This window comes from Labrus mixtus, chromosome 15 (genome assembly GCF_963584025.1).
Source record: "Labrus mixtus chromosome 15, fLabMix1.1, whole genome shotgun sequence".
In the NCBI taxonomy this organism is placed as follows: Eukaryota; Metazoa; Chordata; class Actinopteri; order Labriformes; family Labridae; genus Labrus; species Labrus mixtus.
In genome coordinates, this window is record NC_083626.1 from 19,563,241 (window position 1) to 19,635,329 (window position 72,089).

A 72,089-nucleotide genomic window follows, 5' to 3' on the forward strand; every position below is an offset into this window, starting at 1 on the left:
CTGTCGGTGTTGTACTCTTTATCTGTCATTCTTGTCTAATTAAATGACTTGTTTCGAAATTATTGTTGTTTAAATGTTTATATCAACAATGGTGATGTGTAATGCAGTTTCAGATGTCTGTCAGGAGTGTATGAGTAGGTCTACTTCCTTAGTCTTATCTTCTCTTTTATCATTTTGAATCATTACTTAAATTACACAATTTTTCAGCTTTCTTTACTTTATCAGGGCTCTTCAGTTAGTCCGATAAAAGGAGGGGAAAATAACCTGTGCTTTTTGTATTTTGCTTCTCTATTCAACTACCCAATTCACATTCATTCCATAACTATCCTTGGGTTTAAAGTCTAAATTACATTTGCTAAATGTGTTGGATAGTGGCAATGTGGGTGTTAGGCCTGATTCAGCATCATCAATATACAATGTTGTTTTGGCTGCAAACCATCTGTTTTACTTTAGCACTCATGCCAATTCTTTCTTTCATCTTTGCACTCCCTCAAGACAGCATTTTGAGTAAAGTTACCTTGTGATGGATATGGGCAAGTGTCCCCTAAGTCTTTCATTTATTTTTGGCACTCGGCCGACTTTTTTTTTTCAAGATGCACTCAGAGCGGCACTTAGAAATGAATAGAGTCTGCAATAAGAGGTCATTTGAATATATATCAAATGATGAGAGTGAGATTATGCACAAACAAAGAAAGGATGACCCAGGATGTACAAATCTGCAACATGAGACATGAGATGCTGCCATGAAGAGGAGGAGTAATAAGTAGAGGCAGCAGATAGTGGAGGACGTAATGCAGTTTCATCTCCCTGAGGGGCAATACGAGCCCAGGAAAGATTTCAAATGTGCAGCAAGTGTAAAAAATGAAATGCAGTCAATACAACATGGGAAGGGGTCAAATGAAATGAAATAAAGACAATACGAGAAGATTAAAGATGGCCAACTGCAAACGCTGATTAATTGCCTCCTCGGTGGCCTCCTGACAAACAGCCTGCTAACACACAAAGACTTTGCACACAATCGTGATAGCAAGAGAATATACAACATATACACAGAGACAGTACTCTATTTCTCTGTCACTCTTTCCACTTTTCAAATATTTTGCTGAAGCACATTTTATAGGAAAGCATCCATTAAAAACAAGACTAAAATGAAAAGCAATATATCAACGTATGCCACTGTAACGGCCCTGCATTTCATTTTGCAGTATTTTATAGACTTGCATGTTGGAAACTTCAAACAACAGTAATTTATAGATCTAATTTCAATAAAGCTAAATCTAAACCCATGCAAGAATAATTCCACCAAACCATTTTTTTTTTATTGTTGAAAGCTTTTATGGAATAAAGGGAGTATGCTTGATTTGTATAAACCCAATATGGCCTTGGGGCTTGCATGGATGACGGGATTTATGTTCAAAGAGGCAGCACATATTTTATTGGATTGTCTATCACAGCACACACAATATAGTGTCCTACCAAGCAAGACATAGTGCATGAGACCTTACATTTAGTCAATACCTAGGATGTGAATCTATCCTTTACAAGACAATTTGATCTGGTTTGGATTCTCTCTCGTGCGATTCATTTAAATACAGAAGGAAATCAGAGTCTGAGTGAAAAGACGGCAGCGTTGAAGTAGAGCCATGTAGACCCGCTATACAAATATGAAGACATTACAGACTTTTATAATCTATTTTCATGTATTTCTCGCAGACTTTCACACCAGGCCGTAAAGCGTTTATATTTCATTGTGTGAAACGCTGCTTCGTGTTTTCTCCATTCACTCTCTGCTATCATGCAGGTAACAGGTGGCTGCGTGTGACAACACTCAGTTCACTTCAGTAATATTATATTCTTCTGTAGTCTGTCCCTTTAAACTTGTACAAACTCTGTTACAGAGTGCTGTGATCTGAAAAACTGAAGATGTAGTTCCTAAACGCCCTGCACGCTGCAGCTTCACCAAAAGGTTTCTATCTTTTAGCTGTGCAGCTTTTTGTATTGCGGTCTGTTGTTTATATAACTGCTTCTATTATTATTATTTTTATCGGAATGTGTATAGCCTATAGTGAACAAAAATAGAGAATGTCATACATTTCGAACATTCACGGAGAAGTATTCTGATTTGCAATAGTGATGTTAAAAATTTGAGTCATGTCCAGCTGAGGAGTGGAAAAGGCAGACAGTGCCAGATGAATGAACATTTAACACTGGAGAGCTGCATGTTTAAAACTGGGAAAATTGATGTTTCATGTGTGGGGACTAAACCTTGAGCGAAAATTACACCAAACCATCGACCTGTTCGTAGTAGGTGTTTACCGATCCAGGCCTCTGTGGACCAATTCACATGGATCTTTAATGTTAAGATTTAGTCCAGTCTATCTTTACACCACTAGTCAATATGCAGTAGCCTACGTGCATGTGAGTGACCATTGGAAAACAATAGAAACTGAAAGAAAGCCTCTGTACGGTGCAGGTCCGTGGATGTGCTTACATGAATTAGTAGTAGGAGTGTTTGTTCATGCCATAGGCAGAGGCTTTCTGTCCTTCTGTTTACAAGGTCACAGTTATTGCTTTGTCAAGTTGGGAACTCATTTAGTCATTAATCACTTGATCACTGGATTTGACTCGAACTGACACTCTAACTCTCCACTGACATGACCAGAGCCTGAGCATGAGGAAGGAAACAAGTCCTTATTTCAATTTGAGGTAAGAACTCGTCTCTGTACTGCACAAGTGTTTTCGAGCATTTTACAGGGTGCAGTTCAATCCATTTTATTGCTGCAATAAAGTATTTTTGCAACCAGTTTGCTACATAACATATTTTTCTGCTTTCCTTTTTTGACTTCAAGCTCGATGTGTGCCCTGGAACTTGCTTCCCTGTTGCCAAACATTGCCAGCTTATTCCTTCAAGCCTCTGGGGGTTTGTTTTCACCTGCATATTTCAGATTGTAGCCATGTTTTTTTTTTTTTTCCTTAACAGCTGCATACCTCAATGTGAAGCCATGTCAGCCTGGCAGTAAGTTATCTGGTGGGTCACGCCACCACTTTGATTTACACTGAAATATCTCAGCTCTTTGCTATGTTGTTGTTACATTGTGAACTGACATTTATAGTCTCAGGCCGCCAAGTATCAATTTACAAAAAGAAGCTTGAGCATTCAGTTTGATGAATATGTGGAGTGAAATGTAGTCTATGAATGGCACTGAAATGAATAAACTCAGTCTTTTCCAACATGCATTTTAACTCTGTGCAACTGTTTCACGTTGTGTTTCTATTATTATTCTATATATCCAACAAATCAAAAAGAACTGGTAGGTCTCTTTCTAGAACAGCAACAAAAGGCAGATTATCAGCAACCCCAATGTTCAAAAGGTAAGTTTGACCTTCTACCATACATGTAAGCTTTTGGATAAGGCTTCTCGTCTCCATGAACACAACAGATAGGGATGTTGGGTGGTACCAACTTCCTGTGTACCAGTGTCTAATCACTCCTAGAGTCGAGCAATGCCCTAAGAGTGGTTCAATTAACTTCATTGTTCTGCATTTTAATAGAACAGTCATTTTTAAGCTAATTTTAAATGTGAGGATGTGGCACAAAGCACATTTGTGTCATCTTAGCCGAGTTTTTTGGGCACATGGGTCCAAGTCCACAAAGATAACAAATTAGCTTTTTGCTAGAGGGATTTGTTGGCCTGCTAGCTGGCTGGTCATTTCACTTACTTCTTGGATGCTTTTACCTTTTGGCTGGATCCATTTCCAAAAGAGCTCCTTGAGCCTCACATACAACTCTCATGAGGGAGCGGAATCTTTGCCTGTAAGTCTCGGGGTTAATGTCTGCTTTGTGTAATTATTTTCTCTGGAAGATAGCCGTTTGTGTCCATCTTTTCAATCTTTGACCTGCCGTTTTGCATTGTGGGAAACAGTCAGTGAGAAGACTGGTCTGATGATCTACTGAATTTTTGGCCAGAGAAATCAGTGCGTACTCAAGTATAGTAGATGTTTCAAAAACAGATCGACGTCGCTCCACATCGCCATTTCACGGAGCTAGATACGTGGAAAGAAATGTCAATCTCAATGTTTGTAAAGTAGTTAGCACAAGTGTCTAGGAAGGTGGCAGAAAGGCAACTCAGCAGATGACGTTTTTCCAAGAGGTGAGTTTTTATTTACAGTGATCAAACCAATATGTGTTAACTTAACAAAACAACAAAAGTTCAAAGTGTCATGATAGAAAGACGTTTAAAACAAACTAGTTACACTAAAGTTACACAGCTGCGAGAACAAATGCAGGGAGAACTGGCAGATAAAAGAAAAATCGGCGAATATTAATGTCCAAACTACGGCTTATTAAAAATATTTTTTTCCCATCGTTAGTTCACCTTAGAACTGACGATAATAACTCCTGTTTTTTCTCTTAACTGGATGTGTTGCTCCTACTCTTTGATGTGGCGAGCGTAACAGTTTGAGAAGTTATATTTCTGCTGCAGCTCTTAAGATAACAAACAGAGCGACATGGAGACACTAAACATTAAATATGAAAATATTCAAAGGCATAAGAGGAGTCTCTGTTGAATTATTAAGGATGATATCTTAATATATATACCTTATCTTATATATATAAGATATAATCATTAACTTTACGGACTATAATGTTGTTATACGGGACACATGAAGGGTCTCTCTCCCTCCTCCTCCCCTCTCGATAAGATCCGGGAGCTCCACGATCAAAAGATCTGATTGGTCAGTCTGCGGAGATTTCGCAGGTTAGGTGTGCAGCATATGTTACCGTGGCGATATACCCAGGTAAAAAGTGAACGACCTTTCGTATGATTGAAAACCCAGAGTTAACTCGCTAACCCCAAATCCTGCTTCGTCGTACAGGCCCCTGGAGGATCAGATCCTTCAGCATGGCATGAAGGACTATTTGTATATGTTAGCTATGCTCATGGGTCTGCTGTATGCAATTACATTGACGACCAAAAGAAAGTGCAGTATACATTTGAAGTCATACAGAAGAACCTAATGAATATCAGTGGTGACCACTGCCCCCTGCAAGGGTCCATGGACTGAGAAAAGGACTTCTTTGTAAAGCTGTGTAGGCACTACACTGAGGTCGGGGGTTTTCTGAAAGCTGCCAAGAAATATTTGGAAATTGTCTCAGACTATTTCTGAAGTGTTTGTTTTAGCATAATAAGATCACATCATTAAATGTGTAAATTATTAATTTCATTTCGTTTATTGCATCTGAAAATGCTGAGAAAAGTGACCGATCAATGGTAAATGCAACAAAAGAAAGACAAGTGTTTTTTTGCACATTCTTGGGTGGAAATGCTTTTACCAACAAGCCAGCACAGTATTTTAGGTAAAAACATGTGTCAGTGTTTAGATGTGCTATTTGATCTGCTATTAAAGGTTGAAAACAATTTTTACCTGTCGAGATGATACCTTTATTTAATTTGTATTTGAAAGGAAGTTGAAAGTTTCCACAAAAGCAAAGAGAATCACTAAAAAGTAACTGATTTCAGTTGACTAAAATATAAATATATATTCAATTTAAATGGATTAATTCATTTAACTCAATATTTTCGGTGGATTCAACTTTTGATAAAGTATTTTTAATTTTTGATTTCAAGTCAAAAGAAATTGATTGACCATTTTGCCTTAACTAAATAATTTGACGGGAACTGAATTGTGATTTAAAATGTATTTGACTAGAAAATGTTATTTCTTTGGAATAATCAAAAATTTATCTCAACTTAAGTTCAGTAACTTAAAATGTTAAGGCAGCCCGGACACTAACTTTTTTTTAAGTTATAACAACTATTTTTTTATTTTTTTTATTTTTTTTTTTACAGTTGGCTAAATCTGGTACAAAGCATCTTTTCTCTTCTGACACTAATGTATTTTATACACTGTCCCTGATTCTAATAAACTAAGCCTTTTCACACTGCTCTTAAAACCAGCACCTAGTTATTTGATCATTCATAGAGCATTTTTTTGGTATCCATAATTTAAACAGACTTTGATCTCTCACAACGTGCAGAATTAATTCCTCATGTTTTTTCGCCACTTTCAGCAAGAGAACCGTTTGATGCCACATGCTGTTCGATAACCTCATGTCAACATCATAGGAAATGCACCTGCATGTGTCACGTTGAATTACCGCTGGACCAGCAATGAGAGAAACATGGATGATTGATTAATTACAGTCGTGACTACCCACTCTTTTTCTCAATAAAACAGTTCTCACTCCCTCCTGTTTCTCCTAAAGACTAGAAGAGTTCTGAACCACATGTAAAGGGAACCTTTCACTAAGTCAACAATAACACAAATAGAGAGAGATAAAGAGAGTGAGGGGGAGATAAAGAGACTGACAGACAAGAGGGAGACGAGGGATGAGGAATATGATACATCCAGGAAAGACATAATGTTCTGGTTGTTGTGTAGGACTTTAGATCTATGAATGCACAGTGCTGGACTGTACTCCTGCTGAGACAAACATACAAATCCCTGGCATAGATGTGCCAGGGATTTGTAGTTTATGTTCTATTCCTGGATAACTAATGAAAAAACAACTGAAATAGAAGGCAATGCCAATCAAATCTTAAAGTGTGGTGCAAATACACTGCCTTATGGTTTTCTCCATTGATGCAACCATTTAAACTAAAATTTCATGAACAAGAGATTTAGAGAATAGACATGAAAAAACTGTGAATTTGGAACTCTGGGGGAGTTGTCTACATGCTACTGAATGCATGTTGTAAAATATTTTTCATAGTATTTCAGTGTCACCTGGACTAGCTAAGACAAGTTTAACAAAAAAAAGTGTGGAATTCTATTTTTGCACATTTGAAGGTTGAAATATTTTGCATATCACATTGTTATGAATTAAAAGCTTTGCATTGCAACAAGGAGACTGGAAACAGGTAAGACGAGTTAGATATAAAGGTGAGTTCCTTATGCTTTAAGTTAAACCTCTAAGGTTCTGCCTCCTTATCTGCAAGAAACTCACCTTAATTCTAGTGCTGTTTCATATATCTATTAATAAAAAAATTCAGACTGGATGCCTTGTCTGGAATTTGCACTCACACAATAAGTGCTAACAGTCTCTAAGCTAACTGCAGAACCGCTACCACCATGTGCTGCACAGTGCAATGGGAGAAAAACGTCAGTGCAAGCAAGAAGGTATAGTATTTATTTTATTTCATAGTATAGTGATTACAGGAAGTAAATAAGGAATCACACTCAAAATATTCTAATCAACTACTCCTGTGGCACCATGTGATACCTTTAATGACATTAAGGCAGGGCTCAGGTCAGTTTTAAAATCTTAACCCACTTTAAAGTCAGGTTGTTTTTCACATGTAGAGGGAACCTGTAGATAGAGATCTTAAACAGTCACAAGACGAGGCACGCAAATAAGTGCCCATTCCTCACCATAAGATTTTATCAACATTATTGTAAAACCGTTTGTTCAAATGGAGTCACAAAATGCCTCAAAAAGATGTGATTGAACCAAAAGTATGTTAACTTAACGTAGATAAACTACAAGCAAATAATGTGATGCTTTGCAGATAGAAAAAAAAAGCAAAAAGGCTTGATAACCTGTGATGAAAAGACGTGGTAAACACTGACACTGGCAATGTCTCTTCCTGTACTGCTGTTTTTCATTCACTGTTTGTTCCCACACAGTAAGTAACATCTTGACATTAGATATTTATCACTTTCATATGATTTCTTGGCCGAACAGACAGATCCCATAGTTGACAGCGGCAAATAAGATAGAAGCGGTCCCAATCCTCCTGTAGTCTGAGTCTGGCCTGAATTGGCTAAACCAGGTTACATTATACTTGAAGTGTTTCCTGGGTCACAGTTCTCCTGCACCAATAGCTGTTTTTGTGATTCATCAGAAGACAAACTAATCTGGAAGTGCACTTTGTCACCGGATGCTCGCTGACATCTCATCAGTAATGCGGTAAATTCCACTTCAAACATGAGCATATGGGGGCAGATTATCATGATTATGCATGGTGATGAGGAGGATGCCTGGCGGAAAGATACTTGATGTCCAAGTCTCTCTTCTAAACAAAATCACTTTAAAAAAGATGCTAGTGAGGAGTAAATAGATGAAAAAATCTCGTGTAAAGGTGCTTGAATTCTTTAGGTAGCAAAATGCAGAATGTAAAGTGTAAAAAAAAAAAAAAAGAATACTATTCAGGTGCAACATTTCAGAAGGAACACATTTCCATGATTTTAAAGTCAATTGTTTGCTGAGCTGCATGGTGCAGCATTAGGCCTTTTGATTGGTTTGTTTCCTTTTCCACCTGTTTATGATTTATGCTACTGCTTGAAGAATGAAAACATAATGTTTGATCCAATGACACGGCCTTCCTGGCATTCCAGATATTTCCTATCCATGAAAATCTATATTAAAGGTATCCCTGCTCTGTTTTAAACACAGACAGAAAGGACAAAGGCTTGATTTAACAGAACAGCAATGATGGTGTGTCTTTGCTATATTTAAGCATTCCCTGCATGAGCACGCTTTTTTAAAATCCATCTGTGTTCATGTATGTCTGCATGTGTTGTCATTTGTGCATTCAACCTGAGCACAGTAACAGGCAGGGTGCAAAATAGTCACTTCAAATTGCCCCCTGCACATCAATGGCGTCTTTTAAGTGGTCACACTGAGCCAAAAGCTGGCTGGAGGGGGGAGGAGAGGATGGGGGGTCTGTCCAAGCTGGATTCTTCTTCACCCATCTTACAACACTAAGTCAGGAAAACCAAAAACAGTTAGTAAAATTAATGAACATTAATTTTTTGCAACACTTGCATATTCACATCATATTCCACCACATTGCCTCCACTTGGATTTGTGCAACTTGTTCTTCACTTTAGTTGAATAGACATTCATTGCTTCCACTTGGCAAAACAATGTTTGCATACTGAGGATTAAAAAAAATACTGCATCAGTACAACATAACATAGGAGTCCCATGATGCACTGGGTTGAATAGAAATATATTTTAATGGGTCATGTCAGCTGAATAAAAGTCGATTCTAATCTTAGCCTGTTTTTGTGGTGCTCTTGTTAGTTTCATTGTGTTTACCTGAACCTGTTTCAGAGGTTTATATGACAAACATTGCAGATGCACTTAACTGGTACTTATTTACCCACATTCTGAGTTTAACCTGCAGGAAGCTTGCTGTACAGTCTTAAGGCACTGATGAACTAGCTCAAAATTAACATGGGTAGGTATTGGCCTCCTATACTTCCAACGCACAGCTTAAAATGAAATACAAGTATAACTATTATATCATATTTTATTTTAGAAGTTTCTCTTGGTTAAGCTTTATTGTCCCTAAATACAATTGTCGGCCCCGTCGATCTGCTGATCATAAGGGCTAAAAAAATCCGCTAACAGGCCCCCGACTTTTGACCGATGACAGAACTGTAGCGTAATAGACTGTAGAAATGCTAAGAAACTTTCTCAGCAGCTCTTCAATTATATGAGAGGGATGAAAAAGAACATAGAGGTTCCTGTTCTACGTCCTTTTTTCTGTTTTGCAAATTACTTTGGACTACTTTTCATGGGGTAAATAAAGAATGGGTTTAACTCAAGCACTACACCGGAGCTATGAATTCATGAAAATCGACTATTCATAGCACCCCAACATATTATTCAAGCTCTCCCTTAGCACCAGAAGAAAAAAAAATTCTGGCGCCATCCCTGGATTAAGTTGTGTTTGTGTTGCCCAGTTGACTTAAACATAGAATTTCTGTGGTGCGCGATGAGTGTGTGCTGTGTCTCTATAAATAACATACAAGACTCAAGTGAAGGGGCTGCAGCTGAGGGAGAACCTGTGAAGACGCTGGACTTGCAGGGAAAAATGCCACCAGACTGGAGTCTGGTGGCTAGTCGCCACAAATTAATTTTAATGAAACCCGTTTTACCTCTTTGTGAGATCTGACAAACATCCAGTGCAGCGGCCTGCGGCATGGCAGACTGGCATGCAGATAAGCTAAGACAGCCTTTTGTTTTCACTGTCAAGAAAACTGATCCCTCTCTTCAATTTACACTTAGTGCTAGTTAAGAATCACAAGCGTCTCATGGTAAAAAAAAGAAAAAGTCAAGCTTCTATTCTATAGATTGTCGGCAAGTGGGATGCATTTGACACACGCTGCTCACCCCAGCAGGGTGAAAGCTCTGAGCTGTTAACAGTTAAGCCAAAATAAAAATGAAGCCGGCCCCCAGCCATACACGTGTTGTTTCATTGATCAGTGTGAAACAACCGTTACTGGTCCTCAGTTACTTAATGCTTGGAACTAGAATAACAAGAATTTAAAAAAAACTATTTTTTAAGAAAGTCAGACTTCAGTCAAAAAAAGTGATCTTCATCACTTCTCATATTGGGAATTCATGTTTCCTTGTTTAACTTCTACAGAAAAGCAATCAAGTTGCACAACAAAGGTAGGAGACTTTTTCATATCTGAGGAACGAACTTTGAATTATTTGAATTGTTGAACAATTCTTCCACATCCTGTTTGTGGTTTTTGACCGACTTGGTTTTTGACTGAGATTTATTTGAAGCAAGCTAATCTCATCTTTATTAGAAGTACATTTAAGATGACTTGTTTTGAGTACAGCATGTCATTCTTCGCCGTGAATCACTGGATATATTGTCTTGAGACAATAAGATGACCGCAATGACATTCACATTTAAATTTAAATAACATTTTACATTCTGAGAAAACGTCCAGAAAATCTTTTTTTTTGTGTCAGTGAAAAAGACCTGGATGTGTCGCCTTGATGATTTAGTTTTAGAAGACCTGAAGGTTCTTTGACAGTGATACAATGTTGAAAAGTGACAATTTTTGTGCAGTGGCAAAATTCAAGACAACGATCTTTGACTTGCAAAGTCACAGCCTCAACCAGACAGGGCTAAAAGAGTTGTTCATGCATCTTTTCTACTTTCATTAGATATCAGTCTTCTAGGTTTGAAGCAGGACCTGTGGGTTTTACACAATTTTTGCAGGCTACACCTGAATATCAGGATCAGGATTCAGATTTAGCAGATACTGTTAAGACCCTGGGACACATCCCCATTGAACAAATAAGATGGCCAACATTACACCTACATCGCATCTTAGTAAAAGCCAGAGTGCCCATCACATCGTATACATCCACATCCATTGCCAAGATATAATTTCAAGTGTCATTAAACCTGACCTTCACCACAGTTAAGCCTCAATTCATGAGAAAGGGGAACAAAAGAAAGAAAGACTTATTGTTCTTTTGAAACTTTTTCTTTGTTCTTGAGCCAGGAGCTCGGTGTCTTTCTGTACTTTAACCAGGTGTATTTCTGCCACTGCTTGTCCCTATGAACTGCTGATTCTGGTAAGCTTCAAAGTGGCCTGCACAAAAAGAAACAGATGGTGAAATGGAGAGAAGGGACACAAAAATGTAGCGGAAAGATGGACAAAGATCACTAACATAATCTGAAAATACCAAGAATTATCAGGCAGGAGCGCAAATCATTTAAAAAGACACAACATTGAATTGTTTTGACATTAGAGCAGTCAAAGTGTGAACGACATCAAACAAGGACAGGAATTCCTATTGGCTGCCGCTTTGCCCCCACCCCCATTCTCTCTCTCGTTTCTTCCACTCACAACTCTGTGCTGAATGAAGACATATCTCTGCATTCAAACACACACATGAATGGATGCATGAGCACTGCTACTTTCATTACACAGCAGACATATGAATTGAATTCTTCACTAATGCGCACGCTTCCACCTCCTTTGTGTGCAGCCAGAGAATTAAAAACATTTTTGTTTCAGTTTTCTTTATGAATGAAGCTCCAAGCAGATCATCCAGTGCAATGGATAAAAAGGTTTCATACAGAGCAAGGACACACACGCATGTGCATTTGCTGGGGGCGAAAAAAAAACAAACTGCTGGACTCGTGAGCAAAGATTAGCCAAGACATTTTGCTTCCATTTGCACTTCAAAGACATACCCATGCCCTGGTCTCAAACCCACCCCTGCAGAGCTCTCCACATCCAGATATCCATTTGATATTGTGTCATTATTTCTCCTCCTCTTCACTGTTATCTCTCACCTCTATATGTCTCCTGGGAACTATAATTCCAACATTTGAAATCAATGTAAAGGGTCCACTGAGCCTTTTGCCACTAGGCATAATACTTTCTAGAGCACACATACATTTTTTTAATTTTCAATGGGTGGAGGTCAAATCATGAGATAAAAAGGAGCCTTGTCTGTCAAACAAGCAATTTATAGGGAAGGTGAAGCATGAAAAAGACTGTTTGAGGAATTATAACCATTTCAAAGCAATTCTGCATGCAGGAGTCCACACTCAGAGCGCACTGTGTAAAGTGAAAATAAATCAGAAACAATAAAGAGTGATGTGCGTGCGTGTGTGTGTGTGTGTGTGTGTGTGTGTGTGTGTGTGTGTGTGTGTGTGTGTGTGTGCAAAAGAGAGAGAGGAGGGGGGAAGCGGTGTTGCGATTTAAGCAGCAGCAAGAGAGAGCAGAGCAGAGAGGAGAGAGGGGATTGCGGGAGAGAGAGAGAGAGTGGAAACTGCAGGGGCTGATAGAGAGAGAGAGAGAGAGAGAGAGAGAGAGAGAGAGAAGGAGAGAACAGAAACAAGGAGCACTTCTGCCTCTGTTGCTTACTGGATCTCCCTGAGCACAGCTGTCGGGGCTGCTTCTGACTGCGAGTGGATCCCCTCGCACACAGTCTCTGCAAGAGAGTGTCTGAGTGCGTAGAGTATCCCAGTGTCTATACGCACAAGTCTGCTTTTTTTAAACTGTTCTAGTAATGCTGTTGCCACATAGGTGAAGGTTTAACCAGCTCCACTCTGGACTTGACTTAATGATCCCCAGCCATCTCTGGCATCCCCTCTCATCATTAAGGTAAGAAAGTGCTTCATCAAGTGTTTTTGTTCTAGTCTCTAGTTGATCTTACTATTCTCGTCTTCGATCTTCAAAGATCATTGGCTCTCGTGAGAGTTTCTTTTTATAGGATGCCTGGCTCATTTAGAAAAAAAACAAGCTTACACAGCACAGTAGATCTAGTTTGTCCAAGCTCTATAGTTTCACTGTTTACTGTGTCAGGTGTTACCTTCTTTGAGTGCATCAAAGACTTGACCGTGTCAAGCGTTGACTCTCAACTTATTCTGCTTCACAACAGCGCCTTAACATCAAACTTTATTATCACACTTGTTATCTTCGCTTCAAAGTGCCACAGCAGTAAAAGGCGGTTCATTTTTTGACTGCTTACACGGGGATGAAACAGATTTTGATGGTTTGTCATGAGTTAGCACATGTGCGTTGTGCAGCACAGTTATTTGAATGAAAGGGAGTTGGAGTTTTGTTGGAGGTTTTGTTAGCTAAGACATATCAGTCCACTCACTGAGATGTTTACACTTCAACTAATATTTAACATTTAACTGGCATACATTGCAGAATTAGCATATTGCATACAACAGACACATTAAGAATGAAGTGTGGGTCATAACATGAAGTGCTTTTAACTCTTTTAACTAATGTGTCTTATTTTGCCTGTTGCCTCTACACAAAGATGTGTGTGTTTGTGTGTGTTTGTGTGTGATTGGTGGGGGGTGATTGAGAATCTTTTAAAACCCAAATAAGGAGATAACCAAACAAATCCCCAGGGTGCTTTCCTACTTAAACAAATGCTTCTTTTGAAATGTGAACCAGAGCTATCTGAAGCACTTATTGTGCTGCCTGCGTCTTCTTCCACATGTCACTCATTATGATCTCACATTGCATAATTAACCCGTGGGCTTCACATAGAGCTACTTTGTGGCTTTTAATATTCCAAGTGACAGATAAAATTCAACTTGTCAATCTAGTAAGCACCGCAGTTAAGCAGCTGGAGCATTTATGTGTTTGTTTTTTTCAGTCATTCTGTGATATATTATTTTTTATGTTTTAGATGCACTCTACTTGATCAGCTAATGCTCGCAAGAAAAAGACGCCAATTTGGTTTCTCTAATTGATCTGTTTAGTTTGTATGCTGCTCACTCAAATCAAAATAATCATCTTTAATGCAAAATCAATGCTTAACCTTTGATTACCTCCCAGGCTTTTTTGTTGTTTTCTGATGACAATCTCAAGTGTTTTACAGGCTGGTTTTTGCAGACTGAGAAATCAAACCATATGTATGGTTTTTAATTTTGATAGCAACAGGGTGAATGAAAGGACCGGAGCATATATTAGGTTCTGGTCAAGGCATTCAAACACCCCATCCTGCTGATATTCCACACTCACCCTGCAGCCATAATAATAATCAAGCAGCCCACATCCAATCTGTAAGACGAGAGAGCACGCTTTGTACAGAGCTGCTGCCAGAAATGCTGGGGAAAGAAATCTATTTTGTTCACTGCTCTCTATCAAATTTATTCTTGATTTCACGTGATGTTCAGGACCTCATAAAATTCCACCTATACACAGCAGTGTGAGAAAAGACTTTAGGCCGAGAAAACAGAGAAAAACAATTATAAAGGACAGAGATTTGAATGTTACATTATGTCAGTATAGTATGTCAGCACCCCCCCCCCCCCCCCCCCCCCCCCTTGGGAATCACTGCATTATTTAAAGAACTGTTCTACTCTGGATTTGATCTTAATTAAAATGTTTGAAGTACAAAAGTATCATTGGGAGGAAGATGACCAAAAACAGAGTTTCGTACATAACTGAGCCTGCAGATATGGATTTCTTAACAATTTGCGTTGTGGACGCACCAAAAATTGGTTATTAAATACACATTTTAATTACAGAATTGACAGAGGTCACTCAATGAACTGAGTCAAACATTGTAAGGTTAAACAATGTTTTATTCATTTTTGAGTTGTCGCCGATCATTTTCATATATGTGGTATTGCAATTCGTTTTTTGTATTATTGTCCAAAAAACAACTAGACTCAATTATTCATTAGTGATGTAAACAGCAATTGGCTGCCATCCTACAAACAACAAAACACAAAACAAGTACACAGCACTGTCTGCCTGATGTTATTGTAAGTCGTTGCCTCCTCTTAACGCCAGTATTACTAGTTGAATGTAGAGGTGATATAACCCAGTCAGTCATGCTGTTCATCAGTATGGCGTTATTGTAGCAGCAGTTTTCAGCATCCGTGTGGGATGGAAGACGCTCTGCAGTGATGTGCCAGCGGGGGTGAAAGGCTGAGTCCACAATTAATCTGGTTTATGGAGCAGATGAGAGAGAATTCACCTCGGAGATAGGAAAGTGATGTTTTTAAAAGACGAAGCTCTCTGTGTGTGTGTGTGTGTGTGTGTGTGTGTGTGTGTGTGTGTGTGTCTATGTGTTATTTCCATTTGTAGGTGATTACATCATGTTTGTTCCTTCTTTGGTAAAATATAATACCTTAGTTTTTGTATCTTTGCCTCAGTTAATGGTTGCCAAGAATGAGAACTTAAAGTGAGTAAAATAAATAGTTTTTGAAATAAACTTGTACAATGTCCAGATTTAGTTGTAAAATGCACTGACATCCAATTACAATTGCAAGAAAACATACTTGGCCATGGTAAGGAGTGTCTGCACACACGCACACTCAGAAACTAACACTACTTATTGTCATCTTGCATCCTACATAAACGGAGGAGGTTACTGAAGTAGTGTGTGGGAGGGCACAGTCATTAATGTGTAGCCTAGATGTCACACACACGCCCTTCTTTCACAACATCACTCCGATAGAGGCTGTTGACTCAGTTGACATATGAAACTAACCATTCCCTAGTTTATCTGCTTCAATTAACTTTAATTTACTTTAACTACCTAGTGTGAGTACAGTTAGCAACACCTCAAAAAAGCTGATGATTTTAAATGTCAATGAAGCTGAACACTTACTGGTTTTTCTTCATTAGCACCGAAGCTAATGGCAATTAAAAAACGTGTTTTTTCCCTGCAACCTACTTCTGTTCTTTTAAAACAACTTTTAAATGTCATGATCCTACATCAGTGAGCTATCACTTTTTTCATTCAGCCAAGATGTTGCAACCAGGCAGTTTAAAATAATGTCTTCGGCATCAAATTACAAAGCAGTCCACATGCAACAAGGAAATCTGTGCATTGTTAACCTTTGCACTGTAAAAACGAGCTACTTATTCTCAATTTAGAGCTCCTGGAACTTTTTGGTTTCTGTTGATTTTAGCAGCCTCGGTGGACAAAGCAGTGCTTCTTATCTCTTCTTGGTCCTGTACATTTGAAAGAAGTGTATTTTGATTAATAATATCAGCCTACTTTCTTTTAAAATTCGATATAATTACTTGCTTTGGATCTTTGCTATGGATTTTGTAAACAAAAGCTGCAGTGTACTGACACTTTGAGACGAAATCATCAATCATGTCACTGATGTTTCTGTTTTTTTAGGTCATTGAGAAGCGGTTTCATAACCGTCTATTAACTCCTCAGGGTAGCTTTAAAAAAAACCTTAATAGTCAGACTCCATGTATGGAGGCTATGGTCCTCCAAACGGGCTGCGCAGGTTCAAATCCCACCTGTGGCTTCTTTCCCGCATGTCATTCCCTACTCTTTCTCCCTGATTTCCAACTCTATCCACTGTCCTATCTCTCCATTAAAGGCACAAAAAGCCACAAAACAAAATGTTAAATTCACTGTTTCACTGACTCAATTCACTGACATTGGATGAACGGATATAAATTTGTTCTGATCTTTAACAAACTTTTCCAGTAAAATAAACTTAATAATGATCCAGTCATACAGTACATAAATACTTCAGTTAAGGTAGTCTATAATTAAAAATGAGTACAGATTCTTTTCTTGAGTCACAATCTTTAATTGTTTTCAACTTGAATGCCAAAGCTGAAAATACTTCATGTACAGTTAAGTTTCAGTTTAGTTCTACTTAACCCAATGGGGTTGTGTTTGTTTACAAGTTAATGGCAGACAAACATGTGATATTATTATGTGATATATTAGCTGGTCAATCTTATAAACGAATAGTCCACATCTCCACAAGGACCATGTCCAATCTCCCTTAGAGAACCCATTTGAAATTGAGATTATAGGACCTCTGATGTTTTGGCAGAAACTGAACTGAATGCTAATTGCTCCCTGTGGAAGCAATTCCTTCAGATATTGAAATAGTTGTTTATATTGACCTATAATGTCCAGATGTGTTTTTAATCCATCTTGCTACATGTAATGAAGCTTGAACCGCAAAGTTCCACATCATGTTGCTCAGGTTAAAGAGCTCGTATTAGTTCAACATGAAATCTGTGAAATCTGTTGATTTAAAGAGTGTAATTTTGTTGTTCTAAAGCGACAGAGAATGAGAGTGAATGATGAGATAACAAGTGACAGCTCTTGTTAGGACTGTGTGTGCTCGAGATATTTGTCTATCATCTGCCAAGTAAAATCCAAATACTGCCTGTACATAATAATGTGCTAGAAAAAACGTCATTTTATGGCAAATAGAAAGCAAAAGCATGCCCAGAATTGTATAAATAATTGGTTGGATTGTTATTGAAGATGGCTGAATAAATAAGATTATTAAGATTAAATAATAAAGTAATTTGTCGTCCTTATTTGTCTTGTTTGTTCGAAGCCTCTTTACGACAGTATTCAACCAATAGGTGCTCTGATAAAAATCAATCTGGTATCTTTGACTGTTGCATTGCTCGATCCAATCAAAGGATTTGATGTTTACTGTGTGTCTGCTAGGGATACAATGGCCCAAGCCATTGCAGTGTTTTGTTGTTGTTGTTTTTTTGTTTGTTTGTTTTTTTGTTTGGGTGGGTGGATTATTCCATTCCATTTTTAGGCAAATTTGACATTTCTCTTGATTGACTGATTTGAAAGACGGGGGTGTTTCCTCATACTGCAGCCTCTCCTCACCGCTCGTCACGTGTGTTGTGTTGTCAGCTTCCCCAACTTTAGCGCATGGTGATTGGATATGAACTCGGGGGAGGGGTTTCCTTATCCCAGCACATGGATTCAGACAGAAACAGAGCGCCAATTCAGACAGAAAGCCAGCAGGAAACATTGTCACGGTAACAGCGGGCTCCACCAATCAGAGACGTCGCTGTGACTCTCTGTGGTCGTGGGCATTGTAGTTCTTTTCCCCGATATCACGAATAAACCAACTTTTTCTAAAAACAGGGTTGATATCATACAAACTTGTGTCTTCTAGGAGCATATACTATTGTTTCACACTTATGTAGCTCATTGTTATCTTGGAAAGTAATAACATTATGGCTAATAATTAAAACGGCTTTGGAGAAAATGATTGGGATTTTTACTCCTGGAACCACATTGTTGAGCCCTATTGTGAAGAACAATATCAAGATGACAGGTGTTTAGAGCATCATGTTGGGAGTAAGAGAGGTGTTTTTTTGACATATTACGCAGACAGTATGTTGTCAATTTAGCCAGTGCAGAGTGATGGCTGGGGAACCACACGGATGGAAAGCGCGGAAAACTTTACAGCATTCATAGTGCGCACTCCAAGATACTTTTAGTACAGAAATACACCAACCCTTCCCTTATACCTAGGATTTATTTACTGTATTTATTAAAACTGTTCAAGGGAGATGCTGGTTTACCTTCATGGTCATATTGGAGGCTTTGGCTTGTAATGCATGCTGAAATTGTAAGGCATTGATAGGTTTTTCTATTATCTGTGTCGACTGCTTTTAGAGCAATCTGTTTTGTTGTTTAGAAATGAAAAGGTTATATTGATTTTAACTGCATAGTATTTGGAGTCATGTTTGTAAATGCAGTTTCCCTGTCAGTGAAGTAGGTTCAGGTTGCTGTCCTTTAAGAAATATCAAGGGGTTTCTCTTGAGGGTCTGTCTTTGAGATCTTCTCAGAGAAATCAGTTCTCAGCTGCGACCAAATCTTCAGAGTGAAGCATCAGTTTTCCTAGAGCTCATTTAACCTTTCTTACCAGTGCAGTGTGATTTCCAATGTTTTCTCTTTAAAGCTATTTTCCAGAGTTTGGTAGCTGCCTCAGCGTCAGAGTCACATGCCATGAACATGGTCCTATTACAAAAAAAAGAAGGGCTGAGTGAAGTGGTAGGTCATTAGCTTTTGGTTTGCCTGTGGACATTTTTAGATTAAGAGAGCTATTGTGAGTCAGGGGATGGGAAAACATTTCTCAATGGGATTTGAAAGGTTAGCACTGTGATAGACACATTTAAGACATTTAAGATGTTCTGTTCCTAAATGAGTGTTTGGTCCTCTAAAGATCCATGGCCAGATTTATAAAACGAGGCTGTGCCTGTGCTCACACAAAGACAGAAATAGTTATACATCCTTTCATGTAGGATTTATCAAGCAGTGCATGATTATGCGTTAGAGCTCTAAACCCTATAGTCCATCAAACATACATAAACCCATCTTTGCACAGCATCAAAGCTATAAATGGGCATAAAAACGTAAGTATTTAGATATGTGTGAACAAAATCATTACATACATATCTGTGTTTCATTTTCTTTCTGCAGCATCGGTTAAACTGAGATGCGCTGAGTCTTCCTCTGTAGTTTTTCTTACGATTACCCTGAGCTAATTCCTCCTAGCTTTTGATTGGTTAGTTCAGTTACATGTGATTGGTCACTAGGAAATCTCGTCGTTGTGCAGCAGTTGAAATGTGAACATTGAAAGTGCTGCACAATAAATCTATCCATCTCCATCCTTCTGTCTTTTCTTATAAGAGTGATCCAAATCACACACATGATCAATGACAGACTTCACTAAGTGCTTCACCATTCACAAATAAGTTAAATGATTTGGAAAGGATTACAAGGCTACAGTGTGAAACAAGAAACAATAATTGCACTCACATTGACTTCCTCTTGATCAAAAAACTTTTTATCTTTGAGCGATTTGGTTCAAGCGTGTGTTGCCACATAAAAGCTTTTTCCTATCATGAATTAAAAGGCTCGTCCTCGGGGAAGATAAGAACCTCTAAAAAGGCACAAATGTTTCTTTGAAGCTCAAGAATAATGTGTGCTCCTATTTCCTATGTTTTGTTTTTTATCTTTGAACACATACAGTGAGGCTACACTAGTTTTAACGAGTTTCTCACCACAAATAGTATAAATAATAATAAGCCTACAACAATGAGCAGCCTGTCTGAGACACAGCTCAGGATTTATGTTTGACAAGAAATCTTTATGTTTGAAACCGATTTCTCCTCAGGTAGAAAAATGAACCTTTTACAGTCGCCATTCCCAATCCTCAGGTATGCCTCTCATGTACCCAGTCCTTTGTGTTGTTCTCTTGCGTAACAATAGAAGGACATGAGAACAAACACAATGCAGCCATCCAAGATTTGTTGTCTTGCTCAACAATCATTCAGCTGTCTTTTGAAGCAGGGTCAGATGTTTTTTTCCCCCTCAGAGCATGTCCTTTGCCATTCAGCATCTTATTCTGTAACTACAGAGGGCTTGTTTGTCCTCTCCTGTCCGTGTTGTCCTGTTTTGTGATGGCGACCATGATTTCTTATGTAGTCTGGAATCTATGTAGGTCACGTTTAAATCATCTGTTCTGTACTTCCGAATGTTTTTGTTATGGCTTCAAAGTTTCAGCAGACAAACATGAAGTAAAAATGTTCATTCCTTGAACTTTGTCAAGGACGGTAATGATGACAATCTGACAGAAAACAAAGTATTTTTTAAGCTATCTAAGCACTTTTGTATAAGTTCATCTGTATAAATATATTTAAAATATGCTCACTTATTGAGTGAAGTTTAATCTGAATGAAGATAATCTTTGCTGAATCCAGTAGCAACTGGGAAATTTTGCTTCATATGACGAGCATATCGTGTGATTGTATAAATTGTTATTAATTGTTGTTAATTGTTTTCTCTTGCTAAAGGTGTGTTCAAATGTAGGGAACAGGTTTACATTCTCAGTGACTTTTGCTTTATGTGGTATAAAACACTCACTATCTTGTATATTAGGTCAACTGTAAAATTATCCAAGAAAATATAATTCTACAGTAGTGGTTAGAACTGTTACCACACAGCGAGGAGGTTTCTAGTTTGAATCCCCGTCAGACAGGAGCCTCTCTGTGTGGAGTTTGCATGTTTCCCCTTGTGCATGTGTGGGTTCCCTCCGGGTACTCCGGCTTCCCCACTCCATGGGTGTGAATATGGGTGCAGCTGGTTGTCAGTTGACTGGTGACCAGTCCAGGGTGTACTCTCGCCCATTGACATTCTGGGATCGGCTCCAGTCCCTAAACAAGAAAAAGCAGTATTGATAATTAATGGATGGATGGATGAAATATATATAATTTATGAACTAGTAGTTTCTGGTGGTTTTCTACTTGAGTTGTTAGCATTACAGTGCTATAAAATGCAAGCTGCAGCCGACTTTTAAGTGTGTTTTACACATTTGCAACCCGAGGTACAAGACAAAGAAGTTGAGATCGTGACAAAACAACCGGAAATTACTTGTTATCAAGGAAAAAATAAGATGAGTTTTTTAGTATTGTTTTTCTAAATGTATTTAGACTCACAGTGTTTTACCCACACTCTGGATTCATTTCCAACCATGCTGACGGAGAGCTGACATCACACTGTCAACAGCTGTGACCAGGGGCGATTTTAGGATCAAACCTTTAGGGGCCCTCAGCTTCTAAAGAAATTGTGACATGCAGAGTTCCTGTTCAATCCTCCGCATGAGAGATTTGTGTCAACACAATAATAGTAACATGAAGTTACACAAGTTTTACATAGCAACTCACATCAAATTGACATGTTTCCTCATTTTCCCACAAGTCAAACAGGAATTATTCAACAAGCATAGGTTTCACAACTTATTAGGTTACTGTGCTATTATCTTATTATCAAAGTTGCCTGCTACCTCTTATTATTTGACTCTCAGACTAAAGCTCACTGCAAGACCCACATTTCTTTTGTATATTGTTCCCCTCATTTAGTCTCTCGTCACTGAACAGTCAGTGTTAAAAATAAAAGTAATTCCGAGAGTAAGCCCTGTCTGAGCAGCTGCCTGCCCCATAACTCTGCTCGACTGTTGTTTGTTTGTCTATATTGCTCTGAATTGTGTAATGGAATATTTTGGGCCTTGCAGTGCCCTATACTACCCGATGTTCTGCAAAAGATCAGTCAATACACCAAACATCTTTTTTATGCTCCTGTATCCAGACCTTCCTCACTGAAAGAATGTGTTAAGGCTGCCTTAATCATGAGGTATTTGACTGTGAAATTTACATTTTACAGTAAGCGACAAACTGTGGAACCTCTCTGAACCCACTGTGTATACTGTATGCTGTGGATTGTGTGTTATATTAGAGAATACGGAGCTGAACAATTGTTAAATGATGTTACACATCAGATTGGCTGATTTGCCTTGAAGCTGATTAAAGCTTTGGACTCTGACAGGGACATCTGCCATTTACAGTACCCTGAAGAGAATAGTATGGCACAGTATGTTGTGTGTGTGTGTGTGTGTGTGTGTGTGTGTGTGTGTGCTCGTGTGTGTATAAATACCCGTGTGTTATTATCTGCGAGCATGGTCACACCCCTCAGGGTGGATATATCCTGAATGACAAGCAACCAAATGTCAGCTATCCTTATCCTCATGTACTGCATGCATTATGTATGAGGCTGTCACTCGCAGCTTAGACTGTAAGAACAACATGAACATGCTCTTACACACAGGGACACCACCACACTAATGAATGCACAAAAAGCACACAGAGACACATATTTACATGCTAAATTATCTTGCCAAGGGCATGGTCACCGAGTAAATAGATGACTTAAAGTCTTCCCCTCCACCCTTCATGTGTAAATAACGGCTTCTCCACAAAATCACAGAACATGCCATATTAGGGATTTAAATTTGGCATGTAAAAAGTGCCTGTATGTAGCTGCAACGTGATTCTGAATGAAATGAAAAATGAGTGTGACATGTCACTCACTTTACCCCTTACAGCTGTTATATTCAAAAAATAACACAACAGCCAGCAAGTAATCATTAAGTTATGCAACATGAAAAATAGCCCTGCTGATTATCAACATTATTCCACCTGTATCAGCCAAAACATGCTTGATGAACTTTTCGAAGTGTTCTATGCTCTAAGTGCTGTTGTCTCAGTGCTATCAAGTTATTTAGCCATTAAGGCTATGATTAACAACTTTTGTTACTTTTCTGTCAGCAACCTTGAGGTCACTGAAATTATTAAACTTATAAAGAATTTTGAAGATGTATTTCTCAGTCAGTCAATTAATCCCTTAACCTCAGCCATTGGGGTTGGACATGATGGCACATTACACCTTGTCTCTATTAAAGATATAATATGTGAAATTCAAAAAATCATTTAGTTTTGTTTCAATAAACTTCAACTTTCCTAATTTGTTATGTTTGGTTTTATGCTATGCCACAACTGTGATTGTGTAACTCCAACAAAGCTGTATATCCATCATCCAATCTGCTTCAAACCTCTTGACAATACATTCAACTGTAGGATTATGTAACTGCAGTCATATATGTAGGAACAAATATACATAATCAAGAATCCCTTCATACATCTATACACAATTAAATCAAGACTCCTTACTGCAAACTCCCACAACATATATTATGCACACACACGCCCTCTGACTTCATTAATGTCAAATAGTGTTATTCAAGTCTCTGTGGGTATTTAGCTTTGAAGCAAGCAAGAAATGGCCGCATAGTTGTCGGCATGACTTTCTTTATCCGCTCAAAAACTTAAATCGTACACTTCCCTGCTGTGTTATCCCCCTCTGGTCCTCGTCTTCAGTCTGACACAGATTCTAACCCCCCTCCTATGATTATGCCATTATGTCAGGGCTGAGATTGACACTCTAATGAGCGAACAAGTCATGAAAAAGATGCAGTTAAAAGAATACCCTGTTCATTAACTGCATTTTTGGCTAAAATAGGAAAATGTAGGTGAATAGAAAATGAGGATATTGGTATGAAGGATGGAAGGTGAGATAATTGCAAAGGCATCTTTCATTAAGTTTTATGGGTTACAGAGCTCGAAGGGCAACAAAAATGAAATTTAACACTGACGAGAAAGTAATTAATGGCAATATTTTTGAGAAAACTATAAATTACAGTTTGTTGAAACTAGCACAAGAAGTACAAAATGTTGTTCTGTGCTTAGAGCTCCCAATGGGTAGATGTGTTGCAAGAGAACGCAAAAGTATACACAATATAACACAGGGCACAGTGGTTGTATTCGCCTGGTGTTTGAACCCATTTGTTAATATTTGTGGCCAGATGGTTCAGTATTTATGTGCTTCTTGGAATTCAATTTGTTTATAAAATCTCTAAATATCAGATGGTCTGGGCCTCTTTAATTTCCTTTCTTCAACATCTTGATTATATAGAAAATATACTGAGGAAGGAAGAGTAAGGTAGAAGCTTATAAGGAAGTCTAACATGGAAATATGATACCGGCTTTTTTCAGTCCCGCTGAATGTAAAGTTAGATGACTGGAAAAGTTAGCCTGTTGGTCAACTACTTTGGTCCGGACTAAAATGTTCTCAGTGACATATTGGATGCATTTACAAAGATTTACTGTATGTACAGACATTGATGGTCTCCAGAGGATGGACCGTATTTACTTTGATAATCCCATGACTTTTAGGTCTGCATTTTGAGATTGTGAATGCATTCCCTTTAAAACTTTTCGATGGATTCAATTGAAATTGTGACAGATACTCATGTCCCCTTGAGGCTGACCTGTAATGACTTTGGTAGTTTTAGCTTTCCAGCACCATCACTCAATGTTTTTTTAACCATTGATTCTACTTGTTTTTTTAGTTAGCTTTATGGCTAAGTACAAGGGAAATGTATGACCCTATCACTTTTGTCTGTACAATTGTTACATTCCCCCAGAAACAAAACCTGAATGAAAAGTTCGGGAACTATCAAAACACGGCACTTGATATAGAAGGGTAAAAAAATCAGTGGGACATGGGTTTCTGAAAGGTGGCAGAAGAAACATAACGTTATCATAGACACAAAAAAACTGGACCCAAAACAAAAGAAAAGTGGGAGTCACTGAACAGACGGGGAACGAGAAGGGGTTAAAAAGTTGCCAAAAAGAAAAAAACTTGTCAACTGATGGTGTTGTCTCTCTGGAGACACACAGCCAACTGAGCAGGGAAACCCCAACCTCCTTATACAGCCTCCCAGCTCATCTAATTGTCATCAACTGAGGGAGAAAAACACAGTTGCAGTCAATAGCTCCTAATGAGCAAGGAAACCTAATCGTAAATGGACTTGTATAGCTTTTCTGGTCTTCTGACTTCTCAAAGTGCTTTTACAACACATGTCACACTTACCTATTTGCACCATATTCACACACTAATGGCAGAGGCTGCCAAGTAAAATGTCCATCAGTTTCAACCAATCCATTCATACATATTGACATGCTGCTGTGACAGCGGGAGCAATTTGGGTTTTGCCCAAAGACCTATTGACATGTGGCTGCAGGATCTGGGTATTGCTTTGACCTACAACCAACTCACTGAGCCACAGCCATCCCTGTGACCTAGTCTCCTTGAGAATCCATCCATTTCTACGAAATGTTATCATTTTAACATGCTCAAGTAAAATTGTGCACACTCAACATTTTACCATCTCAACATCAGGATGTTGGCATTGTCATTTTGAGCATGTTATGGTGTTTTCTTTGTGGTTTTTTTTTCAGTTGAAGTAATGCAAGGATTCTAATTTAACTATAAGTTATAAATAGCAATGTGACATATTAAAACACACACACACACACACACACACACACACACACACACACACACACACACACACACACACACACACACACACACACACACACACAGAAACAGCTAGGTTGAACATAAGTAATCCCCATCTCTTCTAAGTCACAATTCTTGACAAATGCTAATACCTGTTATTTTCCTCTGTAATTGTGGATTTTAGATGCTTTGCAATCACTGAGTATTTAACTGGAGTGTTAGGGAAGCGTTTGGTTGCAGGCTCTGGTCTCATAGTGGCAGACAGAAAAGACTCTTCCCACACTCCTCTGAGGTTGAATTGCTGCAAAACTCTCCCCCAATAGGAAAACAACAACTTAATTTAACTGAACAACCTGACAGCATGCACACCAAAGCTACTGAGAGCTGTTTTTGTCCAACACTGGTGTTACTGGGGAATCTAATCTGTTTTCTGGCAACCAGAGCAGGCTGGTATGTGTGTGCATGAGACAACTGAAGGCTGAATGGAAGATTGTGTCTTAATTTGATAATTCTCCACAGACTGGACCAAAAGCTACACAGTCTGGCTATGTGCAATCATAGGATGGATGATTTGATACTTCCCCAGAGTTAATTGTTTGATTAATGACACATTTGAACCCAAACCAGGTCAGGTATACCACAAACTTTCATCTAGATGGTACATGTGTCTTTTGTTTACCATTACACCTTATCCAGTTAGTGAGCAACTTGTATTTTAAACCCACATTTGGAACCAATGTCTAAAACCATCCCGCTAATAATTACATCAAAGTCTCTTTTTGAATCGCTTTCTTCCACCTTTAACAATTCAATTCCTGCAATCAGTTTCTTACAAGAACTGATCCAACACCCGTCTGTCTATCAGCCCATTTCTCAACCACTACCTGCACAGAAAAGCCAATTTCCTTTGATGTGAGACACTCAGGCTTGTATCTTGAATGTAGCCTGACTTGCAGGGTAATTGACACAGAGTTGAGAAAAATCCTTTTCTCTCTGTCTTGACCAGACTGGAGCTGCAGACAGTAACTGAATTCTTGAAAACAAGACTAGGAATGCTTTGAAATGAGGAGAGAAACATCTTCATTTTCTTAAAAGTTGTTTGACCTGGTTTGAAATACATTTAATTAGTAGACAAGCTTTGAAAGTGAATGAGCATGGGCACCGAGCCAGCACCATGTGGTCACAATCCATCATTGCTGCACATGCAACACTGGAAACAAAGGAGGTGTATCCCCATGTGGAAATGAAGACAAACAATCAGGAGCACAATGTAATCCTTGTGTCTTTTATCTCTGTCACTGAACCCATCTGATTAACCATTAGATTTAGAGTCTTTAGAGCAAGCTTTCCCTCGAGAACATGGAAAAACATAGCGAACAATTTTTTCACTCTGCAACACAAATTTGAATGCAGAGTCGCCCACACAGGGAATCCACCAGCCAAACAATGACCTGTGACTTAGTGAAAATTCAGCACACTCAACTAACACAGCACTAATATTGGTTTACCTTAAAAACACTGGGATTATCTTGAGTGACTAAATATTTGTTACAGCCACAGTATGGATAAGGAATATATATATATATATATATATATATATATTTATAGACCTCGGCTCACAGTATCTATCTATTATGGTTCCTAATTAGAAACCAACCTGTCTTTCTCCAAAATAACCTCAGGACACAAATTTGAGTGTCAAATATTAGCATTTTTTAAGGTGAAATCCATTCAAGCACTGTTACGAGACCAATAAAACAAGTTAATGAAACTGTTTTCTGTTCATTTAATTTGGGAAAAATATCGAATTGGTTTCTACATCTTTGTTTCCAACATAAGGTTGTACTGTATGTACTGAATTTATGTAGACATTGTGATGGATTAGCCAAAGCTCAATAATGTCATATCCATTTTCCTTTTAGTTTCTTGCCACGTATAGCAGCATGGACTGGAGTAGGACATGTCGGTCTCTTTGCCTAGAGAGGGAATTTCTCTACAAATCGTGCAATTCATGGTTCACAGAGGAGACATCAACATTGTGACTTTCATGAACCACTTCTTCTTTTTTTCCTCCAGCAATACCATAAGGTTAAAGGGCAGATTGCTTTGAAATGTATTCCACTCATTGATTTCCACTAATCTGGCCTTCCCTTCCATCAAGACCGAATCATTCTCATATTCATAAAATATCAACACATTGTGAGACTGTACTACATCTTTCTTTCTCTAAATCTTCTACTCTTGTCATCTTCCACCAAACGTACAGAGAGAGACATACATAACCTCCCACAAAGCTGCACATGTCACACGGTTCAGTGCTCTTGTCACATCTTTTTATAATAGATACAATGATCATTTATGTTGATTAAGATAATCAGGGCTTTTTGTAGAAAGTTCAAAGGTCAAGCTTGCGCACCATGTGACGCGTTACAAACTGACAGACTTTTGCACAGACCTGAAATTAGCTATTATAAAATCTCACAGGGGCAAGCTCTGAGTAATTTACAGTTCAGCACCAACACAGATCACGGCCAAATGCTCAGTACAACAGCTGTGACATTCATTAAAACAGTGAGCCAACACATTCATAATGCAATCTCTTCAGCCTCTGAAATGAATAAGAATTTGCTTGTTTTTTGATCCGGAAGATTGAACACGAGAGCTCAGATTAGTTCACTCAAAACAAATGCTACATGATCTGAATTGAAATATTGAAAAAAAAGTCACGGTCATGCAAGTACTCTTAATAAGCTTAGTTCTTTCATAGACATTTCCTGCATCATTTTCAAAAAGCAATTCCTTTGTTAATTAATAACACATTTAATTGAGAAAAAAATCAACTAAGTTGTTTCCAACAGCAAGTATATGTGGTTAAACAAAGTTTGCAACACAAACATCTCACACCACCCTTGCAACTAGACCTGCTTTTCTGCTGAGGTAAATTAAGCAAAATGATGGTTAAAAATGGGTCTTACATCTCATTTTGGAACACAATGATACAAAACCAAGAAAATGTGTGTTAAAATATTGGGCCTATTAATCTATGCACACCTTTAATGTAAACACTGTAAATCTCTACGTCAGGTAAATTAACCCAATCAGTCATGTAATTTCATTGTTTTATATTATCATGTTTTGCACTACTCACCACTGCACTATTGTCTTTTATATATTTATTTTCCTTTATGGCAACTCGTTTGACCCAATGTCACTTGAGAAGCTTTAACATATGTTGTCAAACCATCTTAAAGGGGATTGTTTTCTGCCACCAACTGGAGTTTGAGTTACATAAGGGGAGTTAAATCAAAGTAGTCCGTAAACATTGGGAGCAACATAAAAACCACAGTCCTGTATGTTCAGCTTTGTCTGATTCTTTCAGAGCACAGAGAACTGCAAATGAAGCACAGCATTCACAAATGTTACCTCATTAAAGAAGAAACGAAGCGTGCAATTATACCAGAGACCTAAGCCCTGGATGAATAGGGTTTGTTGCTTTGGCAAGAAATATGGCATCAGAGTCGAACTTGGTCACTAAGCGTAATTGAATGGGTGACATTGACCTCAGCAGAAAGTGAGTTATAGCCTTCAAAGGGCCTCCTGGGACTTGTATTCTCTGAAAAATGTCAATGGTCTGTGTGAATGACAGCTTAATTCCATTTGAAGGTTTGTGCAGAATAAGCCATATACAGACACAGGTCATGACTGCAACATGTGTTAAATGTTCTGTATGTTTCTTCTATCTGAGTGAGGTTCGTTGCTTGATAATGTAAACGTTCGTTATTTTTTAATTGGAGGAACAACGTTGCTGTGTGATTTTGAGTCAAGAATTTTTGCACTCTCCTCATACCATCACATTGTAACGGCGTGTCTCCTCTCACACAGATGTGTTCAAATGGGTTTCCCTTTGGTGGTCTCATGGGGGAATACAAAGTCTAAAAGGGTTAAGGAGAGATAAGAGGTTAGGCCTTACAACTCTTCATCAAAGACATTCATCCAAAGCTACAACCAGCTTTCCATAGAAATCGTCCACTACAAATCTGGTCAACAATCAATCCAGTAATGAAAGTTTAAATTGATGTTTTGAGAATCCAACATTATCCTTCCTGTCTGCAGGCAGCAGGTGAAAGCCAGACACAATCACATACAAAGCCCTGAAAACCTTACCATCATTGAAGGTTAGAATCACACCTTGAGCCCCCCCCCCCCCCCCCCCCCCCCCCCCATCCTCATTTTTGTACGTTTTCTTTCTCCCCGTCACGCACTCAGGTTGTTCTGCTCTGAATAAAACATCACCTGAGACTCATCCCTGTCTGAGCGCCAAATGCCAATGCTTGTTTTTCCTTCTTTAGAACAAGTAAATCCCAAAACACCAACAACAAAGAAATGGAGCATGGACACATGCAACATCAAAGCACACATACCGAGATCCAGATCAATCTTAAGATCCTCATACAGTACATAGATAGAGACCTAGAAAGGCAACCTTAAAAGGAGCTTCTGTTCACTATGAGTCTCTTCAAAGTGTTTTATTAGTGACATTTTAATTTAGCTTCCGTTTCCTCTTCAGTTAGGAACGGGCCTCAGATGTGTTCTATTGTTTATGGTAAGTTATTCATTCATTTATTTAAATCTGGCCCCTTGGGACATGGAGGGAAGACTCCATTTACAGTGACATTGAGTCAATGATAAAAACAAACACAATAAAACAACAACACTGGGAAATCGGAAACCAACAACATGATGCATGCATTATCACAGTATGATTAATGAAAATAAAAAGCCATAAAATGTCCATAAGAGGCAACAATTTGTTAGAGTCAATCACCAAAATGTCAAATTCAATAAATCAAGGCAAAAGCCAAAGACCTCACAGTTACTCTTATACAGTACATACATTAAAACCATTGAAATCCATTTTTAAATATAGCTTGCATATTGAGGTTAAGAGCTAGAGGTACAATACTGTATGTTGAATTTTACACTAAAATATCTAAATGTAATTAAGATAAATTATAATTAATTGACTAAACCTATGTTATAGAATTAATTAATAATATTTATGGAGTGCTTACATTACCTCAAATATTTCCAACAGTTGTCAAAGCTAGAGGAATCTGTAATTTCATAGTTGTAATGGGACATGTCTTGTCTTAGCAGCCACCATGAAAGACATGACATGTTTATTGTTGCCTTGGAAACACCAGATGTAATCTCAAAGAGCATAAGGAAGCAGGAACTGTTACTGAAAGCTGCCGTACTGCTGCTCTATTGTGCTGTTGTGATAACAATGAATGTAAATTATACTTGGATACATTAGCTCTTAAGTATACATATTCTTTTCCTCTTGTCTGTTTCGCCTATTCTTCTTGACTACGGTCACCTCAGAGTTCGTTTTCATCAGGGTATAGGGGGAATATAGCAGAGAGAATCACTCCCATGATTCCCTGCCAGCCTGGACGTCATCTTTTGTTATTGTTTTGATTGACAGCCCCCTGGCGGCAGCATTTACATACTGTGTGTTTAAGCTCAAACTTCCTAAAAGTATAGGTGATGACTTTAATGAGTTCTGTATTTCATTCAAAGACTCATGCGAGACTACATTTTAACGCTCTTTTGGGCTTAACAAAGCAGGCCGGTTACAGAGCACTCCTTATTAAGCCCAATTGTTTGATGAAGTAATAAGGTAAGCTCAAGTGTTTATTTTTGACTTCCAGATTTTGATCACGTGGTGGTAATTTGCTGTGCTCTGTACTGGAAGTGTTTTTTTTTTTATAATTTTGCTCCTGTGCTGTCATATTGATATAAATTTCTTTATTTGTTTTCCTTGTATCACTCTCCATGTATTGCAGTATGTTTAGCACTCAGAGCCACCATATGGAAGCCACTCAGTAAAGACATATTTTTGGTCCTATTTGTTCACACATGGGGGACTAAAAGAAGTTATTAAGTATGACTAAATGTCAAACAATGTAATCAAAAGAACGGTTTTTGATTGTGAAAAGAACCTTTCAAAACAACATGGTAGCCCATTCTTTCACTACAATGTACCATTCAAAAAAACAATACAAAACACACGAGTGCACGTAATCTTGCATCTTTGGCTCCCACAAAGGCTCAGTCTTACAGACAGAAAAATGAAAGACTAGAGGGGAGAATACATAATGAGGCAGGGTTCAAAATGGGCCCATGGGCTGCATGTCACCCCCACTCTCTCAAACCCAAGGTTGCAAAAGAGAAAAAGTGAAAGGGATATACGTGTACTGTATGTCTGTTCAAAATGTCAAGAGAATTCATCCTTAGAGCACTCTTAACAATAGCTACAATGCTGACATTGTTTTTTTTGTTCTGTGTGTTCAATCGTTCATACATTAAATCATCACAACATTCCTATACTTTTCAGGTATGAGCTGTTTGAATTAAAATCAAGCCTGATTATCAAATTGAATTAATCCCCTTTACTTTGTATGACAGTGTTTAATGGGCTGTGAAATAACGCAAACAAATTTGTGAAAAACTATTTTGGAAGTGGAAGTAATTAAAACAGAGTAGCTGCAGGCAATAGAAAACAAATGTAAACAGTTTAAACATTGTGAGTAAGAGAATCAAATTACGTCAAGTCTGTAAGTGAAACAAATGTGTGCTTTACGGAAAAAATAGTACAATCGAGTAGAAAGTAGAAGTAGAAAATCAATACAACAGATCAGTGGTAGAAAAATGACTCTGAACGTCTTTTTTCTTTGAGATTCATTTGGCATTGGCCGGAGTATCGGGCTATTAAATTTGAAGTGGAAGCTGGAATAAGTCACTGGCTGAGAGACAAACCATTAGCATTATACCACAGCTATTATATTTTTTCATATTTAATATGCCAAATGCTATCACTTTGTTCAGAAGTTCAAGGGTACAACTCTGTCCAAAGTCATTCTAATGTTGGACAAGACAAATGTCTGCTTATTTGAAATGACGTACAGCACTTTAAAAAATTGAAGGTGAGAGATATTGCCAAACGAGTTTTAAGTCAATAGACCAAACACTCCTGTGTTAAAATATCAGCAGAGTGATTGTTTAATGTTTTATTATGGTTATTAAGGTCAGCCAATGCTTGATGGAGATTGCCCAGACAAGAAGAGACACTTGTTCTCAATGACGGAACATGACTTGAGTCTCATGTTCAACCTTCAGATATCACTTCTGTGTCATCATTCATCTCATTAGGCCTCTGCAGTTCCAGTTGTGAGTGTTATTTGTGCTCGTGTTTATAAGCTCAGGTATTGTTATGACCACTTCCGTTAATTAAAAGTCATGATCACTTGAATAATGATCTGGCAGAAATTCAGTTTCCACAATAATGACGTCGGGCAAACACACAGACGTGCAACTGCACTAACACCAACTTCTGCAATGACACATCTTATGATAACATGTAAGTACGCATAAGAGAGAGAAGTGTAGGCAGCAACGAGTTAGCAGGTAAACATATAAAACTATAGGGATAGCATAAAGAATATTATGAGATCAATCCAGCTTTTTAGAAGAGAAATGTCTTGACTGGTTGTTTAATTTAAATAAAAAGAGGGAAAAATAATACAAATGGCAGTGGTACCATAAAGTGGAATTTTTTAAATTATCAGAATGAATGAGTTGTGTATTGACAAATGTGAACATTTGCTCTGATCTCTTTTAATTAAAGATTTGAATAGATATCTTTGGTCTCTGGAGTGTGTTGATTTGATTACCAATTGACCCCTGACTAAGACCATTTTCAAGTGATTGTCAGTTGTTCCTTGGCTGATTGCCAAAACTAAAGAGGAGTCAAAAATCAAGTTGTGACCCTGAAGATAAATTCAGATAGACACCTGATTGGTCAAACTGTCATGCAGGCATAATCAGTGTTGACTTAAAATTATAGTAAATACAGGAAAGCACATTGGTTTCCTGTGGTTAGACAGGGAACATGGAATTCCCCTACCCCCTCTTGATTGGTTGTAGTCAAAGAGTGTATAAAAGCTGTGGAGTTAGTGACCATGACATCAGCCAATGGTTTATGAAGCCCTCTTTTTACAGCGTAAACAGAGTGTGTTTATGCGGCAGACGTGACCAGAAAACCAAATATTGCAGAACTAAAAAACCCACCAGGGCCATATACTAGCCCTGAGAAGGTGTGTTTGTTTAACTTTGTGTTGAACACAAGTTGAATCGACATTATTATACATAAATATATCTATATTCCAATTATTCTCTGAATACTATGAAAATAAAGAGAAGATACAGTACATGTATTTATACTGCCAAGGAGCTTCACTATAGGTCTGTGCTAAATAATTCACCCTATGTTCTTTGTACAGTAAAGATCCCAGCTGTGGGATTTTTTGTGTGTCTTTCTCTTATGTGAGCAATGGCGCTACATTATTTAAAACAAGCTATTAATTCCACCCAGACGAGTCTGCCGCTGGCTCCTGGTCCCATGAGAATCAAGATAATCATCCAGAGGAGATTTATGACTTACATGTGAGACATTTAATTTGCTTTCAATATCTATTATATAAGTGTTCTGTCTGTGTTAATGTGCATAGCAGAACATCTAATCAGGTTAGTGGAGTTTGTAACCATATCTCATTTACCAGCAGTATATGTTGCTCAAGAAACCAGAAGGTGACTTTGAAAAAGAGAGAAAGGGAGATGAAAAGTACTAACGCTCTGTATTCATTAAATGTATGAGACTCTGCCTGTGTAAATCTATTCAATCACACCTGCCTAATAAGAAGGTATGGAGGTTTGGAAGGCTATGTTTCAGACACCAGGAGGGAGGTGCTTTCAAGTGCTGAAGAGTCATGTTCACATATCTGATTAAAAATGGTTTTCATTAGTAACTAGTCATGAATCCCAAGCAGTGCAGCATATGATGGATACAGTGATTATACACACCCTAAGCACTGAATGACTGGTGACACAGTCTGTAACACCAATACTTTTCAATAGGCTATCACATGTTTTAAAACAACACAATCTTCTTTCATTTACATTTGACAGTACCGAAAAAACTTCTGGAGCTTAAAGGTCACATATTATGTAAAATACACTTTGTCATGGTTTTCCAACACTGATATAGCCTGCTCCACTTTTCAGAAAATGTGTGCTCAAGCAGGCCTGGTTGGGGATCGTCCCTTCGTGACATCACAAAGGGCAGTAACCCCTCCCCCAGTTGGATGACACTCCCACAGCTAGGTGTTCGTTCTGCCCTCTGAGTCTGCCTTTCCACTGTAAACAATCGGGCATGGTGCAAGAAAGCCAGAGCCTCCCAAACCCTTCCAGAGGGGCGTGGTCAAAAACAGATCGTTTGCATATAATGCTACAGACACAGAAACAGCCTGTTCGCAGACATGTTTTGGGTAGCCCTTAAAGTTATTCATGCTTGTTGAAAGGGAGTATAATATGTGAACTTTAAATACAAAATAAAGTTCAGTCAAGTTGGATTTTTTAACCCCATGGCAACCAGCATTGATCTAGTGATCGGAAGAAAAGTCAGCAAGCATCTCAGCTCTATATTAGCTATACATTGCAACTAACAATCCTTTGTACAAACCTTCAAAAAGGTGCAGGACTTTGTTTGTCTACAGCACCTCATGCAGTCCACTGTATGTTGCTCTTCCCTCTGTCATACATCAGGTCTCTCACTTGTCATTTAGTCCAGACTTGGGGACTTGGCTCCTTATTATGGCTGATTGACTGATGCAGAGAAATGTCACAAAACATCAGATTTGATCATTTTCAACACAGAGACCAAGGTCACATTCATGCAGATACAGGCACTATCACATCCTGACGGAGCCCAGTTCATTCCACAAGAGCTGGGAACGGAGGGGACACTTCTTACCGGTTTATTGTGAGCACACACTCGACAAATGTGATAGGAGTATAGCAGTTCGTAACAAATCTTCCATCCTGGACCAAGCCAGCAAAGTGTCATCCCAGACACCAGTATGTTTTTGTATGAATCAGTGTGTTACGACACATTAAGACAGGTTTAGCGGTGTCCATCATCTGTCTCATCTCTGGAGAAACGCTTAAAGCTGAGGATTTGTGTCTGCGTAAGCCTTCTATCTAATTTTACAAATTGAACAAGTTTTGTTACTGTGGTAGGCCTAAGTCTTGCAATATTACATCACTCTGCCTCTGTTGTACGCATCTATTTTTTTGTGAACCCCCAATCTTAAAGTTCTAACTCTGCCTATTCTTTATGTTCAGAGTCTTATACCAGTAATGTATGCAGATTGGTTCTTAAAAACAGTTACCCAAATTTGGTGATTAGGATTTCTTTTTAGGTGGTGTGTTATAGAGTGGTATCAATATTGTTTGTTTCAAATACAAGTTTCACAGTCACCTTTAATGGGAGTTCAGTTCTCTTAATCTCTCCTGATCCTGAAAGCATCTCTTGACTTGGCTGCTTTTTGTCCAACTGTTGAATTTGCCAAGCAGACTGTGAGTGTATGTTCTGCTAGAGACCAATTCCAAGAAGGCTTTTTTCAGTGAGACCTCAGCCTGCCAGCTAAGAAAAAAAAGAGCCAGGTCTGCCCTATTGCCAGCTACAAAAAGCATCACAGTCAACCCATCTTTGCTTTCTTCTCTTTCCTCTAATTCTCCCTGTATCTCTGGAATACTTTGAATGACTGACACGATGCATGTATTTCAACTTACAAATCACCTGTTCTATATGGCAATGCCATTACAGTAATTATCGAGAATGAATCAGAAACAATCAAAGCCGTCTGTTATCTGTTAACACAGAATGTAAAAACTGTTCCACTTCAGCCTACTGTTCCTTCCTTTTCTGTACCGTTACCTAACTCTATCCTCCTCACTCTGCCTTGATATTTTCATGCTTTTAAATCCAGAAAAGTAATTTGTTTAATTCATCTAAACCTCAGGAGTGTATGTCAGTCAGGTAAATTAGATCACTAAAACATTCTGGTTGCACAGGCTGATCCCAGTATTTTAGTACTCACAGAAACCTGGCTTCAAAAGAGAACAACGCTGTTTATATAACAGACATGATTGATAGAGGTGGGGGTGTTGCTATTTATGTGAACAATAGTTTAGATGTGTCTTTCTTGAATACTATCACTGTAGCAAGATGCTTTAAATTTATTGTCCTGAATGTAAAACTTGGACATAAAGTTATATTGTGGTGGTAGGAATCTAACCGCTTCCCTAAACCAAGTGCTCAAGTGACTACTTTATACAAGGGCGGGGACAATAGTGATCCTTATAATTAATGACCAATATACAAATTGCCCTGTCCGTTAAAAATCCTTGAATCACTGGTAAATATCAGTCTGGCTTCAGACCTATGCACAGTACCGCCTCTGCTGTCACTTCAGTTGTAAATAATATTGTCACTAGCATGGCGAAGAAAATGCATTGTGCTGCTTTTTATTGACTTGTCAAAAGCATTTGAAAGGTTACATTACATAAATATCCTGGCATTTGGCTGGATGGATCATTTACATGTCAGTCCTTGATGATGGCGATATTATAGACATGCCTGTGCTTCCACTCTTAAAGTCCGATACTCAGGTTATCACTCTGCTCTTCGATTCATAACCAGAGAACCCTATAACACTCATCACTGTAATCAGAAAAACAAAGTTGGTTGGTCTTCTCTGGCACAGAGGCTTGATAAGTATCTCTTTATCTATAAATCCCTTATTGGACATGTACCATCTTAACATAACATCTCTGCTGAACTGGACCATCGGACCATACCAAACTCGCTCTACTGACTGTCTATTGCTTCAAGTCCTGCTACTTTTTTACACAACCTTTAGCTTTTTCAATCCAAAAATGTGGAACAACTTACAACACACTCTCAAGATTTACACTCATGTTATTCTTTTAAAACAATGATCTGAAACCACTTTACCACAGTCTTTGATTGGTTTTTACTGACAATCCTCCTGTCTTTCTGTAATCTGGACATAATTGTAAATGAGGGAAACCTAAAGGATTTTCAAGGGTTAAATAAAGGTTTGAAATAAAATCTTCCTAACACCTTTACCATCTGGAGATTAGAGCTGCTATTTGCTGATTCTGTGGCTACACATACTGTACATGTGTTTGCATGTTGTGGAAATGTGCTTATGTAATTGGATTTAAGGGCTTAGGATAGTGAAACCAAAGCGAACAGTCAATGTTTGGCTTTATGCCACAACAGCTGCCATCTGCCATAGTGTCAGTTATGCAGCTGTAAATGCTGTCAGAAAGCATGTTTGTGCTCTCCAAATGCTGGATTTGGTCTATCACAAGTCAACCAAAATGAGGCTCTATTATTTCAGAATATGTTTTCTGAACTCTGTTCTTTCTCAACCTTAACTGCAGTTTCTCGTACTTTGGTATTTCTTGGCTGTGGAAGATTTTGTCGGTAAAAAGGCTTTCAGGTTCATTCTCATAAATGATAGACTTTCTGGCAGGGACAAAGGTGGCCATGAAATGAACAAGGCGGTCAAGACTGATGTGAAGCTGAAGTTGGAAGCTGCTCCAACTGCTGAGTAGTAAGCAAATGATTTATTTGGTGTTGTATTTCTATTCCTCTATCCTTTTTTTTAGTGCTAGTGGGTGTTATATTTTCTAATCTGTGGCCATGTCTTTGGACTGTTGGAAACAAAATTGACTTGACTCGATCTAAGTGAACTACAAAAAAGAAAATGCTCTAGTAAGAAGTTCTCTCAAATTTCACACAATCATTTATCTGCTTTTGCTTTTTTGAGTTGCAACATTCCCAAGATGCCCAAGCTTTTGAATTGCACTGTGGTAAAGGCGAAAATATACATATATAACAACCTTCTCAAGACATGTTTTAATATCTTAAAAGTACTCAGCTTGTAAAAACATTAGGAGTCTGACTGACTTTTGTACACAATTGTTGTTTGGGAAGTTCCACTCGAGTTTACATTTTCTTAAATATCCATGATTCATTTTGGATTGCTCATTTCAAAAGTTGAACTATTAGACAAAAGATACCCCCTACTTCACTGGAAACTTGACTGTAAATGTATGTGACATGGAGAGTTCTGGTTTCCACTCAACTCTTTTTGGGGCTGCAAAGTGGACAGAGATTGGGAATCTCACATGAAAGGTCAAGATGATATGTCAGATTTATGTAAAATCTACTTTATCTAACAAATGTATAAACAAGGGTGTTGTATTAAATTATGTACAATATAAGTCGAACATCCAAAAACAACAACTGAGTAACATATTTGAGGGACAGTGGACTTAACATCACCAGTTCGGTGGGTGATATTTTACAGCAAACCAACAAGATAATAAACACCATCAGAAACAAGATGTTATCATTTTGTACTACATCCCACTGCTACGTTTAAATCCACAGTGTGTAAGAGTTTGATTTCTGCCAACACATATCTCTGAGTCCATCCTTCTCTGCTTGGTACCCTGCAGTCTGCAGCAGGCAGGTCCAGAGGCGATAGTCATGGTCTGAGTATTTACTGGATATTTGACAGGGAAATGGCAGGGTTATGGCAGGGCACAGAGAAGACAGACCTGCAAGAAAACCAACGTATTATTCACCTCGAGGATGCAAGCAAGAAGACACAAGCTGATGAACAGTTTTTAAAACATGTGAAACAGATTGATGAGTGGTATACCTGTTGACACATGACTGGCACAGACGCAGTGACACATTCGCCTAAATGTATGATGTTCCAATAAGTCTACCATAAGTGATTTAACCTTCAACAGGTTACTAGAGTCTGACCTGTGAAATCAATCACACCTCAGATCAAATATATAGCCCAACAATGCTATACTTTTCATATGGACTAATTGGCTTGGTATGTAAGATCAGGTCTTGATAAAATATTTCAACACTTGTTTCGTATGAAGCTGTGAATTTGTGACGTTACTCTCTTATTTTAAGAGATAAAAAAAAATCACATTTTGAATTTAATTCTTAGCTTGATTCTGAAAAAAAAAACAATATCACAACAGAGATTAGAGTCACAAGTATAGAAGATGAAAAGTAAAGATTTCAGATTTTTCTTTTTTTTTAAGATATAGCAGGTAACCATTTGTAATAACACGATCAGGAATTAAACATTTTGTAAAAACCTTAACTTATATTTTGCCACTTAACAATGATGTTTTAGATTTTGACTTGAGAATAACAGAAGAAGCTGAATTTATAATATCTGCTTTGATATTAATGCAATAAGGAAAAACTTTGATTTAATACTTTCTGAAACTGACAACAATTTTTTGAGATCCAAGCAAGCTTATTTATCATGTTGACCGAATCCTCTCTTCATCAGTGACAGATTCATTTTAATTTGTCTCTCATCTGATTTCTCAGTGTGAGGTACCTGCCGCATGTAAAAAAAAAAGATCCAGGTTTGATGTTTGCTTCTTATCAAGCACCTGCTTGTTTTCTTTTTTTGACACACACTGCTGTGAAGGCTGGATGGAAAATTGCATATCAAAATGAGATGTTTTCCCTCCTCTGTCTGCCATGCAGTTTCCCAATCTAGATTACATTTAAATGTAAACAGCAATTTATTCATGGTGCTTCTTACAGCTCCCATTTAGCAAGGGCTGGAATTGAGAGAGCGTGAAAGAGCAGATGGGAGGGGCGTGCAATGTAGAAGATGATGTATGGAGGACGGCGAAAGTTTGTTGTCCTCGAGCTCCGCAGCTCTTCATCACACATGACAGAGCTTAAAAGTGTTGAATGATGAAACCTGAGTGCTGTTTTTTCCTCAAACTCGTCAAAGTAAAAATCTAAAACTTTTCTGACCCCTTTGAGTGATGAAGCCCAAGAGCAAGCTGTTTTCTTCTGTTCGCAGATGGCAGCCTTAATGTGTTAACGTAAAGAAAGTCAGGGGTGCGTGAAAGTCTTTTTGTATTAATAATTGAAGAGCAGCACCAAGAGATCATGTCAATGTTTTGAGCGTTTTGCTGTTTAAAAGCTGTTGTCAGAGGCGATGAGGTGAGCAGATGGATGTATGAATGATGGAGGGAGAGGGCATGTGGGGAGTGGAAAACACAAATCTAACTTATGTCATTTGCATAAACATGAGTAAATGTTTTGGATACATGGGCAGCTGATGGAAGAAACTCAAATGAAAATAAGGATGAGAAAGAAAGATAAACCAGGAAGGAAGCAAGTTAAAGTTGCAGTTGTACATGTGCTTTTATCTGGGTTTTTTTGTGGTTTGCTTTGATTTAAATCAACCTCTGGTGCCACTTCATATTCCTATATACAGTATACTATTTACAGAGACCCCATAATAATTAACTAATGATCAAGCAACCATCAATGAAAAATGTCCTTTTAACCTGCAGAATCTTTATGCAGGACCGACCTCATTGTCAGAAAGCCAACTGCCACAGGTTAGGCCAGATAGTGGGATGGAAGGAGTTAAAAAATTGAATAGAAAACATTTTTTTCTGTCTTATTTTTAGACATGAAATGAAATGTACTTCCAGAAACAGCATTTACCAGCAATTCAGTGCTGCCCTGAAGTCACATGCCCAGCTGTTACAGTGAGTTATGTAACCACTATCATCTCCATCTCTCTGTATGTCAAATGAGACTGAACCACAGTGACACCCTGCTCATGTTCTTGCATTCAATAATTCAAGGCCCATTTGGTCTTGTCATTTCTTACTGGTTCAACCACCAGGGAAAGGTTGGATTTTGCTTCATTGGTATTCATGACAATGACATGCAGAGTTCATCAGTGATTGTTAAATGTCTTCAGGTTCACATGCACTTAAGGGAAAGGGATTTCAGAGGAATGGTAATAGGTTTCAACTTGGAAAACTGGACATTTTACTTTGCCATAGTGAGTTATAATACGAGTTGGATATTTGAAAATCACATTTTGAAATTAGATTACCTGAAAAACATTTTAGTTTTAATGTGTTTGAGGAAGCAACAGATTCAATGGAATCTATAAAACACCTATATGATTGATATATTAATAGTTTAGTGTTGTTGTTGTTGTTTTTAATTAGTACCACAGCTACATTTTGGCAGCAATGGAGTTCAATACAAATTTCCCAACAGGAAAAAGGCGTATCTTAAGTCTTAAAGGGCCTTTGGTGTAATTAAAAAAACATTTATACAATATAAAAAAAAGATGGCCAGACACTAGAGAATGTGTGTAAAGAAATGTGGTCTAAAAGTCAGTGTTTCTAGAAAAATAATTGGATACAATAGATTTAAAAAAGAAAAAAGCTTTTGCATGAATATGACCAAAATATTTTTTTTACTTGAGGTTGAGGAGATATTTTAGTTATTTATAGAGATGGTCAGATCAAACTTCTTTTGCCCAGAGTTGTTTAAAAATTCTACATCCTGATAAGATACTTTACTGAACTGAATTGATTAAATATGTATCTTACACAGTGAAATAACATTTGTAGACTACTAAAGATACCACTAGAGTAGCTGTAGGTTCATTACTCCAAACTATTGAGAGAAATGTAACTTATTGATTTGATGAATGAAATATTAACTGGGAAAATGGGAATTTGGATAGAGATGGAAAATATATATTGCTTTAAGTTATTGAAACAACAAAACACTCATTCCATACTTATTCTGTGGAGATTCTTCTCTCACTTAATATCTTTGGCCGTGTGCAGAAGAGCAAACATCAGGAAAGTTGGTATCCTGTGTGAAGCTACAAGTCAACGTTTGGTTATTTCATTGGATTTTAGTAACAGAGAACAATTTATGTTGTACGATTTTCTTGTACAATCAGTTACTTTAAATACCTTATTTATAACCAACCAACATATTCTGAACACCGCCAAGTGCTATTAACATGTAGTAACCGTGACCATCAAGGTCCGTCACTGTGCATGTCAGAAGAGACGCGATGTTACAAATAGTTTGTTTGTTTTTCTAACAGATGTTCTACTATGAGCTCGGCTGTATCTGAAGCATTATAATGAAAGTAAACAGCTAATGATTGGCCTATTATATGTCACATAACATCTGAACAAGGGGCTTAAATTGAACTGATTCAGAGATACATTCCCTCACACATACACAGATGCTTAATGCACCCCAAACATCTGTCTTTGTTCGGTTTCACCATCTCTGTTGTGTTTGAACGCTAACAGTTGGCCTCATGCGAGATAGGCAGACAGATCGGGATGTAAATTGTGCTACAGGCGAGCCTGTGTACTGTGCATGCACAGCCAAAGATAAAATACCAGAGAGATATAAAAAGGCAAGAGGGAAGTTTTTAGGAGAAACAAGAGTAAAATTAGGGGGGGGGGGGGGGTTGGGTAGATGAATGAATACCCTGAGGCAGAAAATTAGGATAAAGAATGAGGACATGAGACAGTGGAAGGGAAGAAGTCAGATGGGGTGGATTGCTTCTCCACTTCTCCTCCTTTTGTTCCCTCATTTACCAAGTGAGAACTCACAGGAAGTAACAGGAGAAACACAGATGAGGCATGAAGTGAGGCATAGCCACAGTGGGGGCCATTTGGAACGGTTTATATTCCACGTCATCATCACAAATGGACACGAGTTAGTGATGAAGTGGCCCTTTTTTAGAACAAATGTAGAGCCAGCATGAACTCTGACTTACAGCCAACATCACAGTGTGAACAACTGCTGTCGCTTACTGGCAAGGTTACAGGTCAGAAACTAGAGCTGACTTGTGTTCCCATGAGCGACGATGTTTGCTACAGACATATTTTTAAGCGCCTGACTCGCCTGCTGTGTTTTTTTTTTGTTTTTTTTTTCATATTCTTCCAGTTAATTTGGAGATGAGCTCAGGTCATCCATGTGGACCGAAATGACTTCCTGTAAATGACCAACATTTGAGGAGTCCTAAGAAAGGGACTTCTCTTGTCTTTGATAAAAGAGCAAAACATCATCAGCCTTAAATTCTGGATGAATTAATAATGATTAGTTATGGTGAAGCTAACAGACTGTTGGAGAAGGGCAAATGGGATTCTCAGTCTTTTGTATCTTCCTCAATAACTGGAGGAAACCAGATAATCACTGATGTCCTGTTTACATAATCACACTTATTTATTATAGCTGGCTCCCATTTCTTTAAGTCTGGACTCTTCCACAGCTCTCGCAAATGCATCCCCTGCTGGTTGTTTCTGTTCTCTTCCCCCCAGCTCATTTATCTGTCTAGCACTGTGAATAAAAATGATTGCAGATTTTCTTCTCTCCTCTGTCACAGCGACAGCATGCTTATAAACTAGAGACACAGTCAGACTCTGTTGCACCTTAAATAAGGGGTAGCACTGGGTGATTTGGAGGGCCATGTGCGTTCACTCCTCCAGAGAGCTGTATTATTTTCACAGTTTAGGTCATAGATTTGGACTCATTATTTATGACTCTACACAGTCTCGTAATGCCTCACTAAGTGCCCAGATCTGGGTAACTAACTCTCACATAGCTATATTCACAGTGTGTGTGAATGTGTTTGCAGACCACATTTCAAAACCCAATTCGCACTTTTTACTTTAAAAAGTGAATCCATGCCTACATCTGATCAGAATAATGACACCTGGAATCAGGCCTCAATGTGAGAATGCCAAGCTGTATCAAAATCCTACAGCATTGTTTCTTCTTGCCTGTGAGGCTTAGAACAGATTTTTGAACATCTCACTGATAACAAGCTAAACTTTACTGGTCAGGATTCAGTATGGATTCGTCAGCTCTTATTGATCCAAGCTAAGTGAAGGCATTTACATAGCCCTTTCATGTTTGCTTGTCTATTTTGATATTACACCTTTTGTATTCATATATTATGATTGTTGTGGTTTTACTGTTCGTATGATTTCAAAACTTCAACATCTGCCTGTACCTACATTATAGTAGTTATCTAATTACTGCAGTGTTTTCCTTTTCGTCTCATTTTGCAACTTTGATTCATCGTCACCAGACTTTAGTTTCCCTAAAAACCTGTTTCCTAATCAACATGTTTCTCATAGCGTCCACTGAATCCAGATGGCTTATTAAAATGGGCTATATGTATTCAATTATGTAGATTCATGACAGTGTTCAGATATAAGCTAACTCTATCACACAGACAAGCGGTCAAACAAAGTTTAAAACTGATGCCTTCACCTTGGTTTATACTGACAATGGAAACTATTACTTACTGTTCCTCCTCACTGCACTCAGTCATTTGTTACTCATCTGATAACAGATTGCCTTACTGATGTACCTCCTGCATATTTGAGAATAAGAGTTGTGAAAGGACTTTGAAGCATGCATGGGTTTTGATTGAAGAGGATTTACTTTGTATCAGGATGAGTGATACCTTCTGGAAATGAAGAGGATGATCAGAATTACATTTAATCCCACATGTGTCTTGGCTTAATGTAGTGGAGGAATGATATATGAAAGTAATTGAGATTCTTTGTAAAAAAAAAAACTTATGCCAGTATAATGAAACACATTGCTTCCATATAAAAATTGCATTTACATAAACACTGCATCTAGCAAAATACTCGTGAGATACTGCGCAACCCCCAAAAGATAACCTCCTACATTACTTTACATTACAAGCCCCACTGGACAGCATCCCACTTTCCCTGTCAGTGCTGAGAATCTATGTGCTCATGGGCAGGAATTCATGTTCAAAACAGTTGAGCCTGTTTTAGTCTCCAGTGTCCAACCGTCTGATTCATAGTTTTTTCTGTACAACAAATTACTCTGAACACTAGTTTGGAGTACAAGGAAATGTAATCCTGGTTAAGAATCTTGTCTTCATAACATATTCAAACCCATATTGATATGTTGCGTGTGTGCTTCAAATACAATACCATTGCTTTGTAATAAATGACAGAAAGCTGGCCAACACAGAAATATGATTGCATTATGATAAATTTAATACTTATATGTTTTCTTATGTATGACTGAACATGTATTTATTAATGAAATAAGGCACTTTACAAACAAATGAATGTATGTAATTCAATTTCCTTGTACTTTAAAGACGATATCGATGTTTTGCCTCAGTTTGTGGTCATATATGCTGTGCTAAATGTGATTTGATTATTCTGGTTCTTGTTGGATTACAATGTTTCATAAAAATGCAATGATGTTGAATAATAACACATCTCGCTGGTTTTGTGGGATGTCAATGATATCGGAAACTTGAGTAACAAAAACAACTGAAAAACAACTGAATCTTTTTTCCATTTTTTTTTGTAAAGTTTTGTGTAATTTCAATACTCTGTCATTTAAAAAAAAAGTATCCTAAGAACGACAGACGACAGGACTGAATTGATAATGAAGGTGGAGTTAAGTGGGATTCTTTCAGGGAAGAAAATATAGCTATTGTGGCATCGGGGACTCAGTTTATATGTGTACGGATGCTTGAAACACGATAAACTTTGTCTCCAATACATCCAGGAGAATAACGTATCGTCTGCTGTGTATTCCATTCAATCTCCCTTTGTTTAGGATTCTCTCTGTAACTGAATTCTTACATTGTCCCTTTGTCCCATTCATCTCAGGGGTAATCGTCATCATTCGGCTTTCTATTCAGTGCTTCTGACAGTCACTTATAGGCTCCCTCTTGTCCTTCACTTGTCCTTCACTTATTCCTTCCAGCCTCCCGTTCTTCCAGCCTCCTACTTCTTTGTCAGTTGTTTGTTTATGTCAATCCAGACTTGCCCCAGGTACACTTGACACTGCTGAGAGGAGTAGAGGGCAAAGTTGGCAGTCAATTATTAGACATGCTTGTAGATTCAGTATTCTGAAAGCACAGCATGAATCTGTTCCTGCAAAATCACTACTGACACAGATGTGGTTGTTAGCAGAGATCCTGGAATCTACAAACATTTCCATTTCCAGTAATCAAAGGCAAACCTCACCGATTTAACACATCATTGTCCGTTTACTTCATAACTGCCCTTATGCGAGAATTAAGAAAAAAGTTGTATAAAGCCCTACGACCCTCAAGAAGGAGGTGTGGTTGGATACGATAAATTGCTTCAAGTGATGTCATTTCAGTTAACAATCAGGGCTGAAGACTACACGATTAAATGTGACAACAAAAATAGAGCGAAAAAGATGAATTACCTGGCATCTGAATGCAGCTTTTTTTTTTTTTGCTCGACACTAGCAGATTTAGGATAATGTATGTATCCTTATCACTAAACAAACTGTAAGCAGCCCAGATGCATTCTGGGGGAAAAAATGATTGCAGAATTTCATAAAGTCCTGATGAGTGAGAAGAAGACACAAAGGACACAATATCTGTTTCAGCTGCATTGACATTGATGAACAGTTTAACATGAGAACAGTCGGGTTGTAAACACAACATGCACGTTCAAGTCACTGCAATTTCTGCAGGGCTGCGAGCGGATTCATTTGAATGTGTCTCATATTTCTAAAAGTGCAGAAAAGACTTTCTATCCTCCAAAAGGATGTAAAAAAAAAAAATACAGCTTGGATCCAAACTGCATATTTCCTCTAATCTGCATGAAGTGAAGTGTGAAGTGCACTACCAAGAACTCATTTCCATTTCCATTACCAAACACTATTTCTATTTCTATCTTTACCTCAATTTGTAATTTTACTCTGAGAGACAAACAGGGAGCTGATATTTTTTTAGAATCAGGCCCTTACACTTGATTGACACACAAACCGGTGCAGAAGTTGTGTTTGCAAGCCTTGCACTGAGGCCATTTCAAATGTTAATAGAATATCATTAAACATACTTTCCTCACCTCTGGTTCTCTTTGAAGATAATCTCCTGACTTTATGATAATGGAGATTTATACATGAGAAGCTCCACTCTTAACCCCAGGTGATTTAACGTGTCTCTCCCCTTGGTTGGCCCTCTTTAATCTGTAATAGAGGTTAAGTCGTTAAGTAAATAGAAAAGATTTGAATACATTTTCATGTTATCTATATCCATAGATTGCCATAATGAATACTGTATTGACAGCAGATCATGCTGATTGATTTCATGCATGACTGATCTTTACATTAAGAGTGGTATTACATTTGGAAAATGGAAGCAGTGTCTTCTCTTTGCCGCTCTTTGGTGAGAATGGGTGCAGGCTATAAATTACAATCAGAAAGAGGTGAATGTAAAGTGAATATTCCTTTTATTAAGGTATTTTTGATGTAAGATGTTGCATTTTCTCTCAATTAAAGATATAATATGTTACATTCTGAATATTAATATAGCAAAGATCAAATATACCCAATCTAAATATAGTATGGAGTAATTTCTTCCTAAAAAAGAGTGAAGTTAAACTCCCTCTGGATTTGCTGTTATCAGCTTTGGTTTCACATGAAGGGACGACGCTTCCTTCAGCTTTTTTATGTATCAATCAGAGACTCAAACATGTTTCACGTTTTTTTATTTTTTCTGAGTCAAGTCATCCCTCTCCAACCGTTTGCCCTGCCACCACTTGGAGGAAGATAGATGAGGAAAATGTTCTTTTTTTTAGTCTAAAAAGACAAACTGATTAAACCAAATCAGCTTTGGGATGCATATTACTTGAAATTGATTCCAAAATGTTGTATTCAGATGTTTATTAGCACTCGTCCAACTGCTCTCACTGCCTCGCAGGAACCTGGAAGTGAAACAGGAGGGGAGGGGCGGGAGAAGTGTGGAGATGGGAGGGGAGCTGAGGGAGTGTCTGAAGAGAGCTTTTGTTTAGGTCCACTAATCTGTTTTGAAAGTTGCATTTATGCATTTAAACTGATAGTAAGAAATATAATTGTTGGGGGGGGGGGGGGGGGACCTAACGTAAAGAAAGATATCCAATTGTGAGGATATGAAGGGCAAGAATGTATCTGAGTGTAGATTTGGTCTGGCCTATATGATTCAACAAAGTATAATGAAGAGTTTGACTCAACTAAATGTGAAACCCCAGTCGAATATGACTGGTATCAAAACCTTTAATAATGGTGATGTCTTTATCAGGCTCTATTCACATTCGTGTGAAATGAAGTCTCCTTTACAAAAAAAGAAAGCACCCGCCTACTGTAGGTAAGGGAGACAGACCTTAGCTGTTGCAGCCTTGCTACGGCACCGCGATGCATCACTCTCTGGACCAGCTCATTCTGCCCAGTTCCAACACGTTCTCCTCCGTGTCGGATGACAGTTCAGTATTAAAAACATAAAACACTCAAAAATAACTCAAGTGAAACTTTTTACATAGAAAATCTGGGAAACAATCAATTGTCTCTCATCCAACTTTCCACCAAGTAGCTCACAGTCCCAAACATTTTCCTTTTCTTGCACACCTGCCCGCCTCAGCTGATCAAGACAGTGGCTTCCCAGCCATTGGCAGCACAACCAAGCAGGATGGCCCGCCCCATCTCTAGCTTGACAGCCTTGCGATACAACCTTTCAGGGATATTGTTTGCGTAACAGTAAGAATAGATGATAATCTAGTGATTAATTTATACATTAATAAATATCAACATGTTTAGACATATCCTCGACACAATTTTTTTGCGGCTTCAGTAAGTTTGCTTAACTGTCAGAGGTAAAAAAAAAAAAAAGTGTTAGCACAGATGCTGTTCTCTGACTCTTTTCCCCTCTGACTGTTTGTCTTTTTTGTTCTAGATGGGAAATGCCTCCGAAACATTTCTGCTCCTGTCCAGAATATCGAAAGACAGTGACTTCCTCATGGGAACTATTTACACCATTTTCGGTGAGTGATGTTGTATTTTCCCCCCAGGTTTCACAGCATTATTTATGTGACACATGTGCACATTCAAAATCACTCTGTTCCACCTTTTAGGTGTGCTGTCAATGCTGGGAAATGGGATCCTGCTGTTCGTGGCCTATAGAAAGAAGTCCTCCCTGAAGCCTGCAGAGTTATTTGTGGTTAACCTGGCCATCAGTGACATGGGTATGACCCTTAGCCTGTTCCCATTGGCTATCCCTTCAACCTATGCTCACATGTAAGTGACCATTGACTCTTCTTTTTTTCCCCTCTGTTATGGCACTACATGAACGTATATTGTTATAATGGAAGTGGAAAGCAGTATGTCTTTGGAACCACATTAACAATGTTACTTATAGTGGTTATATCTATACAAATACTGTGAATATAAATTGACAGGGGGTAGTATGACTACGGTTGAATGAAATGTCATTCTTGTTTTCCACAAGTAAAATATAGATTTATAACTGCTATAAACTGTAAAATAAGCAAGGCAAGATGTGTTTGCCCTGAGCTATGCCTTTCAGGCTTCATGAAGCTTGCTCCACATTCTTTGTGACAATTATTGAGGCAAACACTAGTCTTTGTAGTGAGGATACAAAAGAAAACATTTCAATCAAAGTAGGGTTGATGCAGTAACAATACAGAGGTCACATTGTTTTACTGTTAAAGCAAGCAAAATTTCACAATCATTTCATCCTTTCAAGATTGATGCAAATCTATAGAAAGAAAACTAACTATGAGTGTATAGAGAAGCATGACGTCTTTATCACCTGCAAAATAAAGGTGGCGCTTCATCCTGTGACCTTGTCAGCTGCTTTGTTCCTCTCAGCACATACAGCTCGGAGCTTTCAGTTGTACTATGATTGGGTTAAAATGCTTCAGTGCAGTTGTAACTGACTCAGGGGAAGGCCAGTCAATGTATTACCTGTTCCATCTACAGGGTGTGAATTGTGTAATCCATCAGAGGAATTCTGCATGGCAATCCTGGTTTAGGATCAGACTGTCAATCAGTAATATTTCTCTCCCTTTCTCTCTGTGTCTCCATTCAGGTGGCTGTTTAATGAGACCACCTGTACTGTCTACGCCTTCTGTGGGGTTTTGTTCGGCCTGTGCAGTCTGACCAACCTCACGGTGCTCTCATCTGTCTGCTGGCTCAAAGTCTGCTGCCCAAACTATGGTAAGAAACCCAGTTTCTAGCTCCTTGATCTACCATCATCAACAACATTTTTAAACAGAAGTATTTTTGGTGTCCATATATTAATATTGGTCATCTAGAAGGCAGGCTTTACCTGGATTGATCAACTAAGCTTTCCCCTGAAGCCAAGAAGCTTTATTTCTGAAGAGAGAAATATTCATGCAGTGAGGCCAAAAAGTCAAGGGCTTGGTTTAAAGTGAAAGTTGCCACGCTGCATAATGATTGATGCGCAAGAAAATGTTGTAAAGTCTTTGAACAGAAGGCTATGTACTGTAAATAGTCTGAGGCTTGACATGACTTTAGATATACATCCTCCTCTTTTATAATGTATTCCTCTTCAGGGTCTTTCGTTTGAAATCAGAATCGGAATCAGAATCAGGTTTTATTGCCAAGTACATTTACACATACAAGGAATTTGGCTTGGTGTATTGGTGCTAAACAATTTTCAATCAGGAGAGACTTACTTGAGAATGAACTATTGTTTATTTAACAATAAATGTGCAACAATTTAGATTTGAATCTAAATGTGACAACTTCATGTACTCGGAAGGGTAATGAGGCCGACAGCAGGATAGGATACCCCCCGATGGAGTCTAGACACTGGTGGTGGTGAAGGCTATGATGAGCCTGAATCTGGACTCTGCTGAGCTGGAATGGAGGTGACTGGGGCGGTGGTGGCTTGCAGCGGTTGCCCTGAAATGACGGAATGACTGTGGAAGAGTGAGAACTGTTTTAGCATTTTGCCGCAGCTGATTGGTTGAGAGAGGTTGTGCCCGAATCTGGTTGGTTAATTACTTAAAGAATAAACGCCCATTATCAGCTGATCACCAGAGCGGGTAGACGGAGGAAGTAGTTTAGGTTGAAGTGAAAGGATGAATGAATTTGTGAAAGAATATAACCAGTCTTCCTGTCTGAACTTACGCTGAGCTCCATAACAAGGAAATAAAGCAGAACTAGCAACAACTTAAATAATACAGTATAAGAAGCTATTACAATATATAAAATATCATTTAAAAATGTAAATCATAAAATATAAAAAATAAAATACACAAAATGTACAAAAGGTGCAATGTAGGAGCTGTGTAGTGGACTATGAGAAAAAAATCTTACAGTGTATGTAACCTACTCACAGAGTGCACGTAAGAAAACAAATTTAAAGTCCAGTGGGCGTTAATGTAACGCATAAAGAACAGTTCAGCATTCACATTACTTACAAACCATACAATTATTGGCATCGATGATCCCCTGGCTGCATGTACTACAGCCAAACTCTCAGTGTTCACTTGTGAATTTCACATTTCATTTCAAGTGTTGTTCATTTTCACAAAACCGGAGTAAAATATATTTTTAGAGCCATAAAGTCAACAGACCTTGGATAATATGATAATATGAGAGACTTGGTGATTACATTTAAACTCAGTATCAGCAAAACTGTATTCATCTTCTATTGATAAAATGGCTGTATGGTAACATTTTATGGAAACATGACGTGCATTGCTAATAGTATTGTTTGACTCAAGGTCTACGGCTGATGCTCAGATGTTAGAAGATAGGTTACTCAGTCAGAGTCCTGTTCAAAGCATTAAATAGTAGTTTACATAAAGATTACATTACTGTCAAGGTGAGAGACTTCATGAATTATAATGCCATGGAGCTTAAGGTTAAGTGCTGCCAATTTACAAATCAAAGCTCCTAAGAAGGCCAACAGAGAGAAAAACACATGTCAATGATGACCTGGATCCATTTACACTTTCTAAGTGTCTTATTTTGAAATGAAATACAAATTCAAATGAAGCTTTCATTAACACCCAGTAACATATAAATGGTGAGTCTATGTTTGTATGATTTTATATTTTTGTTCATATTTGTCTTATAGACAAGTTTAAACCATGGTTTATAATAATAGAGCAATAAAGTGATGTAACAGACAGCAGGGAAATGAGCTAAACTCTCCTGTTATGATGAAGTTCACAAATATAGTCACTTTAAAATATATGTCCACTAATATTAACAGGAACACTTAGCTGATACTCTGATGTGGTATTTCCATGTCCTTCTCTTTGAGTTATATTGTTCAAGTTAGAGGGCCTTGGTGCAATTCCCACAGAGCGGAGAGAAAAAGAATTCAAGCCGAAGATTAATTAGTTTCATTTGCTAATTGGTTGCCATAAACAGGCCTGTGTTGAGGATGTGATAATGCCAAAACAACACTGGACTGCTAACACAGCTCCGCAGAGGCCATATCTGATGTGCTCAAATTGTAAATGCAATAGTTTATATAACTTCTCAATTATCCAGAAGATAACTAAAACTCCTGCAAACTTTAGTCAACCAATGACAAACTGAAGATTTAGCAAAAAGGCTTTAGTCGTGTGGCTCGTGAACTCCTTCCACTCTCATTGCTATGACTGCAAAGTGTTTAAGCAGCTCATTGCTAATGAGTATAATTAATCTTTTGGCTGAAGCCGTTGAGGATTTATTCACAGGATTGACTGTGTTCACAACTTTAAGCAGCCTAGACGGATGACTTAGAGTCTCAAGTTTTTTTAAATACACTGCTAGAAAGTACAAACATTTAATTACATGCACATGTTCCCATCGGCAATATGCTTCCATGGTATATCAATATTTAAAGGAGGTGATTTCAGTTGGTGTTTTTTCTAGACTCATCTGTCACTCCTAATGTATTTCAAATCAATTTCTTGTCTTCTGTAAATATGCAATCATTTCACACAGAACCACTCAGTCATAAAATCTTCATTCATTTAGAAATATTGAATCTCCACTGCAAATATTTTGGTATTATTTGACACAAATAGCAGAATATTGACTTCACTCAGATGCTCTGTCCTTTTCAGACTTTATTCATCCATTATCTGTGAATGGCAGCGCATTTGTTTGTTCGAGCACAGATTGTATGTACACTCTTGGAGATTGTACCCTGGAGTACAGAATCCAGGGATTAACACATTTATATGCTTTCCACATTCGCTCTTACCCATACACGCTCCAGGGGGTAAACAGACCGACTCATACGGTGTCTATAGGGTTCATGATGCTAGACAAAAAAAGGTAGAAGATGCACAAATGAGGTATGGTGACTTATAGTTATAGTTATAAAGAATACAGAGAGAGGAAAATGTGGGTCCATGAAAAAAATCAGCACAGCTTGTAAAAGCAGCATGGAACAGAAGGAGTAAGACATGTGATGTTAGCGGTCAGGAAGAGTTTCCAAACACAGCTGGTATTAATCACGTACATGTCTTGGAGATATACAGACTTAATTTGTCTACATCCAACATTGCTTTTAATAAGCACAGAAGTCAGGGCTGTGTTTTTAAGAGTTCCCCTGGTCTTTTTTTCTGGAAGAAGATTGTCTATAATGCAGTGTAAAACCCCTACAGACTAGAAGCCTCACAAATAAAAGTGTTTGAAGTGCAACTGAAACATTAATAATTATGTCTTTTTGAGAGTTCCCTGCAAGAAAAATGAACACAGCATACACACGGTTCAGCTTCCCCTTGTTCCACTTTTTTTTCCAAACTAGTTTATTCACTGTAGCTGACAGCCGCCCTTGTTAGACACACAGACACACATAACCACGAAATAGAGACTCAAGGCATCATTGACTTTAAAAAAAAAGTCACAGTAAATCAAAATGTTCCACATTGAAATGTCACAAAAAGCTAGCACCGAGGGTGGCCAATCAGATTTCAAGGGGGCCAACGCCTCCCTCTGGACACGCCCCTTGAACGAGTAAAAGAAGCAGCAGTATAAAGTAGAATCATTCAGTTCTCTTCGGTTTGCAGAAAAAAAAACTGTACATATTGAAGTTATTGTCATTTAGATCATCCACATATCGGCTGTTTCTTTTTCCAAAGACAGTTTCCCCTTTTGAAAAATCTGCAATCTGTCAAATGTAAACAAGTGGGTTCCATTGGGCGATAAGAGCCGGTGAGTGGAGTGCTTTGCATAAACATTAGAAAAGAAACAAGCAGTGTAGGACCTATGTTTATAAAATAACACAAAAATCATGATAAAATTCATGCAGTGCTGACACAAGGTTCAGATTCCATGTGTCAAGTTAATACACAGAGGTTATCACATGAAACTCAACTTGGGCTAATCAGTATCAGCTTGCAAAGTACAATAAACTCTGATTTGACTGCACTAGATGTCTGTGAACTCTCACACACTGAAATCATCATTTCTAATATTTGGGGCGCTGGTGGCGCAATGGTTAGTGCGCGCACCCCATGTATGGAAGCTGTAGTCTTCTTTTGTTTAGATTTTAGTTATTTAGTTGATGGTCCTTGAAACTTCTGTACAATGGTTGACACTTAAAAGCATTCCTACAGCCCCTTGTCTACTTTTCTAGTCGATCTCAGAAGGCCATATAGCTGAATTTTTCTGACATATTTTTGCAGAAATGTCTTCGAGAGAGGCACTTAAGAAAATGCAAGAAGAGGCAACTGATGAATAAAAACATGAGAAGTTAGCAAAGGAAAGGTTGCATTGGGGACATGTGGGAGCATAATGGAGAGTGCATCTTCCTTTCTCTTTTTTATTAGCATTTTGTCACAGCTGGAGTACTGCATTTGAGTATTTATTTTTCGAATAAACCCCTGATGACGGACAAATCAAACCATCACCCAGTGGTGTAACATAGGCATGTGAATCTGGTGATTCCTATTTGCTTAAATCTACAGCACCGACGGCTGCTGATGAATCTGTGAACGCCAGATCGAAGTCCATCAAAGAAAAGGCTGAGCAGGGTGCGTCTTAGATGTCCACAGCGAGAGAACTAATTGCAGGAGGGAGGTGGGGTATACGGGAATGGAGAGGGGATCTGGGGAATTGCTGTACAGTTAAAGAGGGCTGTCGTACAGATAACTGACAACAGAGTCAATGTGATGTATCAGTTCAGATGTTAAGTGCTATTGGCTGTTAAAATTGATGTATTTCAGACACCAATGAGCTTAAATGGATCTCAATCAGAGGCTATGTCACAACAATCTCTGTATGACACACATGAGGGGAACACACAAAGAGCATCACAGACAAAAAGGTTGAAATGCTTCATCAGAAACACAAGCGATGAACCCCAAGTGTATTTGTTTACCTTGCAGCCAACCTCCTACTAGTCATTTTCCTTTATTTACATACGACGACAGAGGGTACCGAATCTTTATTTGAATCAGGCTTGTATTGGAGGTAAGACTTTAACTCTAATTTGCTCTTTTTGTTCATTTTGATTGTCACCTTAAACTACAAGGCCTTGTGGTGCCTGAGGTTTCCTCCTTTAAAGTTACTTCACGAAGGCTGTTACAAACTCAACCCAGCCTGTATCTGTTCCAACATAGAGGTCCTTTAGCGTCTCAGGTGACAGCATCCCCATTTCTTAAAAAAGGCAATTCTTGGGAGAACAGACCTGTTGAGGAAAACGAGGGAGTTGCACATTTAACATCACTTGACATTTTGCTACTGCCCCCTTGTTTCACATACATGTAACTATAAATTACAGTTTGGTGCTTATTATGTACTTGTCAGAAAATAATTTCATTAATTTTTTGTTGTAAATAAAATGCATGTTTTTATTAGTTGGTAGCAAATTGTGTGAACCCTGGCAGTATTGGGTACCAACCTTCATTTGTTTGTATTAGCCATTAGGCCATTATTTGGCGTCAGTTTTAATTTGACTACTGCCTTTTGTATGAGGAAATACAATACGCTGTTTAAATAGGCATCAGTCAGGATTAATGTTATTACTTAAAGAACCCTACAGCTGATCTTCTTGTTCCATTCCTAAAACGTGAATTTAAACTGCAAGGGCACATGTTCGAGATCCTCTTTTACAAATGAAAGCTCAGGTTGAATCCTTCATATGCCACTCAGATAGCTGGACAGGGTGATTGTTGATTGGATGCTCCTGATCAGAAAAGAATAATCCATCTGTAAAGGCTCACCAGCCCCCTTCCCCAGCATGGCAGAGTTCTGCGACTGCCACAGGGCTTAATCACCCTCAGCTTGAAATGAAAGACGGCTGACATCCAGCTGAAGAGGCTGTGTGCTCTCAGAGATAAGGGTCCCTGTGTTCCCCTCGTCACTGAGTCCACACTGAGGAAGCTCTCGTCTAAATCAATTACAGTCAGTTAGCAGCGAGGGCGGTTTCAGGCTTTCCCGTGGATCCTCTTATTCACTCTCTGGCAAATGAGAGATGACAAAATTTGGAACAACCACTAATGACAGTATTACGAACAGAAAAGCATTGTGGATACTGTAAATGACGCACGACCCCATTAATGAAGGAATTCCCCCTTTTAAAAAACTAAACCTAAAACAAGGACACACAACATGTATTAGTGTACAGTGAAGATTCAGGGGGGGGAACCAAATAGACTTTGTAATACATTTTCTCCATTACCAGTTTACATTTATCGTATTGCAAATTATAAATAACTTCAGTTATCGATGACAAGACAAGTCAATATCGTTTTCTTCCATTCCTAAATTATAGGAGACTTATGGGAAAGTTTTTGTGAATCAGTTTTGGAACATGTTTTGACCAGAGATTTGATGGAATCCAAGTTAAATAAAATAGGAGATAGAAAAATGGTAGTTCTTTCAAGAGGGTTCATTTGTTTATTTTAAAGCCAATAAGAAAACTATTAGAGGGAATACAATGGACTGTTATTATACCTGATTCTACCTTATTTTTCTGTGTGCATGATTTCATAAACTGATCTGATATACAAGGAAAAGAAACAGACATACTGACAAACAGTGCTGCTTCTGTTTGCTAATGTGAGGTTGCACACAAGACCACAAGACCAGGTGCGAGTACAGTAAAAGGGTTGTGTAGCTCCTTAGATGTTTTTTTAAAAAACACATACCAAGGCCTCTAGGTAAACATGCTGCATACACTCATAATGTTTTTATTCAGGCTCTAGTGTGCATTCCCCAGGGCCAGATGATCTCTTATCTGTACAAGTAGTGGTCATTAGCTGATACACAGGCTAAAGTAACTCCAAATCATCTGTAAACAACAAATCATCCTGTCATACTGATCCATCTTTGAAGGAAATCAGAATCTTTATCATTCTGTCTTCCATTTCCTCCCTCTCACTCACTGTATGTTTTAGCATCAGGTAACCAAACTTAATATGCTTCAGTAGCATATTGTTGCTTCTGTATCCTTTTGTGTCCTCATTCGTCAGGAATCACTCCACCAACTCTCCCTCTGTCTCTCACCTGTTCTGCTCCACCTCAGGTAACAAGTTCTCCTACTGCCACGCCTGCCTGCTGGTAGCCGGGATCTGGTGCTATGCTGGCATTTTTGCTGTGGGTCCCCTGTCGGGCTGGGGAGGGTATGGCGCTGAGCCTTACGGTACAGCATGCTGCATCGACTGGCATGCGCCCAGCCAAAATTCTGCAGCTATGAGCTACATCATTTGCCTCTTCTTCTTCTGCTACATCGTGCCCTGCACTGTCATCTTTCTGTCCTACACGTTCATCCTGCTGACCGTCCGAGGCTCACGACAGGCTGTGCAGCAGCACATGTCCCCGCAGAACAAGATCACCAATGCACATGCACTTATCATTAAGGTAAACGCAAGGATTCAATTAAAAAGATACTATAAAGGCCTAAGAAAAAATGTGCTTACATGACAAATGTTTGTTGTATTCTTTTCAGCTTTCAGTGGCAGTTTGCATCGGTTTCCTGATGGCATGGAGTCCATATGCCATCGTGTCCATGTGGGCTGCTTTTGGAAACCCAACAACTGTACCACCTATGGCTTTTGCCTTGGCAGCTATATTTGCAAAGTCCTCCACCCTTTACAACCCTATAGTCTATCTGGTCTTCAAGCCAAACTTCCGTAAGTCCCTGTGCAGGGATGTGGCCCTGTGCAGGAGGTCACTCTGTGGATGTCTGTGTCCGCACAGCTCCACACAGAAGGGAACTTGCATGCCGTCCCATCACAAAGAAGAGTGCAACTCCACAAGGTTGTCAAATGGGCTGCCCGAGAACCACGGGACCTGCAGACACTGTCCTTGCCCTGAAACAGTCACTGGTACCAGAGAACACTTTACAGACGAAAGCCCCTTGAAAACTGCCAGGATACTTAAAGGATCAGTACACACTGAGGTGGCTGTGAGTCAGCTCTCCAACGAGATGCAGAGCGACTTCCTCTAAATACACATGAGCAACTGGTCAAAAAGGAGATGAAAAAACAAGAGTAATGGAGAGAAAGACAGCAAGAATGAAAGACACTTATGGAAAGTTCGCAACAAGGGAAAACAAAACATTAAGATTGATTGAAGGAAAACAATGTTTTAACACTGAAGGTCAGAGTTTAAAAACCAAGAACTTTCTCATGCCTCAAATATGTGACACTGCCATAAAAAAAAAAAAAAATGACCACAGACTTAGTAGCCAATACAGGAGGATAATCAAGCCAAACAGGCAACATGCAACCAGAAGTGTACATCAATATTTCATCAGGTAAATTTAACCTGCGTCAACAACTATCTGATCACTTTGACTGATCAACATTTACAAAATAAGGCAAAGAATCCATGGAATCTCAGATGCAATTTAATTCCAGCAGGATTTTGATGGAGAAGCTGAAATGTCACTTTCTACACCCTAAACTACCTTTTATGTATTTATTACAAGCACTGTATTTAAAGATGTATTTGATTTGATCATTATTTATGAATGCATGCCTCAAATTGAAGGACCACAGGGTTATTGTTGCCTCAACATTTATCTCCATTAAGTAAACCTAAGAGGTGTTGGGAAAAAAATGTAAAGTAAGGATTTGGCTAAGCACGGCCATCGTTACATGTGTTGAAATGAACAAGGACATTCTTCAATACATCCACGAGGGGTGTGCATTGATTCTTCTGCAAAGACAAAGTGCCAACATGAATTTGTTTGTGAATAAGAAAAGAAGAAGAGATGGGGGAAGGACTCCGAACAACATAATATTTGTTCATGCTTTTCTGACATGAAATACAAAAAAACACAATGAATGCAATGAGGAGAGTCATTATATGACAGAGGAAAGGTCAAATTACATTCTTTCTAACAGATGTATCACACTTGTTTGGAACAACAAGCTTGTACTGACATATGGCTTTTATTTGACCTGTTTTTTCAATCTTTTATAGTTCATAAAACTGAGAGCTGGCTCTTTTAGACAATGAGCACAAGGATGATGAGAATAAAGGTAGTTGTGATTACACAATGACATCTTTTATTTGCAGAAGACTGATCAGCTGCTACATAGATTATCTTAGACATGACCCACTGAGAAGAGGAAAGTTAGAAATAAATTCTGTTTTTGTTTTTTCACAACCAAAGTGATTGCTGAGGTCTAGACTAGTAGACGGTGCAAGAAACCAAGGATAATATTTTCAGACGTGATGTTTTTTAAGACAACAGCTTCATTTTTGCATTGTTGGTTTTAAGGAGTGCTGCCCATATCGCTGCTAGATTGTGAAAATTGTGTGCACACATTTGCCGTAAAAGTTGCAGGAAGTCAGTCTGTGAACTGTGGCTGATGTTTACAAAGGACAGCTGTGATGATCAAGTTTTCCAGCTTTTTTCTCTTCACAATATATTGTGTTAGTTTTGGTTTAAAACTGGTATGAAGCCAAACTTGTATCCTTCTTCAGACTTGTTTTCTTTCAGCAATGTTGTCTCATTCCCAGACTAAATCAATTAACCTTTGTCGGTCTATTATGATTGTTGCTGACAGGAATGAAGATAAGACCCAACATTTTAATAAACTTGGGGGGGGGGGGGGGGGGGGGGTTATGAAAGCAAGAGAAGGAATAATCCTGTGGTTTGTTTATACTTTTTGTGTGTATTTCTCTAAAATGGGACTCCATTGGCAGAATACAAGTGTACAGCTCCTCTGACAGAACATTGTATCAGCAAATTCTTCAGTCTGCCACAAAAGAACAAAACAAAAAAGAACACTTTAATGTGAATATTAATCAAGATCCTCGGGTGACTAAAAGAGGAATAATTCATTTGATGTCCGTGTATAGATATACAGAAGGACACTTAGTGCTCCTCTTGTCTCTTAGTAAAAAGTCAATGTGTTGCTTGATAAAAGCATCTGAAACATGAGAGACACAAGGCTTTGCCTCAGCACCTGCCAACATTATTCAGATTTGTACAAAAAAAATGCCCATGGTGCACAGTTAAGCTAAACGCTGTGTTTGTCAAACAAGCAGTTTTGTACATCTCCCCTGGCAGCAAGGGTCATCAAACGAAAACCTGCTATGGGAAAGATTAATTAGATTTGCTGAAGTGCATGTTGTGGTTCCCTCGCAAGACTATTGTGGCATTTCATGATTCCTTTCTTTAACAGGGTGTGAGGGAAGATTTGCAGTTGTGTGCAATTTTCACACAGTACCTGACTATGAAAGCTGTTCACATTGTCATGAAATATTTTGCTTTAAGTCATGCAAAACAACCGTGTCAGCACATGTGATGTATTCCCGCTGCTCACTTCGCTCTTTTAAATAACTGTTTTGAAAGATTGGTAGTGTCTGCTTTTTAGAAAACTGTTACTAAACCAGTGTTACCACCTGAACTAATTGTTCCACTTGGGCTTTTCAAAGAACTCTTAGCTCTGGGGTAAGACCCTGCCTATAGCTCAGGGCTTACAGCTGTGTCAGATGAGAGCTTAAACTATGTTCAGTCTGACTTTGCAGCATAAAAATGCAGCGCTCTCCTCATTCCAGCAGAAGATCCTGTGGTGTTTGATGGAGAAAGAGTCATTTATGATGTTTTCTGCTATGTTGCTACTTCTCAACACTATTGTCAGACAAAATATCAATATTGAAAAATTCTGCAAATGCATTTCTGTACGATGCAAATGATTGTAAAATTCTAGATTTCCATAGTTTCTGAGGGAGCAGTTCATCGTTATTGAAGTTGTTGAGATACCAACACAGTATCAGTATTTACTAAGGCAAGTAGGTCTGCCAGTCTCTGCCAGTCACTGCTGCTACTGTTTAGAGACCATGATCTGCAAACCCCTCAAATATCAAGAGGTTTGATGTAAAAAAAAAAAATGTATGGGCCGATAACAAACACCCAAAGTGAGATGTTGAAAAAAGTTAGCAAAATGTTAGCAATCAGAGTTTTGTCACCAATATTATCCATTTTCCAAGCAGCCACCTCCAATGTTCACAAATGAATCCAATGCGAAGTGCAACAAACCGTGGTTCCTCCAGGGACCACTGAAGGCTGGCTTTTGATTAAGCCTAAGAGTTATTCATATATTTCCGTAATTGGGGCATGGATGAGTTTGTAGCATTTTAGCTGTTCAAGGCCCGCCACATCTCTGCCTCTTTCCTTGTTTCTAGATTGATTGAAAGTTTGGTTGAGATAGCGTTTCCAATATTGCGACTGCTATTGTCGGGCTTGATACGGCCTCTTCAGAAACCAATGGGGGACATCACTGAGACTACTTAGATGGTTTATACAGTTGATGTATTTGTTAATCCTACTTGGAATACTTGCTTTTAGCCTATACTAAGTCTATATATACAGTATATATCAGAGAGGGGAAATGGTATCAGAACTTCTTTAATTGTTAAAGAAAATAAACTAAGTGAAAGTATGGCTCAGTCTAAAAAATAAGGATACTGAATTAAGGAAAAGTTAACGGTATAAGTCTCACAGAATGACTCCCACACCACCTCTTGCACTAATACCATTAGACATGATTTATGAGATACAGAGTCATCAAAGGGAGTCTCTCTTGGAATGTCTTCAATTTTATTGTTAGAATTAGTGTTAAAATGTGAATCCTTCACCCGAGGCTAAGCTTGAGGTGTGAGGTGAGGTTACAGTAGCCTGAGGCTTTCTTTCATCAGAGTGGATTTGAGCCTGAGGTGGTCACACACACTGAAAAAAAACATCATTTATAGTGACAAACAAGACTTTAAAGGACAGAAACGGCTCTTAGAGGAATTTTTGTCATTTATTTTGAATAGATAACCAACAACTATTCAGCTGTGTGGGTGTACAGCGAAGCAGCTATCTATAGCCTCCAGAGTGAACACATCACAAGAATCCCTTTAAAGGTTTAAGGTACAATTGTTTCCTACATGGCTGTACTCTGATGTGTTTATGATGCTTCTGGTATCATGTTGGGATTTCATAAGATTAAGGAGAAAATTTGTGTTAAAATTGGAGGATTATTTCAAGAATTTTCTGCTGGAACCAAAGCTTACTGTCACCCTTTACATTCACTGTCAGAGCCAAAATGTTGTTTTTGACACTTTTCTACCAATATGCAGGTAACACTTCAAAAAAAACATACATATCAAAGTCGTTGCTTCCAGTCCAGTGCTGGACAGGCTGTACTCTGTGGGATAAAGATGGAAGTACAAACCAGGATACATAACTGAACATAACTGTGAAAATCTGATTCTGATGTCTGTTTTTCTATTCTGTTCTACTGTTTCTACCTTGGTCATCTCCATGTGTCTCCATATATACAAATAAATAGACGTCAGGGAATTCATGTAGACCTTGTTTTCATGATATGTGTCTGTACAGATGCCAAATTAATGAATATATGAATCTATTTTATTATTATTTCAGTTTAAAAGTGTTATTAATAGGAGGTTGAGAAACCTCTCATTGGGAATTGAAAAGGGGGTGATGTTTTTTTTATGTTGTTTAATTTCTGACTTGGCTTTGAAATTGTCTCTGTTCATGTTTATCAGGTTTTATTACCAAACAGCCTGTAGGTTTCTGGATTCCATCGCTGCAGTTGGAATCCATTTTCTTATTTAGTAGAGTAAACTTAGCTGAACTCATATCACCGACACAGTTGGCACATTATTATGGTTACAAGACCATTATAACACGGCCAATGCAGTAGAGTTTTACTATTTGAGTTTAATTTACCAACATGGCAAGTGTGAAGTAAAAAAACGATTATGATGCATAGTTCATTCAGCTTCTATGAAGGTGACTTTTTCTACCTCCCAATTAATAATGGAATGTATTTGTGGCTTTTGTGTCTGAGCGCAAGATGTACAGCATTTGAGATGAAGAAATCTCCCTCAATATTGATTTACATTTCATTTCAATGTGTTCACCTTTACCGTCATTTTACTTGTCAAGAAGAAGCCTGTAAACATGACAAAAACTCTGAGTGTCCAATTGGACACATGAGATTCTGAATCAGCAGACATTTCATGTGCCGCATTTGTAAGTGTTTATGATGCAATTCCTGGATGCTCCGAGCCTACTCTGGCTTTGAATGATATGTTAAATGTTTAGCGTGCTACACTCTGTATGACTGTGGTAATTAGCTGTAAATGAAGTCAAATGTGATAAGGAGAACGCTTCTACAATCTCCTGTCAGCAGCTGTAGAGCAAAGTCTTTCTCTTTGTATTTTTTTTCTTTTGTCTTGTGAAAAACAAACACTGTCCTCAGGAGATTTGCTACTGGACACTCTACTGTGTATGTCATGTGTACATCTTATAGAAAAACATGACAGCCCCCCCCCCTCCCCCCCCCCAGGTTTCTAAGACACAAACAATGCTGAATGTGAAGTGTTGTACATATATATGTATGTTAATATATGAAAAAAGTTTATGTATCTATAAAGGTTTTAAATAAGACATTTTATTATTGTTGTCGTCGTCAGTGAAGTTTAAATGCATTGTGAAAAATGTTTACATCTTTTGTTAATTTTTTGTTTGTTCTAAAAAATAATAAAGGATTGTATGAAAAATGTTACGTTTATCCATTCAAGGACTTGAATTCATTCTGAGGTGTAAATTGGATGGTGAATAAATGTATTTCAGGATTCCAGGACAAGAGAGGACAGTTCTCTTTGCTCTTGTGTTCCATTGTTTTGTTGTTGATTCTGTTTCTAGCGTATTGATGACAGTGCGCCATAAAGAAGCATTATGTAGCCCACTCATTGAGCTGCAACCTTGAAGAGCCACACTGCAGCTAAACTTTCATAATACAAGAAAGGAATGCTAATGGCTCAGTGAGGCTGTGTTGCTAGGTGAAAAGCAGTGCAAATAATTCATCTGCAAATAAATCATTTTTACCTGCATATAACGCAAACTTTTAGAATAACTCACAGATGTGTGGAAAAAAAGACTACTGTGTAATCAGAACTTTGTGAAATGTGCTTGACTCACTGCGACGGAGGGCTGAGCAGAAGGTTTGCAGGTTTAAAAGCTTTTTCTTGATGTGTGTTACTGAAAAGAAAAAGATAACTGCCCAAGCTTGCCAATCTGAGTTCCTGCAGTCCAAAAGTGTTATCTCTGTCCCCTGCTGTAGCCCTGACATGTGGACATTTTTTTTTTGATGACGCACACAGGCTACAGCACAGCCACTGACATGGTTTCAGATACCACTAGCACCTTCACACACACACACACACACACACACACACACACACACACACACACACACACACACACACACACACACACACACACACACACACACACACACACACACACACACACACACACACACACACACACACACAGTCAAATACAGGTGGTCATGGCATTCCATCCGAGAGAGGTCAAGATGTTCCACATTTAGTTAAAGCAAATGTGTCAAAAGTCAAGTGGACATAACTTTCTGAAGGCTCCATCCTCAAGGAGAAATAGATATATAGACACAGTTTTTAACAAAGCAGAATGGAAACATGTCCGGTGTCTCTAAAGGAAACACAAGAAAAATGTCCAAAAAGAGAAAAAGTGGACACCAAGTTTGAAGACAGTGCAGAGATAAATAACATGTTTGTCCAAAGATTATTGCAAAAACATAAACCTTGAAGAAGGAAAACCTGTCCTTTTAAGCTCCAAATCATTTATTTTCCACTAGACTTTGCTCATAATTATTAGTAAACCGACTCCTGAAATACACAGACAACACATTGTTCTCTTTACCAAGTTCAGATCTCAGTTTACTGCGTATCATGCTGATCTTAATTCCTTCTGTTCAATCATTGGCAGAACAAGATCCCCCTCATGTCCTTTGATTGTATGTGATTAAAGACCACAGCTATGTTCTCTGCAAATGTGTATTACATTTGATCCAAAGCTAGGCTTTAGCAATCTAATTTAGCCAGATTAAGTGGATATTTTCCAAAGGTGCAGTCTAAAACCCAAATCCCTCTCTCTGTTTCCTCAGACAGTCCACTTCTATTTACCTTTGGTGGAAGGAAAGTAAAACAGAAAGGAAATTTTGTACTAAGCCAACAAGATACCCGATTTATTTGTCTAATTAGGATTCATATAAACTGTTATTAGTTTAAGTTTAAGTCTGGTATGTGTTTTCTCTTTATCTATCAATGAACAGCAGCAAGAATAATCTGCACTGTGTCCATAATGGAATGTGATTATTATTTTAAGACAGACCTGAAAACGGTGAACCAATCTGTTAAGGTGGCACTGAGCCTCAAAGTGAAGTATTATATGACCTTTCTTTAAACAGTTGAAACCAATTGTAAACCAACTGAGTGTGGTGGGGGGCTGCTAATCACAGACAGCTCATAAGGTTTCAATGTATTTGTCCCATCTTGGCAAAGCCCACATGTGTTCCTGTGCTTGTCAATATGTTTCTACTCTGCATGCTCATGCACACACACAGGCCCACACTGACACTTTTTGAGGTCCCTTAGCAGGCTGGATCGTATTTTAGCTCTAATTGGTTTTGTCACAGTGTTCTGCTTTTCCTAAACAAGACTATTGATTGAGATCTGTGAGTCTGTTCTGGAAAAAAAGGACTCCTTCATAAAGCTTCACTACGCACAACTTTATTTTATACATATATTGGGAGAAAACAGGCACCAAATTACAATGTAATGATATTTAATTAGAAGTCAACATGATTCCCTTTGTTTTCCATGTTTTGGTTGTGTGGTTGGACCAATAATATTTAATTGGATGGAAGCATTATTATTACCTTTAGTGCTATATGACCTGCAATGTAAAAACTATTTTTTAATCTTAATATCTCAAATCCTATTATAACAAGAGCTTTGACCTCCCTCCAACTGGTGAGAGAGAAAAAATAAAGTTTCCTCTTCATTCTCTGAATACATAAAAATACAAATGTATCTGCCTTTTTTTTTGGTTCTGATCAACTGTATAGCATTTCCACACACCTGGCCTAATGCATTCACCTCGCAGCTTGTCATCAAGGCCACTGTGACGATGTGCAAACATATGGACACGATCAGGTTGCCTTACCATAAACAACATGTCTCTGCTGAACACCATCTGCCAAAATGTCTGCACTCTGCCAAGTCTGCAGTAGCTTGGAGCAGGATAACAGGATTGGGAAGAAAGCGGCGGCTCAATACAACTTTGTGTCAGTCATGAATTAGTGTGATGGACACAAGAGCTTCAGTGGCTATTCAACCTAAATGAAAAGATGGCAACATGTTAAAACATTAAACAAGCAGCCCTGTCTGTCAAGGGTGAAACTGCAGTTATTTAACTAGACAGAAAAAGTGGACTTACAAATCTTGGAATAGAATGTGCTGTGTTAGTTTGTACATATTGCATGCTGTATTACAATGTGAAACTTCATGTTCATATCAAGAACACATTAGGAAGACAGTTCACTGGAAATAAAGCCAAACACTGAAAAACAGGTGGTCATCTTCTAGCATCTGCCAAAGACTAGTCCAAGCGGGCATTAATGCCAGCACTGTAGAAGCTCAAAGGACCCTAGTCCCCTAGTTAGCTGTGTTGTGAGTATATCTGACTGGCCTTTTATTTTTCTTGTTCAATTCTGATTATTCACATTTATTAAATAATCAAATAAAGTACTTGTAGATACATGACATTTTTCAATATTTTGTTGCGTTTTTTGTTGCTTGTGTCTGTTGGGACCAATGAAAGTATTTTTTTCCCGTGGGTAAACTCCTTTAAAACAAACATTTCATTAAGAGTGACTGACTTTGTCTTTAATCCCACAGTCCATATATATTAAGCCAACGCTGAATTAAAATCCAATTATCCTTACATGAACGTGTTATCCTCTGACACAGGAAATGAGTCCAATTCAGTCTGCCTGGTAAAGTATTACATAAGATAACACAGAATTAAAACTCACAACCTAATCAACACGTCATATGTACACAGTATGAAGACCTCATTTAAATCTGAAACGTACCTGCTGCGCATCCGCATATAAATACAAATTACCTGACTGTATAAAATAAATACATAGTCTTAGTGACATCACCATCTGGTTTCTGAAGAGGCATTTTGAAGCCGAACCATGGCAGTCGCCATGTGGAATGCTCTTTCAACTTGACCCAAATATCATCAAAATGAATTAGTCATACAGAAAATTCCACCCCCGTACAGAAATTACGAAGACAAAAAAATGTCCACGTAAAAGGCTATAGACATTTTTATTTTTTCAGTGAAAATGGCTTTTAAATATGGGACCTAGGGGGGAATTTAGAGCCAACCTCAAGTTCACTGCGGATATTGGCACTTCCGCATTGGCATCGTTTTTCAGTAACCTTTACTAAGGTTCCAACTTGTGTACGTCCTGATTTATGTGTACAGTCAAACTCACTTCTGGACCTTCTCCGGTTTACCTATTACGTCACATACAAAACAATAGACAAATTGACAAGTTAGCAAGCGGCAAATATTTTTTTCCTTCCATCCATGGACTTCAGTATATATATTGAACTCCTTCAGCTGATACAACATAAATTGTTTCACCAAAAATGTGTGGTTCAAGCTCAAGCACTCTGCATTCTTCTACGTCTTCTTCTACGGCACTATGCTGTATCAAAACCCAGGGCGGGTACTGTACAACTCAATTGAAGAGGTTAAAACATGAATCATGAAATTAAATCATGGACCGTTCTTGTATTTATCATTTGTAGAAATAATGTCTTGTATTGATAAAATTAAATAGTAGTATCATATCAACATATTATCTTTTCTTATACTATAGGCATAATAAATTAATTCAATTTTATACTTAAGACACACACAACAACAGCCTATGGTTTTTGGGGATCAATTCAATTTGATTGATTTCAAGGAGTAGAAAATTGAAGAAAATATCAGACTGAACACACACACTCAAAGACAATCATACGCTCACATGCAAGACCAAACACATGATTGCCTCTGGGCTCAGTGGCTACAATTACCAACCTTAAAAAAGGAGTATGAAGAAAAATCAACAAAGTCACAAGTTTTCACCTCTGGGCATCATGACCCCTGTCTCACAATGTCTGCACAGAATGTTATGATAATCTAACGCTGCAGGTAGGGTGAAAAAACAGTTTGACAATGTTACATTACAGCAAGGGTGTTTAAGTAAGTGTTAGTGAATATTTAAGTAGAAGAATTAAAGCTTTTCAGATTGCTTTTCTCAAGCTAATACTAACAAGAAAAGCGTCTGCTTTTTGGGGCGAGATCAAAAAAAAAATCAAAGCAGACTCTTCCTGCAGGTTTTTTGAGTCTTGCTTTGCCTGTCTCTTGATGTTGTGACAGTGTGGGTGTCACTGTCTCACTCTCATTCACATGAGAGGAAAAGAAATCAACTTTCAGAAGTGTGGATGTATTGCCTTGGACCTCAGCACGCAACTAATTTCATTTTTTGGTTGCTGCTGGGATTCATGGCTCTACATTAGGACTGTCTGAGAAGTGCTGGCGTGAAAATGTTTCTCTTTTGATGTCCAGCTGTTAGAAACTCTCCTGTGAATGTGATTTGATACTCTTAAGTAAGTAAGCTACACACATTTTGAATAGTTACTGGAGAATGAATGAGGAACTATTAGAATCCATTAGGTAACGGGTAGATATTGAGTACCTTGAATGCTATAGAGTAGTGATTACGTAATAGAGAATCAATTTGGCATCACACTGAGTAATAATTCAGTATTTAATAATCACCTAATCATTATTTAATTATTTTGTTTACCCTGTCTGTAGGCAGTGAGTGCTGTTATGAAGCAAACCAAAATAAATGTACCATAAGGCTAGTGCAGACTGGATCCCTTACTTCTTTTGTGTACCCTAAAGTGAGTCATCATACTGGGTAGTTTCTGTTTAGTCTTTTGCACTTCGATGTGGTTGTGAAGCCATCTGATGCATTAGAAACCTGTAAACAGACAAACATAAAAAGACATTTTATCATCACTGGTAAGACGATCAATGTCCATCAAGTCTGTGATAATGTATTGTCTGACTGTCATTTTTTTTTTTTAAACTGCAAGTTCTCTAAATGTCTTTGTTGTACTTTGGAAGATAAATCGTACAAAGCCACAGCTACCACTCTGTTCCAACCGCATTAGCAAAACATTAAAAATACAGATAATAGCATGTTATAGGTAAGAGCTACTATGCCTGAACAAGTAATGACCAGGTAATGATTCAGTACTGAGTAAATACCTGGTATGATGCCCCACTTCATTCTCTATGAAATAATAATTAGCTACTCTCTAAAATGAGACGAGGAGTTCCTATTAAACAATGGTTAAAACTAGTAGTTAGCTCCTCACTCTTTCCCCAGTACCTCTGCACAATGTATTTACCTTACTGTAAAGTGTTAAAATATACAAATCATTTCCAACAATGAAACAACAACGTTTTCCATAGAAATGAAGACATGTTCCCATAAAATCAAAGTAGACCTGGGAACATTATCTTTTTTGACTGATGTCACCCAGCGGCTTCATATTATTTCTGGATGTGTGGGTGCCTCCTGATGAACGTTTGCTATGTTTCCATAAACACATTTTTGACATCTCGGAGATTACATCAGGAATAATTTCACGTGTTATTCTTACAATTCAAAAACAAGCGAAATGGAATAGTAACAGCATATCAGCATCATATGTGTTTGTCTCAAAGCATACTGTATCCAGACCAAAAAAAAAGGGGCCTTTTTGGTCATGCTGGTGGTTTGGATCTAAGGAACTAATTGGCTTGTGGGCTGTTTCAAGCATTTCGTTTTTTGTGTTCTAAAATCTTCCAGTAAAATCATACTGGATGAATCTTCTTAAACAGTTTTGCTTCACTAATTAAATCATAATTGCTTTTAATCTCCCCTGCTGTTTCATCTTGAGCCATCTGCAAGCCAACAATTTTAGTTGTCTTGATATTATAACCTTAACAGCATGGCTGAGCGGCTAAGAACACCTTAAAAAGTGAAGGTTGGTTCATTATATAGAAGAAGATTAACTTCTTATTCTTAAATGATCCTGCAAGGGGGAATTACATTTTTACTCTCTGTTATTGAGACATTCTACACACATGTACGTATGCGTTTTTAAAAAACATACATAGTGCATGTCCACTGATGGAGAGTGGCTGCCCAAGGAAGCGCTGGGGGGGGGAGGTTGGTACATTGCTCAGTGGAACCTTGGCAGTGTTCTAGCACCTCTCCAGCCACCAGACCGTTTCCAAACAGGAATTAAACCGGCAACCCTCTGATTCCCAGCTCCAAGTCCTTACAGACTGAGCTACTGCCGCCCCATATGAGCAATGAACAAAGGTCTGACAATGTAGAACTAAGCTTGTCAAGAAGAGTGTCCTAAAAGGCAGTGAATTAGATTCAAGGGGGGAAAAAACAGTCTTTTCACTTATTTGATTAGAGCCAGTTTGTTGGCCCAGCAGGAGAGCCGATGCAGAGGGCTCCAAAAAAATCAATAGTCTACTGGCAAAAAAAGGGTTGAAACAGGGCTCATCAACACTTTGATGGAACACAAGCATGCTTTCTGTTTGAAGGCTGTAAAAGTTTCCTTTTCCCTTTTTGTTTAGTCTCTTTAGTTGGATGAAAGGATTGCAAAGATTTCCCTGATTTAAAATCCATTCAGAGCTGTTTTCATGTGTGTTCTGACCGAGCAGCCTTGAGGCCACACTCAGTAAGCCACAGTCTTACCTTTGTTTACAACCAGTTGCACACATACATGAAAAGAGACTGCATACTTCCCTTTTCCTCGCCGTGCTTGTTGCAGACATAAGAGTTAAAGCTTGTTACGCTGTCGTTTGATAATCACATTTTACATTTTGCTGACCTTTTACACTCAGCTGACATTCTTCACTGTGGATTTAATAACCTGAAAAGTACAAATTTAACTGGATTAAACCTTTAAGTTGATGGAACATCTTAAAATAGAGGCTATAACAGATGTATGTGTGTGTGTGTGTGTGTGTGTGTGTGTGTGTGTGTGTGTGTGTGTGTGTGTGTGTGTGTGTGTGTGTGTGTGTGTGTGTGTGTGTGTGTGTGTGTGCAGCCTCTTAAGAGGTAAGAGTTTCAAGACACTGCTACATATTTAGCAAACATTAAAAAGGGTTTATGTCAAATG

The 72,089-nt window shown here is 38.3% G+C and overlaps 1 protein-coding gene across 1 annotated transcript; it reads left to right on the forward strand.

Annotated features, from left to right (window-relative positions):
• Positions 1-12,631: 12,631 nt before the first annotated feature.
• Positions 12,632-59,649, forward strand: opn7b (opsin 7, group member b). The gene is made up of 6 exons (XM_061058241.1): positions 12,632-12,939; positions 49,417-49,504; positions 49,595-49,757; positions 50,572-50,699; positions 57,988-58,322; positions 58,411-59,649. The coding sequence occupies exons 2-6, from the start codon at positions 49,417-49,419 to the stop codon at positions 58,909-58,911; spliced, it is 1,215 nt and encodes a 404-aa protein (XP_060914224.1). The 5' UTR covers positions 12,632-12,939; the 3' UTR covers positions 58,912-59,649.
• The last annotated feature ends 12,440 nt before the right edge of the window (positions 59,650-72,089 follow it).

What these genes read in the sequence shown, in the direction of transcription:
- opn7b (XM_061058241.1), top strand. Translation starts at nt 49,417, where the DNA reads ATGGGAAATGCCTCCGAAACATTTCTGCTCCTGTCCAGAATATCGAAA. An exon ending in CCTTCAACCTATGCTCACAT is followed by an intron (nt 49,758 to 50,571) that starts GTAAGTGACCAT and finishes GTCTCCATTCAG; the next exon opens with GTGGCTGTTTAATGAGACCA. An exon ending in CACATGCACTTATCATTAAG is followed by an intron (nt 58,323 to 58,410) that starts GTAAACGCAAGG and finishes TATTCTTTTCAG; the next exon opens with CTTTCAGTGGCAGTTTGCAT.